At 35.2% G+C, this 72089-nt stretch overlaps 1 protein-coding gene and 1 pseudogene across 1 annotated transcript; one reads left to right on the top strand and one right to left on the bottom strand.

Moving 5' to 3' along the window:
• Positions 1 to 8175: 8175 nt before the first annotated feature.
• Positions 8176 to 13068, bottom strand: LOC149556222 (DNA replication licensing factor MCM4-like; annotated as a pseudogene).
• A 6724-nt stretch (positions 13069 to 19792) lies between these two features.
• LOC149556221 (putative UPF0481 protein At3g02645) lies at positions 19793 to 68411 on the top strand. The gene is made up of 2 exons (XM_089785819.1): positions 19793 to 20715; positions 67553 to 68411. Exons 1-2 carry the CDS (start codon positions 19793 to 19795, stop codon positions 68325 to 68327), a joined length of 1698 nt encoding a protein of 565 aa, XP_089641945.1. The 3' UTR covers positions 68328 to 68411.
• Positions 68412 to 72089: the final 3678 nt, after the last annotated feature.

Below are 72089 nucleotides of genomic sequence, written 5' to 3'. Positions count from 1 at the left end.
TAGTCAACTGAAAGCAATGTAGAAAACATTCACATAGTTGATATCTAACAAAAGAAGACAAGATGCATATACTATTTAGGATGGAAATCCTTGTAGGTGAATTGTGTTTGTATGTACACACACACACACACACACACACACACACACACACACACACACACACACACACACACACACACACACACACACACACACACACACACACACACACACATATGTATGTATGTATATAACTTCAAACAAATTTGTAGGCTGAATTAACAAGAGACACCAACCTCAAATCATGCAATGCAGAAGGAACTGACCTTTGAAATGAAAAGTGTTTATAATGTAGGTAGATTTGCCTTAGATCTCCTTCAAGGTCTTCAAAAAATCTGCCTTGTACTTATGAATAATCCACTAAGATTTGAAATAGTGTTTTTCAATAAATTCTCTAAACTTGTAATATACCTTCATAAAAATTATGCCTTAGATCTACTCGTCATATTCAAAATAAGCCTTCACATGTCTATTCACTTAGGTCTGATTTAGGTCTTCCACAAATTTGGCTTATAATTATGCTCTTGAATCTCTTAAAATCTTCTTTTTATTCAAATGATATTTAATGAATTGATTGATACAAATTTCCTCATACTTGAATCCAAATATCATTATCATTGTCGACATAACACAGACATAAAATCATTTTGTTTATTCGCTTGTTATACAAGTTAGTCTTATCTTTTTGGTTTTCACAAGTCATGCACTTATGCATCTTTGGGATATCCACAAGCTATTAGAGATGTTTGGATGGTTCATGTCCTTTTTTTTTTTGTGTTGTTTGTAGGGTTTTTGCCATGAAGTCTAATGACAGACATGTTGGATGTTTGTGATAGACATGTCCATCTATAAGAAAAGTATCAAATGTAGGAAAAATGCAAAGAAAAAGAAATGTTCATGACTACCACTACACATATCTTGACCCTTAATACCCATATGCTTAGATGGATTAGCTAACATTCCTAGTCTTTTTTATGTTTATAACTCCATCTCAGAAGCTCCAAAATTATATGGGCTTTGTTCAATCCTCTAATAATTTAGAGATATAAATGCTTCTTTTTCTATTTTTAAGTCCAATCCCTCTTAATACAATCTTTTTTGTTAATCCCTCTCTATACAATGTCTGTTAAACCCTCACAGGTAGCTTCAGGACCTCCTTATTACTGTCTTTAAAAACTGTTATTATGTGCAGGACATAATTAATGGGAAACATGGAATTAGTGCACAATTATGTATTATATTAAATCCTCTTTTCGCAAACAACATCCAAATATACAAGTAATTAAATAGTTATGGTCCATATAAATTTTGATACATGATATAATATTCATATGTGGAAACTCAGAAATGAAGTGGATTCAGTAGTTTTGTGCTTTTTGGAAAATTACATGCAGCAATCCAGTAGCTCTCTTTGCACTGTCCTATTTGCCCTTATGGGTAAGTATTATATGGTGAAGTATTGCAGGCATTATTACATCATCAATTGGAAAAATGTGTAGAAACACATGGTGATATTCGTGAAATATTATCTTTGTCCAGAGTCTTCTTACAATGTCATGTTCATTGGCAGTAGGTAAGAAGATATCACCCACAAAGAGTTATCAGTTAAGAAGAGGAGTTGTTTTATCTGAAGCCTTTGAAGTTAACATCACCATTCAAAAGAGCTACACCAGATCTCGGGTATGTTCTCTTCTTCTTTCTCTATAAACACTTTTTTATTAGGGAAGCACTAGTTTTTGTCTCTTTTTCTTTCTCATTATGCATGATAATGAATTTGTCACCTCTTTCAGCTTCTTGAAGACCTTTTGGGAAATGTCACTCCCATGAGAATTTTCACTTTGTAATCATATTAGTTATGGGAGTTTTTGGTTGAGAGTAAAATCCTAACAAACCTCCTACATTAACTATAAAGACGAAAGCATCCCCTTAACCATGTCAATTCAATTAGTAAGAGGCCAATCCAAAATGGTTTGGATTTTTTATTGATCCACCTAAAAACTTTGAGCACTAATAACAAGGCACAAGTAGAGAAAATTTATAACCCCAACCTAGCACTAGCCCACTTCTTTAAAAATATCCTATTGCTCTACTATTCCAAGAGCTATATTTAAATGCTTTAGATGGTATTGCTATGTTATGTGTAAATCAATATATCATAAAAAAAAATCTTACTTGATTATTGATTGGCAATGGGTACATGACAAGAAAGTTGTTAGAGCATTTATCAGTCATAAGCCAGTCACCAAAACTCATAGTACCCAAAATAGAATCTGAATTTTGTCTTGTGCACATCCTCATTGCACACATGGATTTAACAATATCCTAACTTGTGATCAATCTTTAAAAAATAGATTGCTCCATGCAACTCATTGATAATTGCTCCATGCAACTCATTGGTAGGGTAAGACACTTTCCCAAGTGGAGGAGCTTATACTGGAAAGGTACTATTTTATTCTTGGCTGGAGCACTTTATGTGATGTTGGATTTGAGGCAGTCAGTGTTCTACCTTGGAAAGCTGAACCTGAGGGCAAGTTGTTGGGAACTGAATGCTTCATACGTTTTAGCAAAATTTTGCACAATAACATTAATTTGGCACATTGTGGAGAGCTATCGTAGCTAAAAAGTTTCCTTTTGGAAGTACTTTCTACTTAGCAAATGGTGCATAAATAGGGCAATTTGAATGAGAAGGGTTGGGTTTTTTTGAGGCATGGAGCATGGCTATCTCTAGTCATATCATTACTTGAAGCAGGCTTGTGGAAAGTGTCCCTAGGGAGGCGGGATGTTTCAACAGATGATACGCGTTGGATAGAACAGACATATAAGGATATTGCATTTCTCACACTATACAAGCAGTTTATTTCTCATATACTGGAGGAAGGAAAAACAAGTTTGGTGCTGAACATTTTAACATCCATTTTAAGAATGTATGTTGAGGCAGTACAAGATGCTGCACTTATTGTTCTTGATGGTAAATAGTGTAAAAATGATACATGATTTTCTATAAATTTACTCCTTAAATTAGGATTGAATAAGTCAAAGGAGGAAGCACTCATGGAGAAGCTTGGATCTAGGTTTGAAATGATTAAATCTATCTATGTAATAGTGTCAAGTTTGGCAAGACTTGTGAATCAAGAAAATATAGGGAATTTCAATAAATTTTTCCTGAGATCTTTATTGCATGGTTTCCCATGACACGGTCACCCGGGGAGTGTGGTATTAGTATTAGCTATCCTTTCAGTGGAAGGTATTTTGGATACAATCGAAGAATTTATCAGGACAAGGGATGCATTAGGTAATGCTAGCATGGAGTCAGAAGTTTTAAATGCTTTGATTAATGTTACAATGATAATGAAGTTTGACAGACGGTTTGAGAGTATACACGATAAATTTGAGGCATTCCTAAATTATTTGATTCCCAAAAATGAAGAGAGGCACATCTATGCTGATCTACTTGTAATCAAGCATATGGAAGGTTTGGTAAGTGAAATGAACTCGAAGGATATATACTTAGCTGTACAAGAGAATGTATGATACAGTGGAATGTCTTAGGGTGGATCCAAATAAGCTTGATGTGCTTAAATATTATTTGGGTCATGCTGGGGAATCAAATATGTTGAATGAGTTGAAGTTAAGAATTTTTTTGGGAGAACATGGAAACTTTTTAGCTCTTGTTGATTCTTTGGATGGATGCCATAGTGAATCAGTAAATGTAAAGGTGTTGCAACTTTTCATCAACTTTTTGACTGATGATCCTAGTTATTTCAACATAGAGCAGGATTTGCAACGAAATTTTTTATTGATGGATTTTCCTACTTTGGCTGGATGGTTGGAGAAAAGGTTGTTAGGATATACCATTATATCATCATCAGGTATTGCATCAACACATGGAATTGCCAATTCAGTAAGGGACTCAGCAATTGTTTTCATAAATGCTCTTTTGTTACCATCATCTCATTTAAAATCTAGAGAGCTTCTTGATCATTTTCTAGATGCAATGCTTATCAGTCTAGAGAAAGAATTTGTGTCATTTGATATTTTGAGTGCGAAAGCCTACTTCAATTTCTTAGTTCAGCTGGCAAATGGTGAGCCTATCATAAAGCATGTTGTCAAGGGTGCAATTAATATAATGGTCAAGCTATCTACTTGCAAAATTCAACTTGAAGGATTGAAGTTTATTTTTGGCTTCCTGATATCTGTGTTGGTTGCATGTGGTGCTAACAAAAATGTTTTGGAAAATTCTACTGAAAAACCATGGTCAAATACTAGTTGTAGCAGTGGATCTGCTATCTGTAAGTTGAAGTCAAATGTTACTAAAAAGAACACAGATGCACTAGTTAACCCAATTAATCAGGGAGCTCAATCTGCTACAATGGAGTGTGATGCCACATCAGCAGATGAAGATGAAGATGATGGTACGTTAGATGGTGAACTAGCTAGTATGGACAAAGAAGATGATGATGATAGTAATAGTGAACGCTCACATGCTCTACTATTGCACCTGCTATTGCATTACTAAAAAGGCTTCTATTTGCTCCTTATGAGGCAGTTCAGACATCCTGCAGGTTTTTGCTTTGATATTCAAATATGCTTAGTTTGTATTTTCTTTAGGGAAAACTGACTCTTTTGGGATAATTGCATTTGCAAATGCCTAAAATTCTTTATTTTTTGTTCTTTTCCAGCTTGGCCACATCTTCCAGGTTGCTTCAGGTTCCCTTCCCAAAGCAGACAATGTTGGCAATAGATGATGTGACAAAGAATAACAGATCTTTGCCAGTTCCTTCGGACACAAGTGTTGTCACTGGAGGTAGTGGCCAGAGGATTATTGAAGAAGATACCAATACTTCATTTGTTAAGTATTTTTGTGATGGTTTCTCAACTACTCCCATTCTTAGGTAGCATTGACATTGTAATGTTTGCCTAGATTTTGATCTATGTGAAGCCTGCTATGAGGTGATGGATTCAGACAGGCTTCCACAACCTCACTCGAGAGATCATCCAATGTCATCTATTCCAATTGAAGTTGATTTAGTTGCAGCAGATGGGAGTGAGATCCAGTTTTCCATGGATGAAATGAGTGAGGAAAATTTATTGCAAGTGGCAACTGAAATCAGTTTACACAATTCACCTCCATTGGATCCCCCAATGGAAACAAATGAAAGTAGAAATTTTCTTGTTACTGCAAATGATAAAAAAGTAGTTCACAAGGCTTGAAATGTGGCAAAACTAAAGCTTCAAATGTCTACTTATTCATGCATCATAGTGAAAACTTAAGTAGGTAATCTACCAAAAATGAACAACAATAAGTAAATACAGTAGAGATTTTTAGAAGTAAAAATTATCATTTTGAATTGCTAAAGACTCTTTATAATTCTATACTTAAGATTATTTGAATAATTTGAATAGCTAAACTCCGAACTATAAATTTTAAAAATATAATTAAAATAGTTGCTCAAAAATGTTGTCAAAGAAGTTGAATGAAATTAGTACTATCAAGTTGTCAAAATTGGAGATTTCCCACATGCTAGCTTCTATGCACAGTTCTAAAAACTCAAGTTTATTAATGACCAAACACACTCCAAATTTTCCTTGTATTATCATTAGATGGGTTTATCATAACCACAATCCTATCTTTACCTTACTGTCAAATCTGGACAACAACTCTATGCATAAATCTTTGTTGCAGAACTTTACTTTGCACATTTTGATATATTAAAATTCAATAGAAACTTTATAAACTTACCTTGGAGACTCCTATACTTCTTCAATTTCATTCCCTATTAATTCTTGGAGGACCTTAACAACAACTTCTATATTGAGGAGAAACTTAACATGTAGAAAATTTAAGGCAATTAAAAATAACTCATTCCTCTTGTACTTTGGCAAATAGTTTGTCACCGAGCTCCTGCATCCCATTCAAAGATACATCAATCTACATGCTCAGAAACAAATCTTTTTCATCAAACCCTCAAACAATGTCTTTCAGTTCCATGTAGAAAAATCTAACCATTATCCATTTGGTCAATCTGCACAAACTCGACACTAATGATATCTAGCCCCAAAACTTGGATTATCTTTTCCACTATGGAAATCTAAGGCAATTAGTTATCTTGACCCTTGATTGAACTTTGGAGTACAATCTCCTTCAACATGCATTTTTGTTTGTAATGACACCATGATTCAACTGCATTTAACTATGTGTTTTTTGATCTTGAAATGAGATGAACATGATTGTGTAGATGACTTGATTATTTATAAATTTGCTAGATTTGATACACACTCTTTGTTGGATTGTAGGAGGAGGCAAAATAGTTTTGAGCAATCTGAGATTGGTCCAATGGAAAGTCAATTGAAGGAAGAAAAATAAACTAGAATTCCTTGTGCCGTGGTGGGATCTACAGCTCAGACTCTCAGTTAATCAGTTTTTATTGATTTTCCTGTCAAAAAATTCAGATTTCAGGTAGAGAATCTGTAATCTCAAACATAAATTTGAGTGTTATAAAAAATAGTTGTACTATGTACTATGATAATTATATTTTCTTATCAACAATGTATTCATGACACTCAATTGCTTCAACTCGGTGGGGCTACCTGTCTACTAGTTGAAACATTTAGTTGTACTGCATATAAATTTTAGTTTGTAAATTTAAAATTGGAGATATATATATATTTGAATAAATTAAATTTGCATTAGTACTGTAGAAGGAATTTTCATCAGTACTACATACGAGTAATTTCAAACAATCCCTATTCTTTCCTGAATTCTCTGGCTTGAAACTGACTGTGGGTAGCATTTATTAGAGATTATCCTTGTGATGTATCATGGTCATGATTGGTAGACTCTTATAAAGCTTTTGAATTCACCTCTATAATATCTTGTACATTGCAATTTCCTTTGATTCACAAATTTTGAATAATGACTTCCCAATTTGATAATGATTCTTCGCCATCTTTATTTTTCAGTCCCTTTTCCTTATAAGTGCTTCAAGTTTATAATAACAATGTTCTACATCTTGAAAACTTCTTATGATCATATCTAGAGAAATTGCTAATAGCTATGTGTTTGTACATCTTGTAGTTTCTTCATAGTAGAGCATATGATGCATTGTGCCAAGTAAATTCATTTGCATTATGCACTTTTGTTGTTTCTCCCTTGTAGCTATTCATCACAAACCAGGTCTTCATGACACCATGATTGACATCATTGGTGTGTATGGAAGACAAGCTGTTGATGATATTCAACATTCTCAATTGTTGAAGTCACCACCATAGAATCATCACTACATCAAGATTAGATTCTAATTTTTCCTCTTTATATTTAATTTAAAATATAGATTAAAATAAATTTCTCTTTTTATATTTAATTTTCTTTGTATTTAGGTAACCGCGTGAAACTAGAGGGAGAGGACAAACGCCATTTTGAACATTAAAATGAACTTTTTCCATTACGTTGGTTGAAAAAAAATACCTTTATAATTGCAATTACTTTTTCCTCACTCCAAAACTTGATAGAACAAAACACCAATGATTCTCATAATTTATAATTATCATCCTCTTATCTGAGCAAGAATTATAAGATATCCATCATTACCTCGGTGGTTGTCTTTGTCATAGATAGTACACCCATGCTTTGGATTCCTTCAATTTTTTGGATTTTTTTACAAGAGAAAGTACCCATTGATGTACTACAGAGCATGAAGCTTAGGGCATATTAAAATAGTTTGCCACAACACACTGACCGTAGTCTTATTAGATACTTCATTACTAATTATTATAGGGGCCATATCATCCTCAAAACTCATTAAGGTCCTCTTCACATTGTCCCCACGAATTGTAACAAACCCCTCACTCACAAGGTTTCCAATTGCATTACGAATCTGAAATTGAACAACATAACTCATAATGTATTCATTTCCCCCAAGAAAATGAAGCTGGAAATAGCTTGAAATTTACCCAAAACAAAGAATTACTTACATGATTCAGGCTGACTTCCTTGGATCCCTATTTGTGCATTTCCTCCATCAACTGTGATTGCATTCATTCATATTTTGTTAGGTGCCATACCAAAAATTTTCTCAACACTATTTAGGGTAGTATAAAGAATGTTACCTCAGTAATATGGGTTGATGGTCCCCCTGCCTACATCCTTTCCATGATAAGAATCCTTAGTGATGAAATAAGATTGGCTCGTCTCATTCTTTCACTAGCTGAGACTCCCATGTTTATGAGATCCATGTCAATGGTCCTTGTAACCATGAAACTCAAATGCATTCAATGGCTTCCAATTAACATAGTTCTTTCAGAGCTGAATAATTTTGTGATGATAATGCATTCAATATACAACTAAATGAACTGACAATCCTCATTGCCAAAGATGCACAATGGTTACCAGTTGAATGATCAGTGGCAAATTGTTGAAGTGCAACTTCAAGAAGCCAGAATGATTCTACCACATCACACCTTTCAACCTGCAGAATTGGAATGTAAGATATCCTTTTATTGCCTCAATCTGGCTTTAAAAAATTCAGGAATATAACCCACTTTTGTCTACATAGGATTTTCTTACCCACTCAGAGAATTTGATGCGGGTGAGGGCTTCGCTTATTCTTATTAAGGTTTCAATTTGGAATGGAGTCATTGTGATAACCTATACAATTCATTCAGGAGAACAAGTTAACATAACATGAGAATTGTCCTGCATCTAGATGCATTCTTCAGTAGAAGTATGAGATATACTGTTACTTTTCACGTGTGTAACTTGTAAGCATACTATACAGAAATTGAATTTGAGAATATATTGAGCTAACTTTCTTGCTACTGCCAGGGAAGTTTCCCTTCCTACGCATTTCAACATAACCACAAATCAGATCTTCTGCTGCCTCATCAGATATCTTAGGATGTATATGTTGTCTTGCATAAGTGATATACGAAGTGAGAGTTAGGAGGTCGAATGCATCCAGCGTTTGGTCCTAGAATCATAATGTAGTTCACATCAAAAATATCAGGTCATTGGACCCCCCATTAATTACGACATAGTATTGACCAAATCAGAACTTACCTCCAGCTCGTCATAATGTAATGCAACAAGATGCCTTACAAGGAGCTTGCCCATTTGTTCATCAGCTTTATCAAGCACTAGGTAGATCAAATCAAACCTGGAGGCATTTTTTGTGATTCTTTCATACTTCAGTGACAACAAATAAATTCTCTAGCTTGAATTCTAAAACCAAACATACTCCACCTAGAAAGCAATGTTGGAGGAAGTTGCATATTGTCAATCACTGACGATCTTAGGGTTGTAGCGTGAACCACTAGGATTGGCACAAGCTAAAATAGATGTTGTTGCATTCATAGATGCTATGATCCTAGCCTTTGCAATTAACATTATTTGTTGTTCCATAACCTACTTCAAAGGAATGACCAAACATTGATATACAAGTCAACCAACAGCATAGATTACAAAGTCAAGAAACCAGTAAAAGCACATAATTTGAAGAGCTCAGAGAAAAACACACCACATGTAACATGCTATAGGCATTGTCTTACATCTTGTCAAACTCATCTATGCATCAAACACCCCTATCACTCATTACCAATGCTCCACTTTCTAGAACCCATTGAGTTCAAAGAAATAAGCAGTTTATATAGAATAAAGTGGTGGGTAGCAATGGGGGAGTAGGCAGCCCAAAGAGCTCAATGATCAACAAATTTAGTTAATAACTTACTATTTCACTAGTTTCGAGATCCTTTGATACATAAGCAGTCAAACCAACTGCAGAGCTCCCACAACCACTTGTATAAATGCCTTGAGGAGCCAACTTATGCACATACTAAAGTAGTTGAGACTTGTACCTAGATCCCCAACAAGAAAGATGTTGATATCACCATGAAAAGTAGTGCCTGAAGCTAGCTTTACTGCAGTTCCCCCGAAAAGTTGTTTAAGAAGCATAATGGTTAACATATGGTTCAAAGAACATGCAAAAAATTACCAGTTAATCAAACATGAATGCAAAGAAAGATACATGCCACAAGAGCCCTTTCTTTACATCTTCTAGCTCCCAAATACTTGGAGCTAAGGACCTAGTGAGCCTCTCATAGATATCGAACATGCGAGATAGTTCTTTCAACTTCTCAATTTGGAAATTGGCAGTCAAAATTTGATTTCAGAGCTTGCAAAATTCATGTTATATACAAAAGGTAAAAAGTATGAGTTTATACCTTAGCTTCATAATCAGCTGGTGACATATCACCCTCTTGAAACGAGGCAAAACTATCACTATTGGTATCACGTTCCATTGGAACTTCGGCTTGCAATCTTGTCTTGTCTGCCTTTTTTAGATGAAGACAATCGATGTAGGTTTGCACCAACAAATGATTTACAAATTAGAATTAGAAATCATAGAATATAGCATTAAGGTCCTCATTTCCAACTTAAATGGACTAAGATAGGCTTGAGAGCTTTGCTTTAAATACAGATTTCACAATCCTTTGGTTTGGTCCCACTCTAACTATCATAGCTCTGAAAATCCTAGTAACCTACAAAAAAAAACCAATGTCAACCTCCAAATGCTAACACTTGGCAAGAAAAATGAGTGTAGAATTGTTATATCATGTAATGTCAGACACACCTCGATTTGATCACCAGGTTTGGCCGCATCAACAAGTTTGTCGTGCATCAGCAAGCTAAAAGTGTGTAGGATTTCTCCCTTTGGAATGGCATCAGGCATTTCTTGTAACCTTACAATCTGCTTATCAGCAAACCTAACCACAAAGTAAAAGGATATAGTTATCTTCAGAGTCTTGAAAATGCAGCTTCAAATCATGCATAAACTAAAATCAACAAGTTCCTACCTGCATCTGTTATGCATCAATGTCAAAGAATTCATAGTAGCACATTCTGGCCTTGCACAATGTGTAGGTTCATCAATCTAACCTAAGCATTTGAAGCATAAAATAGGATGTGAATACAAATCCAACAAAAACACTTTTAGACAGCAAGTACCATTGTACGTAGTGAAGAAAAGATATGAGATTTTTTTTTCAAAACATGAAATATGTTTGACAAAATTTGGTAGAAGATTCTCATGGAATATGAGAATAAAATTTTCTGTGAAAGTTCTCATACAGGAATTTTTTCACACTAAAAAATTGTGCTCTCTCATATATAGCTTTCATCAAGAAAACATCTCAATGTGAGAAGAACCTCATGTACGGTGTCCTATTAGTTCCAATTAAGGTTACAGAGAGCAGATCAATAGTGGTCCTGCCACAATAAGGAGTAAGATCTTATTTGCAAAATCTTGGAATCTAAAAGCTTCTGAGATCACTTTCATAAGAATGAATCTATTTAAAGCCATAGATTCTCTGCCACAGTTTATGCAAAATAGAATTGAGAAACAAACATAACATACAATGAAGACACAATTAACTATTATATTAAGAGTTCAATTGCAATCCAACGAATTACCACTATCAACAAGTACTAGTGCTAGAGCATATCCACAAACAAGGCACCTAAAGAATGCTTCTTTGATTTCTGGTATAATTGAGCTGCACCGAATTATCATTCCTTTGACTAAAACCATCTTCTCAATATCTAGATTTCAAAGACAACAAAACCCCCTTATTGGATTTTTCAAATAGCATTGAACAATGAAGACGTAACTTTGAAAAGCATTGCCTACCTGATGGATTCAGATCTTGCATGTTAACTGTATCTCTAAGATTGAATATTCTTGCCTGAATGCAATGGTAGTTATATGTAATTCTAATGCATATTTATGTGCATAAATAAACAAAATTTGAAACAACAAAGTCATTAAATGAAAACATACTAACTGACAAAACATATTTTTCCAAAAATACAATTCAGTCACCTGTATGTGCTTCTCCCATAAAGGCTTGAGGTGAATAGCTGTAAGGAAACTCAGGTGCGAAAACAACTTCCTACACTAATCTCATAAGGAAAGTATGATGCAAATCCTATTAAAATCTTCTACACTTACAGATTCAATATCATGTAAACAACAATATTGTAGCCAACCATGCATACAAAAAATAGACAGAGAAAGGAACACATAACACAAGAATTTTTCGATGGGGAAAAACCTTTCAGTAAAACAAACCCACCCCTTTAGAACCTACACAATGTATTATCTTCAACATGAGGTTACAATACACTTGCAATGCAAGTTCAACATCAACAACAGAACACTCCAGTAGCTACTCGCAGTACCAACAATACACCTTTTTCGCATCGCATCTCTTTGTAACCCTAAAAATGCTTATAACATGTGATTCACTTTAGGGCTACTCCCAAAAGGTAAACCGTATTAGGGTTTTATGATTCTTTGAGAAAATAGGAACCCCAAAAAAAATTTCGAGGTCATGCCCCGAACCCCACTATTGGGGTAGAGTGTATAGTACTCAAATATCTTAGTTGCCACATGTCTTCACCTATCATTGAATCTTCCTAACATAGCTCTTACATGTCATAGGAATCCATCATAACCGTTTTAGTCATGATCTCCTTACACACAATTAACGATGTCGACACATCAACATTATTTGCAAGAAATACATTTTACAAAACAAATAATAAGAACAAAAATTATACAAGGTTGAGACACCTTATTCCTAACAATAGCTACATCCATAAATACAATGGAAAAAATGGCAAGAACTTCAAGAGGATATCTGACCATCTTTCCATAAACTTCTTGATCATATTCAAAGATGTTCATTGCATCAATATTCAGCGAATCACCTTCGACTTCCATTGTCTAAATGAGAAATCAACTAAATTAAGTGAATAAAAAAGAAAATGTGCTCAACCAATAATTTGAAATGAGACTAGATGGTAACCATAAGAAGCCAGCAGGGACAAATTTGAACCTGTTCCAAGAGCTTCATGTATTTCCCCTCAAGGTCTGAAGGATCATTCCTAGAATTCCTCAGAAAGCACTGAACTACTTGATTGACATCGTGAACACTTATGTTTTTTCCCCAAACAAGCATAGTGGGGATTGCCATCAAGGTCACCCTCAAAAGACTAGAGCATCTAATTATAACAGCCAAAAGAGGTAATTAATGTGTATTTCAACAGAACATATTATACAAATTGAAAAGAAACGATTGACTCAATTGATAGGCAGTTCTCTGTCCAAAAGGTTTCTTGGTACAAGGCAATATCTTCAAAATAGGTTTCTTTAATGTAGAAGGCACCAAAAATTGGTACATAGGCATTTGCTATGCCGATTCCCTGAGGAGGCAGTTGCTTAGACAGTTAATGTGGACCACCCATTGAGGTTTGTAGAATAGAAGGGTTGTATGGTATGACCCATTTGATAGGACCTTGAGAATCTCCATGGTTGAACTGAACCAGAATCTGGGTGTGCAGGCTAACATACCATTAATATAGTTTTTAATGCTTCTCACTAGCAATAAAGCATGTTTTATTAGCCCATTATTTAGTTGGTTCACCTTTATTACTTCAAACAATCTAATTCAATGTTTATAACAGTAGAGTTTTGATTATTAGAATATGATACATTTTCTATTTTGGTATGTCCAGGTTACATACTCCATATTTTTAATATATGGTTCAATTTCTTTTTGTACTAATCTAGTTTTAATTGCTTTAAAAAATTTTAAATCACTATTTTTTGGAATTATCAAGTATAGATTAACCCAGACTTTGCTAAAGGCCATAAAGCATGAGGAATGGCAACTTTACACATCTGGAATTCATGACGTGAATGACAACTTTACACATCTGGAATTCATGATGTGAATGAAAATCTTCATCCATATAATGTTGTTTTAAAATTTAGGACTTTGTCTTGTTATGTGTTGTGATATATAATTAATATTTGTCGAAATTGCAAGAAGAAGCTTGCATAGAGACTTTTGTTTGATAAAAGTGAAAATGATGATCATGAAAGAAGCATATTGACAAAGCTGAAGCAAAAGTGTGGTTGTCAGTTTACTTCTAAAATAGAAGGAATGGTATGCTGCATCATACATAAATAAAAAACTCACTTTGATTCTTATCAATGAAGTTACTCTAATTGTAAATTGTGTAAAAATATGTGTGCTTGTATGTAGGTCACAGATTTAACATTAGCAAAGAAGAACCAAGGGCATTTTGACAATTATCTTAATGAAAATTCTCAAGCACATCCTAGCATAGACTTGATTGTGATAGTTTTGACAACTGGGTTTTGGCCGAGTTACAAACCATTTGATCTTAACCTGCTAGCCGAAATGGTATGTCCATTTTGTATATAGTATAACTTTTAAATTTGCCAAATTTTGAAGCAGTTTAACATTTTGACCTTTGCTACTTAATGCAAGTAAGATACGTAGAGGTGTTCAAGCAATTCTATTAAACAAAGAAAAAGCATAGAAAGCTTACATGGATATAATCTCTAGGTACTTATAATATTAATGGGAAGTTTTACTGCCTATGGAACTTGTTGTTACTACTTACTAGGTAATTTCCTTTTTGGTTGTTACTACTTACCATATAATTGTCTGGTTGTTGTATCAAGACTGAGGAAATTGTGACGAATTTGGGTTTGGAGCCTCAAGAGGAGGGCATTAATCAAGCTCCTCTGTAGCTCCATCTATAGCAGATGTGGAAACTTGACTAAGTGTCAAAAAACTCAACTTGTTCAGACCTGAAAAATAATTATGTTGGTAAGGAAAGTGAGGACAGTGCCATGAAGCAACAATGGTTATGAAGGTGTGAAAAGGTCACAATGGTACTGAAGCAAAATTTCAATCAAAGAATAAAAAAGTTAAAATTTAGCATCTACTAGATGTGTAATCCAAGGCTTTTATTCTATTTGGGAATGTTGTGTCACTATTCACCCTGTTGCAAGCAGGTGTACATGAGGATAAAATGAAAAGTAAGTTCCACCCTTCAAAAATGATTATGCTGGTAAGGACAGTGAGGATAGCGCCATGGACATTTATATGTAGCCTGAAAATGGTGTTATTGAAGGTTGGTTTTGCAAGCATTTAACTTGAGGAACACAGACAAGGTTTAGAGCTTAATGTGCTTGTTTTATTAGCTCCAATGAAAATGGTTCTAATGATATTTTTGGTATTCATGTTCCCTCTTCATGAGAATGAGCTCACTTTGATGTGTTTTTATGATGACACATTACAAATGATTAAAGGAAATGACTATGCAATGAATCAAAACATGTATGTAGCTAAATAATATGGCAAAATATGAGTTTATTGTTTACTACTAAGACTGAAAAGAGAGATGACAGACCTATTATTAGTCACAAATAAAACTGTAACAATTCAATCCATAGGTTTTAATGCTATATAATCAACATGTATCACATCCAGATGTTAGCTAGCTATTGTAGGCTTCTGTAAACCACTTTGGGACTAGTAAATGACCACTTTCAAGTATGATATGAAGTATGATCTGCAACAGAGAGACTGATATTATCCTACACAGGTTTGATATGAAATTTTCAGCCATCATATTCAGTGCCATGAATCTAATATGCACTTTCAGCCACTATATCCCTTCAGACCTGGTAAGTTTGAATGACACCAAATTTTTCTTTGCTTCAAGTGACTTGGAGGGTGACTTGGTGAGCTGACTCAGTGAGCTGACATGGCGAGCAGACTTGGTGAGCGAACTTATACAGTCAACTTGGTGAGGTGACTTGGTGAGCATACTTGAATAGTTGACTCGATGAGTCAACTTTGGGAATAGACCTAGCAAGCCAACCTTGTCAATAGCCTTAAAGAGGTGACTTGGTGGGGCAGATTGGCAAGCCTATGTAGAGAGCCCCATTTGGTGAGACGAGATGGTGAGTCAACTTGGTGAGACGACTTGGAGAGCTAACTTGGTGAGCAGACTTAAGGAGTAAACTCGTTGAGGTGACTCAGCGAGATGACTTGATGAGCAAACTCAGAGTCAACTTGGCGAGCATATACTTGAACAATTGACTTGTTGACATGACGTGGTTGGGTGACTTGGTAAGCCCACATGGCGAGCGTACTTGAATAGTTGACTTGGTGAGCCAAACAAGTAAGATGACATGGTGAGTGGGCTTAGAGAAGCAACTTAGTGGGGCAACTTGGCAAGCACACATAACGAGCCAACTTGCTGAGGCAAGGTGGTAAAACCACTGGGTGAGCTGACTTAAAGAGTCAACTCATTGAGATGACTGGGTGGGGGTGACTTGGTGAACTGAATTAGGGGGCGGACTTGGTGAGCGAACATAAAGAGTCGACTTGGTGAGCATACTTGAATTGTCGGCTTGGCGAGCTGACTAGGGGAGTCAGCTTGGCGAGCTAACATGGCGAGTCGAGTTAAAGTGGCGAGTTGGTGGGGCAAGTGGGGGTGACTTGGTGAGCTAACCTGGAGAGTTGGCTTAGGGGGCAGACTTGGTGAGCGAACTTAGAGAGTCAACTTGGTGAGTGTACTTCAATTGTCAGCTTGGCGAGCTGACTTGGGGAGCCAGCCTGATGATCTAACATGGTGAGTGGGCTTAAAGTGGCAACTTGGTGGGGCAAGTTGGTGAGCGAGTTGACTTGGTGAGCAAGCTTGATGAGCGGACCTAAAGATTGACCTTGATGAGGCACTTTGGTGGGGTGACTTGATGACCGAACTCAAAGAGTCAACTTGGCAAGCATACTTGAATAGTTGACTTAGTGGGGCAAGTTGGCAAGCCAATTTAGCGAGTCCAATCAATCAAGAGGAAATAGTTGAGAGCTTAGAGTGACACAATTTTTAGATGATCATATGAAATGAAATGGGCATGTGAGTAGAAAGAAACTAGAAAGACATTGTGTACAAATGAAGGCATGAAATGGATGGTTTTGGAGCACTCAGCATAGACACTCAACATTCAGTACATATCATCATTTGAGATCAAATAGGTGTATGGGATTATATGCATATTGAATAATAAAGGAGGGAATTGAACCCTCCCTAAGGCTCATAGTTGTTAAGGTCCACTTCAACAATGGCCCTTCCTGTGAAATTGTCGTCTAAGACCTTTCTAATGAGATAATGTGTTATGAGCTCTTCATCAGTGGGATGGAACATGAATCCAGGAGGCCATTGTGCATCACCCATATGCACAATGGCCTCTTGGATTCACATTCCATCCCACTGATGAAGAGCTCATAACACATTATCTCATTAGAAAGGTCTTAGACGGCAATTTCACAGGAAGGTCCATTGTTGAAGTGGACCTCAATAACTGTGAGCTGCAATTTTTTTTTACTAAACATTGGTCAAAATTTTGACCAATGCCATGTAGTTTTCTACCAAGCATTGGTCAAAATTTTGACCAATGCCCTGCAGTTTACTACCAAGAATTGGTTGAAATTGTTACCAATGAACTGGTGATTTCCACCAAGCATTGGTCGAAAGTTCAACCAATGAATGGCATAAAATGCCCTAACAATCCCAACATTTTTCGACCACCATATTGGTTGAAAATTTGACCAACCTACTGGTTGGTTGAATTTTTGACCAAAAAATTTTTGACCAATACCTTGCACTTTTCCACCAAGAATTGGTCAAAATTTTGACCAATACTCTGTAGATTTCTACCAGGCATTGGTCGAAAGTTTCACCAATGAATGGCAGAAAATGTGGTCACAATTTCAACTTTTTTTGACCAACGTATTGGTCAAAATTTTGACCAACCAGTATGTTGGTCGAATTTTCGACCAAAATTGTTTTGACCAATGTGTTGGTCGAATTTGGTCGAAGTTTGGTCGGAAACTGGGTCAAAATTTCGACCAATAAAGGTCAAAAAATGAGCCCAAATGTACTAGTGAATGCATCTCAAAATTATATCACATTGATGTACACTAGAGCATTTACTCTCACTATGTCTTGTCCTAAATGCTTCCTAAACTCCCAAGTACTGGAGTTTTATGGTAAATTGCCCTAACTCACTTTATTTTATCGTTAAGCTTTGTAACTTGAGATGGGTCAACTAAATACATCCCTTAATACCTTAGCTTCATATTATTTGATTGTCAACATAGTAGCCTCACTAATTAACTCATTTCACTAAACATTCTTGTGATAACTCTACAATGATGTCTAGAAAAGAAAAATATTAAGAGCAATGACAACACATCTCTCAAACATATGAAAGTGAATATTTATCAAATATTAGCATTGACAACAACATATGTTGTGAAAAAACATATCAATGTTAATGATCAAATCAGTGTCAATTGTACTTAACATTTATTTTCACAAAGTTAATTAATTAGCATACATTACTATTTATCACATAGTTAATTAATTATCATATACTATTTTTTATCATATTTTTTATATATAATTTATTTACTTGAATAGTAGTTTATTATTTTATCAAATTGGAGCTACTTCTAATGATATCATCTATTAAATATCATTTACCATGACCTTGATTGGCAAGCCTCGCCAATTGTTCTAAACTAATTGAACCATAGCCCTTTGACAATTACCACTTCTAATAAATACAAGTTTAACTTTCATATCACAACTATATATTCTTCAAATTAACAACTTTAATATGCAATAAATATTAAATAAATTAATAATTATATTTAGAACAATTAACCTTGTACATAAATGAAAACTTCTCCTTACTCAATTTCTCTCAAACACAAATTAATTACTTCAATCCATCATTTTGATATAATAATTCTTGTTGCTTACACATACCATATTTAATTTTGAGATATGCCAATCTCCATCACTTTTTGTTTCTTATTTGAACTTTGTTGCTTACACCAACCATATTTGATTTTAAGACGTGCTAGTCTCCACACACTTGTAAAAGATAGGAAGAAAAACAAATAATCTTTGACATATTATAATTAATGTGAACATAATTTCGCCAATCGCTTTGACTTATATGATTTATATTAATAGTAAATTGTAATATATCTTTTAATCAATACAATAACAATTTAAAAATAATACATAATATTTTTTAAATTAGAAATATTTTTAAAAATTATTAGAAATTCATTACTTTGAAATTAAAAAATAATTATATCAAAAATTTAAATTTTTATATATAAATAAATTGAACGATAGCAAAAAAATAAATAAAAAATAAATACAAATTTAATTATTTATCATAATATTTGAATTTCATTATTTATATTTTTTTTCTATTAGATATAAGAGTTTCAGAACAAAAAGAGCAACCAAAGTACCACCACAAAAATCAACAAGGAGGCCAAGCCTCACTAAGGAAGAACAGATTTAGCTGTACAACATAACAAAAAAAGAGAAAGACTAGCGAACTAAGAACATCATAGTAATTGACCACCCAGGTAGTCCAACCTAAAGGACCCTCCATCCAAACGACGCTTTTACATTCTTGAATCTTTATATTTCATAATAATAATATGCATAATTCAATAGACTAGGAATCCGATTGATTAGCCAGATTCTGTCTGCTTCAAACCAAGCTTCGTACGAGGTATGAAAAGTAGACTTTGGCGCAAAATGTTGTGGAATGCGCCAAAGTAATTAACGAACTTGGCCTGTAGTTAATAATGAGATTTTTTTGTTTGATAACATGCGAGAGGCATGGGAAGAGTCTTCAATGGCAGCCACTCGCCAAATTTGTTTGTGTTCGATCCAGATAAGATTGGTATACCAAATCTCTGTTCCAAAATTTCTTCTATTTATGCATTGCATGTTGCAATTAATTTTAGTATTCTGCGATTCCCTAAGACTAGATTCCGAGAAATGGAATCAACGAATGCAGCACAAGTAAAGATCGATCTTGACGAATGGGTCGATCAAATGAGAGATGGTCTGTGTGGAGAGATCGGAGTTGAAGAAGATGATAGCGAGTTGCGCATATGCGTGTTCAACGTCCCAAAGGAATTGCTGACCGCAAAGGCAGAAGCATACATTCCACAGTCTGTTTCGATCGGACCTTATCACCAATGGAGACCTGAATTGTACGAGATGCAGAGATACAAAGTAGCCGCCGCAAGAAGATACCAGAAAAGGATTCAAGCTCAAACTTTTGTAGAAGTTGTGAAAGAAGTCAGAAAGTACGAGTGGCAAATCCGGAGCTGTTATCACAGATACCTGGAGTTCAGTGAAGAAGCTCTGGCGTGGCTAATGGCTTTGGACGCCGCCTTCGTTCTTGAATGCTTGCAATTTTACGTAAAGCAGGCGGACGAAAGGAACCAGCAAGTTCCGTCGGAGGTGAAGCAGCTGGGAAGAGTTCTCGATCCTTCTGGAAGAAGCGCTGCTCACAATGCTATCATGAGAGATCTGATGATGCTCGAGAATCAGATTCCTCTGTTAGTGATTCGAAAGCTTTTGGAAATGCAGCTGCTTTCGACCGAGGCGGCGGCAGAGGAGAGGCTCTGCCATCTGTTGACAATTGCATGCAAAGAACTGTCGCCTTTTATGTTCAAAATGACTGAGACTTCAAAGCTTGAGATTGGAGAGCGAGGGCACATACTGGAAGTGATGTATTACTTGCTTGTACCCGTCGCTCCCAGAGGTGACTCTTTTCGCGGTAGCGCTAGAACGGAAGAACAGCCGGCGCCTGATATGACTGCTGTCTGGAAAGCGATGAATTTACTTTCGAAGGCGCTCTCTGCAGTCAATGTCCGCCCTGTTCGACGGATATTTCAGGCAAGGAAAGAATTTTTGAGTAGTTATTTTAAACATTTGTATTATCTTTTGAAGGAAAGATTTTATGATATGATATAATTTCTGTATTTGCATTAGAAATATTATATCCTGATTTCTTACCAGAAATTTCATGCATTTAATAGAACTTTTCGAGAATTTTTATACAGAAATTTAGATTCCGATCTCATTCCTTTCTCTGAGAGATTTGTTGGTGATGTAGGCTTCCAGCTGTCCATTTAATCTTCCCTGCCTTTACCTACTCCAACTACTTTATTTATTGTTGTCTTCTCATCAAGAGTTCTAGATCTCTCATTTTAAACTATACTTCTAGATTATTAGGTTTAGGTTTAAAGTTTGTTCCAAAGGTTGAGTCGGCTGTAATATTTTTGCAGAAGTTTGTAGATGTTTTGTCTTCTCGGCTAATAGTAGATTTCTCTATAATATTGTATGCTTTCTTATAAAAGGCAGTATGTACTCATTTGAGATTATGGTGGAATAAAATATAATATAGTGTATTGTGCAGCAACACATCGTATTGTTCTGTGTCTTTGTTATTTTTTGTCCTCTACCCATTCATCATATTGGTATTAGAGTTGTAGAAAATCTGAGCATTATTTTTATAGGTAGATGTCATTGTGGATGAAGGGAAAATGAGAGCAAAAAGATTTAAGGAAGAGATTATAGTTGCTATGTGAGGAAAGAAGAGAAAGGGTTTGTAGTAGTTACAAGTTAGAAAGTTTTACTATTAAATCATGGAAGGAACCAGTGGAAGTATTTCATAGCTACAAATTCCTACTTTTAATGGAAAAAAATTATGATTATTAGAGCATCAAAATGAAAACACTTTTTCGTTCTCAGGATGTTTGGGATTTAGTTGAAAGTGGGTTCCCTAAACTAGTAGACCAGCAGGCATATCTAGCTCTTTCACAAGCTGAAAAAGATTTATTAAAGGAAAATAGGAAAAAGGATGCTAAGGTACTATTCTTTATTCAGCAGGCAGTGGAAGAAGCAATATTTCCAAAGGTAGTTTCTGTCGCAAGCTCAAAAAAAGCATGGGACAACTTGCGATCAACATACCAAGGCACAGGAAAGGTAAAAACTTCAAAGTTACAAAATCTTAGAAGAGATTTTGAAAATTTACAAATGAAAGATTCAGATTCAATAGACTCATTCTTCACTCAAACAATGGGGATAGTAAATCAGATTAGATCATATGGAGAAACCCTTGGGGATCAACAAGTTGTAGAGAAAATACTTAGAAGTCTACCAAATAAGTTTAATTCAAGAGTTGCAGCTATTGAAGAATCTAAGGATCTCTCCTTGCTATCAATAGATGAGTTAATGGGTTCTCTCTTATCACATGAACAAAGGTTGAATCATTCGAGAACTTCATCATTGGAGAATGCTTTCAAGACTCAACTTTCATTTGGAAGAACAAGAGGAAGATCAGATCATAGTAGAGGCAAAGGAAATTTCACACCAAGAGGAGGAAGAGAAAATCCACAGTTTGAGAGTAGAAGGCCAGCATCAAGCTCACAAACCAATTTCACATCAACAAGAGGAAGAGGTAGCAACCATCATCAAGGAGAAAGGTATGAAAAATCTAACATCCAATGTTATTATTGTAATAAATTTGGGCATTTTGCATCTAAGCATAGAAAAAGACAATATGACATGAATAGGCAAAAGTCACATTTTACAAATGAAAGCCAGTCCAACACTAGTGAGCAAAACACCATCTTGATAACATGCAATGTTGCACAAGAGAGTTCTAAAGAAGTATGGTTCTTAGATAGTGGTTGTAGTAACCATATGATTGGGTCTAAAGAGATATTCTCAACAATAGATGAATTAGTAAAATTAGAGGTTAAGTTGGGGAATGATCATCAAATCTCAGTCATGGGAAAGTGGTCAATTAACATAAGAACTAAGAAAGGTGAAGAGAAGGAAATTCCTGATATATATTATGTTTCTGGATTGCAACACAATCTCATAAGCATTGAGCAACTAGTACAAAAGGGATATAGAATACATTTTGAAAATGGTGAATGTGTGATTCTAGATAAAAGACCAAGCAATAGGCTGATTGCAAAAGTTGAAATGACTCAAAATAGAATGTTCTCACTTAAAATCCAAAGTGAATTATTCTTAGAGCCAAATGAATTACAAAAAGTAGTTGAATCTGCATTCAAAGCTTTACACAAAAATGAATCTTGGCTATGACATTTAAGGTTTGGTCATTTAAACTTTAAAGAGTTACAACTCTTATATAAGAAACAAATGGTCTATGGGTTGCCATCAATAGAGCCACTTAAGACAACATGTGAGAGTTGTATTTTGGCAAAGCAACATAGAGAAATTTTTTTAGTTGGAATGCCTTATAGAGAAAAACATCCACTTGAGATAGTCCATTTAGATCTTTGTGGGCCAATGCAAACACCATCCTTAAGCGAAAAACTTTATTTCTTGACATTTATTAATGATTTCAGTAGAAAAGTTTGGGTTCATTTTGTGAAGTATAAATCAGATGTATTTGCTATTTTAAAAGAATTCAAGGCAAAAGTTGAGAAAGAAAGTGGATACTCTATTAAAACATCAAGAACCGATCAAGGTGGAGAATACATATCAAATGATTTTCTGAATTTTTGCAAAGAAAATGGCATATGGAAACAATTTACAGCAAGATACACTCCACAGCAAAATGGAGTAGTAGAAAGAAAAAATAAAACAATTATGGAGATGAATGTTAAAGGAAAAACACTTGCCAAATGAGTATTGGGTTGAAGTAGTTGCATGTTTAGCATACATACTAAATAGATGTCCAATAAAAACAATAATAAATAAAACACTAGAAGAAGCTTAGAGCAAAAGGAAGCACAATATAACACATCGGATAATATTTGGTTGTGTGACATACTCATTGGTACCTCAAGAAGTGAGACAACAATTGGATGATAGAGGAGAGAAGTGCATATTTGTGGGATATAGTGAACAATCTAAGGCATATAGGCTATACAATCCCATCACAAAAAAGTTAATAATAAGTCATGATGTTGAGTTTGTAGAAGAAGAAGCATGAGATGGTAGCTTGGATAAGTCAACTATAATTGCAGCTAGTGTTCCACAAGAAAATGAAGAAAATGAAACTCAAGATGTGCATTCTACAACACAAAAAAATGTTCCTAAAACACCTACAAGGGCACCTACCACTCAAAACACTAGTACTCCAGCAAGCACTAATAGCAGTGAATCATCTAATCCAACACTTACTTCATTAAGATCAAGATTTATAAATACTTTAAAAAAGACATAGAGTCTTAGAGACATATATTATTAATTACAAGAGGCTGAAAATGATGATTTATGCATTAATTTTGCACACTTAGCACATGCTGATCCAATTTATTTTAAAGAAGCTATTAAAGATGACAAATAGATTTCAACCATGGATGAAGAAATTCAGTCAATAGAAAAGAATGATACTTGAGACTTAGTAGATCTTCCTAAAGGCAAGGATGTGATTGGAGTTAAGTGGGTATACAAAAAAATATATAATGCTAATGGAAAAGTAGAGAAACACAAGGCAAGATTAGTAGCCAAAGGCTTCACACAACAACCGGGTATAGACTACAATGAGACATTTGCACCTGTGGCAAGATTAGACACTATTAGAATGATTTTATTCATTGTAGCCCAAAATAATTGGAAGGTTTATCAAATGGACATGAAATCAACATTCTTGAATGGCATTTACAAGAAGAAGTGTATATAAAACAACCACTGGGATATGAAATTTTGGGAGAAGAACATAAGGTATACAAGCTGAAGAAGACACTATATGGCTTGAAGCAAGCTCCTAGAGCTTGGTATAGTAGAATAGACTCTTATTTTGTGAATAATGGTTTTAGTAAGTGTGGCTATGAACCAACTTTGTATGTCAAAGTGAACAATGAAGGAGAAATATTGATAGTTTTCTTATATGTAGATGATTTGATATTCACTAGTAATATGTTAATTAATAATTTCAAGGCAACCATGAAAAATGAATTCAATATGACTGAACTAGGACTTTTGAGGTATTTTCTTGGGATACAAGTAAATCAAAATGATCAAGGCATTTTTATTTATCAAAGTAAGTGTGCTATTGATTTGTTGAAGATATTTAAAATGACAAATGTGAATTCAACCCCTACACCAGTTGCATTGGGTATAAAACTTAGCAAGAATGATGAAAGTCCTAATGTAGACACAACTTTATTGAACAGATTAGTTGGCAACTTTTTATATTTGATAGCTACAAGACCAGATATAATGCATGGAGTTAGTCTCATTTCTAGATTCATGGACAAATCAAAAGAAACTCATTGGAAAGCTGGAAAGAGGATTTTGAGGTATATAGCTGGAACAAAGAACTTTGGGATCTTATATGCACATTTAGATCATTACAAGCTGATTGGCTATACAAATAGTGACTAGGCAAGTAGCTTTGATGATAAAAGAAGCATTTCAGGACATATCTTTCAACTAGGATCAGGAGCTATTTCTTGGGCATCAAAGAAGGAACCAATTGTGACATTATCATCAGTTGAAGTAGAATATGTTGCAGCAACATTAGCAGCCTATCAAGCAATGTGGATGAGCAAAGTACTTTCAGATTTGAAGCATCCATAAGAAGAACCTACAAGATTATATTGTGATAATAATTCTACAATTGCTTTATCAAAAAATTATGTCTTTCATCAACATAGTAAACATATAGATATAAGATATCATTATATTCATGAATTAGTGAACAATGGTGACATATGTCTTAAGTTTTGTAGGTCCAAAGAATAATTGGCAAACATTTTCACAAAGTCTCTTGCAAAAAATGTCTTTGAACATCTTCGAGAAAGTATTGGTATTAAGAACATACATGACAGTGAAGATTAAGGGGGAGTGTTGGTGATATAGGCTTCCAGCTATCTATTTAATCTTCCCTACCCTTACCTATTCCAACTATTTTATTTATTGTTGTCTTCTCATCGAGATTTCTAGATCTCTCATTTTAAACTATACTTCTAGATTATTAGACTTAGGTTTTGTTGTGACCATAACCCTCACATCGCCCATGCCTGGGACCCCCCCATCCCCCCACCCCCCCATATTTTCAAACTTAACCTCACACCATGGATTCCTTGGTTTAGCAGAGCCTAGATCAACTATCCACAGGGAATGGTCGAATCCCTGAATGCATTAAAACTACGCCTTCCACAATCTTAGAGTGAGATTTTGTGTCAATGCGAAATATCTCACAAAGGAAAAAATCCTTCATTCTGAGAAAACGCCACTCTTGCATGCAGAGGTGTAGACTTGGAGTGCATGCAAAAAATTTTATGAAGGACAAAATCCTTCATTTACAAAAAAGCCCGACCCTACAAATTTCGGAGCGCAAATTTGGGATAGCCTTGGAATGTCTCTTGGGATAAAAATCCATGACTATAGTTAAACTACGATGCACAACATTTTTTTAATTTTAAGTGCACTTTTTGGAAGTTTCATAATTGCATATAGGATTGGAAATCCTACTCCCCAAAAATTGTGGAGGAAAATTTTGATTTTCTTTTGGAAATCCTCGACAAACAGGTGAGAAAAGTTTTGGAAGACTTGGAACAATTTGAAAAATCATTAAACAAGGAAAGTGTGAAATCCACGATCACTCAAAATTCCAACCTTGGAGAAAAATGGTTGTTGCAGAATTCTTCCATCATGGACAAAATCCATGATCTCTCAAAAAATCCAACCTTGGAGAAAAATAGTTCTTGTAGAATTCTTTCATCATGAACAAAATCCACGATCACTCAAAAAATCTAGCCTTGGAGAAAAATGGTTGTTGTGAATTTCTTCCATCATGGACAAAATCCATGATCACTCAAAAAATCTAGCCTTGGAGAAAAATGGTTTTTGTGGAATTCTTCCATCATGGACAAAATCGACGATCTCTCAAAAAAATTCAGCTTTGGAGAAAAATGGTTGTTGCAAAATTCTTCCATCATGGACAAAATCCACGATCACTCAAAAATCTAGCCTTGGAGAAAAATGGTTGTTGTGGAATTCTTCCATCATGGACAAAATCCATGATCACTCCAAAAATCTAGCCTTGGAGAAAAATAGTTGTTGCAGAATTCTTCCATCATAGACAAAATCCACGACCTCTCAAAAAGTCCCGACTTGAAAAAAAATGGTTGTTGCGGAATTCTTCCATTATGGACAAAATCTATGACCATTCAAAATTTTCATGAGCAAGAGAATTAGAAATCATGGAAGCAAAAATGGCTAAGTGTTGAAAATTTCTCCTTCATGGAAGTAAAAATGGCTAAGTGTTGGAGATTTGTCCTTCATAGATGCAAAAATGGTGAAGTGTTAGAAATTTCTCCTTCATGGAAGCAAAAATGGCTAAGTGTTGGAGATTTGTCCTTTATAGAAGCAAAAATGGCGAAGTGTTAGAAATTCCTCCTTCATGGAAGAAAAAAAGCTAGTGTTGGAAGTTTCTCCTTGATGGAAGAAAAATTGGCTAACTGTTGGCAATTCCTCCATCATGGAAGAATAAATGGCTAAGTGTTGGAAACTTTCTCCTTTATGGAAAAATGAAAAAGGATGAAGTGCTAGAAATTTCTCCTCCAGATCTTGAATTTCACCCTCTTCAAGTGTGTACCCAAGACTGGAAAAATGATTGATGATGATTAAAAGAGGGGTAATTCTTTAAAATGTAAGAAAAGGCATAACGGTGAATTGAAAGCATTTGAAGAAAAAGGAGGAGAAAGCTCTAGTTCTAGAAATTCAAGAAAGATGCTCAAATCCAAAATTCTAGTACCAAGATCAAAGTACTAAGTGATCCAGTCCCAGACATTCAAGGTTCAAAGATCAAATTTCAAATCCAAAAATCCAAGAACATTGTGAAGGAAGTTCAATATTAAAAAATTCTAGAGTAACATAATCATCAGCAAGGGATTCTGATCCATTTTACAGAGACAAATTTCTAAGCAAGTACATGGAAGACGAGAATGTTTGAAGAGAGATTTTCAGAAAAGTCAGTCAAAGTTGGATCTTAGTTAAAATGATGTAGTTGGAAAAGACTCGAGCTTACATGGCCTCCATCATTATTTCATGGCACCCAATTATCCTTGATGAAGAACTGAGGTCTCCGAGTCAAATTTCTATGCATTCAGAGAATGGAATCAAGAATAATTTATTCAAGGAAAAATGAGCATTTATTAAGTAATGGACATGCATGGTGGATATTTATTGTACCTTACTCCTTCCTAAATGAGCATGCATAGTGGGCATTTATTACCCACTATAGTAGTGGATTCCTTGTTGCATTAATGTATATTCCTTTCTTTTTCCCTAACGCTAATTAGGGCTGATGTGGCACAATCTTGGCCAACAATTATTGTGATCATCTGAGCCACCTATTGTAATCAAGGACCTATATAAAGGCGTCATTTCTCATTTGTAAAGGGAGACTTTTATGAGAATTTTGCTATGAGCTAATGAGATAATAAAGTTTTTATTGGAGCTTGGTGAATACTTGATGTGTGTTAGTGCTTGCTTGTTCTCCTAAATTTTTTCAATTAGATTAAGTTTAGCATAGTCAATGTGTGGTGATTACAATGGAGAATATGATGTTGTATTGATGAATTCCTTAGGTTCATACTTTTGATGTTTTAGTGGTTCTAATTCATTGTGTAAAGTTAGTCTGAAACCCTTTCATGCATATGCTCAACTTCTATCACTTGTATACATTATTCTTTATGATGGTGTATGTGGTGATATGAAAATCTTTGGCATAACCCTTGAAGATTGCACTGGTTCACACTTAGTTGTAGTATAACTTGGCGAAGCTGAATTTGGTAAATTGAGGAATTTGTCCACTATAGTACTATTTGTTGTTATTACTACCCTTAGGGTTAGAATAGAATTCCTAAACCCTATCTTATTGAATTTTTGCATATTCTATGAAAACTTGAAAAAAAGAAATTCATTGTAAAACCTTAAGATAGCTCCCACATCTAGTATGGCTTGAAATGAATCTAAAATAAACACGTAAGGCCCCTTGTAATCATTAGCAAATCACATCAACCATTGATCTTCTCCATAGTCAAGACCTTGCATTAAAGGAACCTTGAAATCATTGTATGATCTTCTAGCAATCTTAGCATACACGAGACTTTATTCAAGAGAGGATAAGATATTTTGGTATTTTTTTCTACTATTTGGTGGGTCATAAAATACACATCAACATAAACTAGTGCTAGAAGGAGGGCCTCGACTAAAAGATTTTATAGCAGTTTCACATATTGGAGAACATTAATTCATCCTCGCCCAAGGTACATCGAAGATCCTTGAGATTCACCCCAAGAGCGCACAAATTACAAGAGTTGAGTTTTGATCCAATGCCTAGGCAAGGAAATAAAGAAGCATCTACAAGCCAGAATTGACCAAGTAGCTGATCTCACAAGGATATTCCTGTAGGTGCACTTTCTGTACACCATTTTAAAAACTTTTAAAGTTTCCACCCATAAAGAATTTCTTAAAATTGTTCTCAGTGTGTTTAACAAAATTTCTATGAAGGATTGAATTATTTCTGAGTCCAGATATGCAAATGTGGAAGCAAATAGAAATCAAAATTCATTTTTCCACCATGGAGAAGCAATTTTCTAATTTTTCGGAATGGAGAAGTCAACTTGGAATTTTCAACCAAAGGAAAAATGAAGTGTAGTGGAAAACTCATTTTCCACTGCGACTTTCGCAGTCATTTTCTAATTTTCTGCAATGGAGAAGTCAAAATTCATTTTTCCACCATGGAGAAGCACTTTTCTAATTTTCCGCAATGGAGAAGTCAACTTGAGATTTTTCACCAAAGGAAAAATGAAGTGTAGTGGAAAACTCATTTTCCACTGCGACTTCCGCAGTCATTTTCAGATTTTCCATTGGAGAAGCAAATGTTTCATTTTCCACCAAAGGAAAAATGTGTAATGGAAAACTCATTTTCTACTTCTCTTTTCATAGTCATTTTTTGATTTTCCATTGGAGAAGCAAATATTTCATTTTTCAGCAAAAAGAAAAATGCATAGCAAAAAATTCATTTTTCACTACGACTTTCGTAGGCAAAGTCCAATTTTCCACATGAGGAGAGAAAAGGCAAATCTCAATCCAAGATGAAGGCATATGGGGTCTAGCATCAAGATTACTCCAGAAAAATAATTTGTGAATCAATCTACATCAAAATTGTGCCCACTACATGGAAATGGAAAATTTATTTTCCACCGCGACTTTCGTAGTCAAAGTTCAATTTTACACCAAGGGAGAAGACAAAAGTCAGATTTCCGCTATAAGAATTCCAAAGAATCTCTCCCAAATTTTAGAAAAGTATTAACATTGTAAGCATTGAAGATAATATTGCTGCAGATTGAAGACATGGATTATAGAGCATTGAAAGAACAATGGCTGGAAATTTTATTTTATTAATTCTGATTTTGTAGCAGTCATAGAGAGAAGAATTCAGAAATTCATATCATTTTACTCATTCATTATTTTTTCGATCGCTCCGATCAAGACGAAGATAACTAAGTTTGGAAGAACATATACAAAAATGAGCTCAATCCAACAGTGGAATAAAAAGATATGCCCCACGAAAAATGGCTTATTTTTACCTGACAGAGCTATTTATTTTGCTGTCCATTCAATGAAGGAAAGATTTTGATGTTGATTTAACATATGTAAATGTCAATTGTTAACATATAATTTAAATATGTTAATATCTATCATTATTAACTTTAAAAGTTAATAAGCTTATCAGTTTTCAAAAGAAAAAATATGAGAAGTCAAAGAGACAAGATCGGTTACAGAACTGAAAAGTCACTGGAAGAAACCAACGGTTGCTCGAGAATGTATTTATTGTAAAACCTTTTCCATTGAAGAGGTTCTTCTTTTCTGCAAGAGACAGAGAGCTGGAGTAGGTGGAAGGAACTTAGTTTAATTTGTTTTGCATTTTCATTATGCATGTTAAGAGTTCGAGTTTTTGTAATAGATTGAGCATAAGTTGTGAGCAAATAAAATCTAAGTATTCTTATTTGTGATGTTCAAAACAACAGGGGTTTTATTCTAAATCAGAGCATTTAGTATTTCTCCTTTGATTATTATCAATCAGAGTATTGTTATTTTCAGTTTTGGGCATCATCTTCCATCTTGTGTTGAATTATGAATAGGTTGTAGATCAGAGTATTTGGAGACGTTCCTATTACAAGAATTGGGATTATTTAACACTCTCTTTCATTTCATTTTCCAATGCATTTGCATACATAGCATTCACATTGCATTACCAATGTCGGGGAGTAATAGGAAATGTGAATTCCTGGGGTTGGATAGGTGTAGAACTGAATTCTCTACCTGAGTTAGTTATGTTTACGGCTGGCTTGGTTTTTCTCTTTCATTCTCGGGTTAACAATGTACCCAATTAGTTAAGGAACAAACAAATTCACTGAATATCATTGATAAGGGAGTTGTACCTTTCAATTCAGAGGAAATCTATCAACCTCATGATAGATTATCCAACTATTGGTATCAAATTGTTTCTCACAGGTTCGGGCATTTAAGAGGTACAATGGAAAGAACAATCTGTTTACCAACAGGTTTTTGGCGACTCTACTAGGGAAGCGGAAAAGAAGATTAGTGCTGAAGTTTTACTTCCTCAATTTATATTATTATCTCTACTTGAGATTGGCGACTCTATTTTGATTCTCATCATTTCTGGTTGAAGAGTCCAGTGCTTTCATTTTCAAAATTATTATTATCTCTACTTGCAGGAGATTGGCGACTCTGTTATTAAAAGACCATGCGCATTAAAGTTGTGAAAGGAAGAAGGCCGGATCCTTCTTTAATTGAACTTCATCAAACTCAAGATCTAGTCTTGCGTGATCTTTTTGATTGTTTTAGAGAAAGCATTACCCATGGAAAAAAAATGAATTTGAGTGTTGAAGAAGATCATGCACCAGTCCTTTTATAGAAAAGTGTTTGTGCCAAGTATCAAAAATTAAAGGAGCTGGAAATAAAATCAAAGTTATCACAGCATTGTAGAGAAAGGGTGTTGCAACTAAGAAAAGAATTTAAGGTAGATAATGATGAGATTGCGGAAGTTCCACACCATCACATCTCCTATAATTTTTCGGTCCTGAGCGAACAAGAGGTTCAACCAAGAAATAAAACTAGAAGAAAACTCACATTCAAAGAGATAGAAGTTGAAAGTGATTTCATTTACAATTTCTTTGGACTGCGCTTAAACAAAGCATTGTTGAAGCTGAAAAGAACAGATTAAGTCTCTCTGAAGATCATCAATCCACTCTATTGTTAAGGTGTGTATTCCAGCAGTACTTTAATGTCCAAGACCAAAGAAAGGGGAGTTATGTTTCAGGAAAAGTGGTTGAAGAAAAATCAGTATATCAAGAACCAATGTTAGTTAATTGTTCAATTCTTGGTGAACAAGAAATACCCCAACTTCCAAAGGTACAAATTTCATTGGGCAAAGACACTCTTGATAGCGGCTGGGAAATGGTAAGTGAAATAGAAAATGAGGATTTTTCTATGGTTTGTTTTGTTCTTGAGGTTACAAGTTTCAGATTTGATAAAAATGATGATCATCTTTTACATAAAGTTTCTTTTGAAAATCATCCTTTGGTTTGTAAGCAAGTGGAATATGAAACTTTTAAGTTTGAAGAAGATATTTATAAAAGTGACTTTATACCTACACAAGTTGATGATGATTCTATGTTGGAATCATTTTATTTCAAAGATAATACAACTCTGAGTTTTCTTGAAGACATCCGTGTTGACAAAAAGGCTGGAGCATGTGTTGATAATCATTTTACCAAATCTGAAAATATGATTGAAGAAACGGTTGCAAGAATAAAGTTTGAGTAGAGATTCTCTTTGACTGACAAAGTGTTGCAACATCATGGGGAGGACAAAGAACCAGCTTATATTTTTATTTTCCATGAAATAGAAGCTAATCGAGTCTTGGTGCCTGCCAAATGTAAGTCTTCTTCTACAATCGATTCAAGTATTGAAGTTTTGAATTTGGATAGGGAGGTTTCAGACTTGATAGCTACTAGAAAGGATGAAGTTACTTCAATCCAGATTGATCCTATACATCATAAAGAATCATTTTATTTCAGCCTGGATTTGAAATCTAAAAGTTCTATTCAAATCGACTGTGATAAATGTGCATATGACGGAACATCATTTTTAGAACCATTTGAGTATCCTAAATTTTTCAATATTGTTTTGGATGTTGGAATCTCTATTAAAAATGATGTTGTAGAAAGAGATGAAGGTGAGTGTGTTCCCATACCAAATTCAGAATCTTTATACCTTTCTTCCCCACAAAAAAAGATTAATGGTGCAAGAAGTAATGTGCAGGAAGGCATAGATGAATCAGAAATATATGATGAAGGATGGTTGTTTTGAAGGGATTTATGGGCCACATATTTTCAGCGTACCTCTAGATTCAGTTTTGATTATGATGAAGTTTCCAAGGGGAAATTTTTTTGGTTTAACTTGCTAGAGCATAATTTTCTTTTCCGAAAAGGTTCATACTTCTCCCTTTCAGTTAATGACCATGTGTGAGTTTCTTCTTGCTTGCTCTTCTTTTGGTGAGGTCTCCTCACCTGTATTTGTAAATAAGATTTTGTTTCTGTAATTTTGGTGTGCGTATCTTAATGTTCCCTGCATTCTCAGTTTTGGTTTTTCCTTACTCCCCTCTGCCCTCCCGACAAGCAATCCTTTGATGGTCTTCTTTGTGCTTAGACTTTGTAACCCAATGGATAGGCACTTGTCTTTTGCTGTAGATTCTGGATTCTTTATGCACTTTGCAGCACATAATCCCCATTCTGAGCCAGCTTTAGGTGCACTTTCAGTACACCATTTTAAAAACTTTTAAAGTTGCGACCCATAAAGAATTTCTTAAAATTGTTCTCAGTGTGTTCAAAAATATTTCTATGAAGGATTGAATTATTTCTGAGTCCAGATATGAAAATGAGGAAGCAAATAGAAGTCAAAATTCATTTTTCCACCATGGAGAAGCACTTTTCTAATTTTCCGCAATGGAGAAGTCAACTTGGGATTTTCCACCAAAGGAAAAATGAAGTGTATTGGAAAACTCATTTTCCACTGTGACTTTTGCAGTCATTTTTTAATTTTATGCAATGGAGAAGTCAAAATTCATTTTTCCACCATGGAGAAGCACTTTTCTAATTTTTCGCAATGGAGAAGTCAACTTGGGATTTTCCACCAAAGGAAAAATGAAGTGTAGTGGAAAACTCATTTTCCACTGCGACTTCCATAGTCATTTTCAGATTTTCCATTGGAGAAGCAAATGTTTCATTTTCCACCAAAGGAAAAATGTGCAATGGAAAACTTATTTTCTACTTCGCTTTTTTTTAGTCATTTTCTAATTTTCCATTGGAGAAGCAAATATTTCATTTTCCAACAAACAGAAAAATGCATAGCGAAAAATTCATTTTCCACTACGACTTTTGCACGCAAAGTCCAATTTTTCACATCAGGAGAGAAAAGGAAAATCTCAATCCAAGATGAAGGTATATCGGGTCTAGCATCAAGATTACTCCAAAAAAATAATTTGTGAATCAATCTACATCAAAATTGTGCCCACTACATAGAAATGGAAAATTCATTTTCCACTGCGACTTTCACAGTCAAAGTTCAATTTTCCACCAAGGGAGAAGACAAAAGTCAAATTTTCGCTATAAGAATTCTAGAGAATCTGTCGCAAATTTTAGCAAAAAATTAACATTGTAAGCATTGAAGATAACATTGTTGCAGATTGAAGACATGGATTATAGAGCATTGAAAGAACAATGGCTAGAAATTTTATTTTATTAATTCTGATTTTGTAGTAGTCATATAGAGCAAAATTCAGAAATTCATATTTTTTTACTCATTGATTATTTTTCCGATCTCTTTGGTCAGGATAAAGATAACTAAGTTTGGAAGAACATATCCAAAAATGAGCCCAATCCAACAATGGAATAAAAAGATATGCCCCACAAAAAATATCTTTTTTTTACCTGGCAGAGCTATTTATGTTGCTATCCACTCAATGAAGGAAAGATTTTGATATTGATTTAACATATTTAAATGTCATTTGTTAACATATAATTTAAATATGTTAATATCTATCATTATTAACTTTAAAAGTTAATAAGCTTATCAGTTTTCAAAAGGAAAAATATGAGAAGTCAAAGAGACAAGATCGGTTATAGAACTGAAAAGTCACTGGAAGAAACCAATGGTTGCTGGAGAATGTATTTATTGTAAAACCTATTCCACTGAAGAGGTTCTTCTTTTCTGCAAGAGACAGAGAGCTGGAGTAGGGGGAAGGAACTTAGTTTAATTTGTTTTGCATTTTCATTATGCATGTTAAGAGTTCGAGTTTTTGTAATAGATTGAGCATAAGTTGTGAGCAAATAAATTATGAGTATTCTTATTTGTGATGTTCAAAACAACAGGGGTTTTATCCTAAATCAGAGCATTTAGTATTTCTCCTTTGATTATTATCAATCAGAGTATTGTTATTTTCAGTTTTGGGCATCATCTTCCATCTTGTGTTGAATTATGAATGGGTTGTAGATCAGAGTATTTGAAGACATTCCTATTACAAGAATTGGAATTATTTAACACTCTCTTTCATTTCATTTTCCAATGCATTTGCATACATAGCATTCACATTGCATTACCACTGTTGGGGAGTCATAGGAAATGTGAATTTCTGGAGTTGGCTAGGTGTAGAACTAAATTCTCTGCCTGAGTTAATTCTGTCTAGGGCTGGCTTGGTTTTTCGCTTTCATTCTCGGGTTAAGAACGTACCCAATTAGTTTAGGAACAAACAAATTCACTGAATATCATTGATAAAGGAGCTGTACCTTTCAATTCAGAGGAAATCTATCAACCTCATGATAGATTATCCAACTCTTGGTATCAAATTGTTTCTCACAAGTTCGGGCATTTAAGAGTTACATTGGAAAGAACAATCTGTTTACCAACAGATTTTTGGCGACTCTACTAGGGAAGCAGAAAAGAATATTAGTGCTGAAGTTTTACTTCCTCAATTTATATTATTATCTCTACTTGAGATTGGCGACTTTGTTTTGATTCTCATCATTTCTAGTTGAAGAGTCCAGTACTTTCATTTTCAGAATTATTATTATCTCTACTTGTAGGAGATTGTCGACTCTGTTATTAAAAGACCATGCCCATTAAAGTTGTGAAAGGAAGAAGGTCGGATCCTTCTTTGATTGAACTTCATCAAACTCAAGATCTAGACTTCCGTGATATTTTTGATGCTTTTAGAGAAAGCATTACCCATGGAAGAAAAATGAATTTGAGTGTTGAAGAAGATCATGCACCAGTCCTTTTATGGAAAAGTGTTTGTGCTAGGTATCACAAATTAAAGGAGCTGGAAATAAAATCAAAGTTATTGCAGCATTGTAGAGAAAGGGTGTTGCAGCTAAGAAAAGAATTGAAGGTAGATAATGATGAGATTGCAAAATTTCCGCACCATCACATCTTCTATAATTTTTTGGTCCTGAGCGAACAAGAGGTTCAACCAAGAAAGAAAACTAGAAGAAAACCCACATTTAAAGAGATAGAAGCTGAAAGTGATTTCAATTTACAATTTCTTTGGACTGCGTTTAAACAAAGCATTGTTGAAGCTAAAAAGAAGAGATTAAGTCTCTCTGAATATCATCAATCCACTCTATTGTTAATTGGTGTATACCAGTAGTACTTTAATGTCCAAGACCAAAGAAAGGGGAGTTATGTTTCAGCAAAAGCGCTTGAAGAAAAACCAATAAATCAAGAACCAATGTCAGTTAATTGTTCAGTTCTTGGAGAACAAGAAATACCCCAACTTCCAAAGGTACAAATTTCAATGGGCAAAGACACTCTTGATAGTGGCTGGGAAATGGTAAGTGAAATAGAAAATGAGGATTTTTCTATGGTTTCTTTTATTCCTGAGGTTACAAGTTTCAGATTTGATGAAAATGATGATCATCTTTTACATAAAGTTTCTTTTGAAAATCATCCTTTGGTTTGTAAGCAAGTGGAATATGAAACTTTTAATTTTGAAGAAGATATTTGTAAAAGTGATTTTAAACCTACACAAGTTGATGATGATTCTATGTTGGAATCATTTTATTTCAAAGATAATACAACTCTGAGTTTTCTTGAAGAAATTTGTGTTGACCAAAAGGCTAGAGCATGTGTTGATAATCATTTTACCAAATCTGAAAATATGATTGAAGAAACTGTTGCAAGAATAAAGTTTGAGCAGAGATTCTCTTTGACTGACAAAGAGTTGAAACATCATGGGGAGGACAAAGAACCAGATTATATTTTTATTTGCCATGAAATAGAAGCTGATCGAGTCTGGGTGTCTGCCAAATGTAAGTCTTCTTCTATAACCGATTCAAGTATTGAAGTTTTGAATTTGGATAGGGAGTTTTTAGACTTGATAGCTACTAGAAAGGATGAAGTTACTTCAATCCAGATTGATCCTATGTGTGATGACGAATCATTTTATTTCAGACTGGATTTGAAATGTAAAAGTTCTATTCAAATTGACATTGATAAATGTGCATATGATGGAACATCATTTTCAGAATCGTTTGAGTATCTTGAATTTTTCAATATAGTTTCAGATGTTGGAATCTCTATTAAAAATGATATTATAGAAAGAGATGAAGGTGAGTGTGTTCGCGTACCAGATTCAGAATCTTTATACCTTTCTTCCTCACAAAAAATGATTAATGGTGCAAGAAGTAACGTGCAGGTAGGCACAGATGAATCATAAATATATGATGAAGGATGTTGTTTGGAAGGGATTTTCGGGCCACATATTTTCAACGTACCTCTGGGTTCAGTTTTGATTATGATGAAGTTGCCAAGGGGGAATGTTTTTGATTTAACTTGCTGGAGCATAATTTTCTTTTTCGGAAAGGTTTATACTTCTCCCTTCGAGTTAATGGCCATGTGTGAGTTTCTTCTCGCTTGCTCTTCTTTTGGTGATGTCTCCTCACCTGTATTTGTAAATAAGCTTTTGTTTCCGTAATTTTGGTGTGCGTAGATTAATGTTCCCTGCATTCTCAGTTTTGGTTTTTCCTTACTCCCCTCCGCCCTTCTGGCAAGCAATCCTTTGATGGTCTTCTTTGTGCTTAGACTCTGTAACCCAATGGATAGACACTTGTCTTTTGCTAGAGATTCTGGATTCTTTATGCACTTTGCAGCACATAATCTCCATTCAGAGCCAGCTGTAGTTGCACTTTTAGTACACCATTTTAAAAACTTTTAAAGTTGCCACCCATAAAGAATTTCTTAAAATTGTTCTCAGTGTGTTTAACAAAATTTCTATGAAGGATTGAATTATTTCTGAGTCTAGATATGCAAATGTGGAAGCAAATAGAAGTCAAATTTCATTTTTCCACCATGAAGAAGCACTTTTCTAATTTTCTGCAATGGAGAAGTCAACTTGGAATTTTCCACCAAAGGAAAAATGAAGTGTAGTGGAAAACTCATTTTCCACTGCGACTTTCGCAGTCATTTTCTAATTTTTCGCAATGGAGAAGTCAAAATTCATTTTTCCACTATGGAGAAGCACTTTTCTAATTTTCCGCAATGGAGAAGTCAACTTGGGATTTTCCACCCAAGGAAAATTGAAGTGTAGTGGAAAAATCATTTTCCACTGCGACTTCCGCAGTCATTTTCAGATTTTCCATTGGAGAAGTAAATGTTTCATTTTCCACCAAAGGAAAAATGTGTAATGAAAAACTCATTTTCTACTTCATTTTTCGTAGTGATTTTCTAATTTTCCATTGGAGAAGCAAATATTTCATTTTTCAGCAAAAAGAAAAATGCATAGCGGAAAATTCATTTTCCACTACGACCTTCGCAGGCAAAGTCCAATTTTCCACATGAGGAGAGAAAAGTCAAATCTCAATCCAAGATGAAGGTATATGGGGTCTAGCATCAATATTACTCTAGAAAAATAATTTGTGAATCAATCTACATCAAAATTGTGCCCACTACATGGAAATGGAAAATTCATTTTCCATTGCGACTTTCGTAGTCAAAGTTCAATTTTCCACCAAGGTAGAAGACAAAAGTCAGATTTTCGCTATAAGAATTCCAGAGTATCTCTCCCAAATTTTAGGAGAGAATTAACATTGTAAGCATTGAAGATAACATTGTTGCAGATTAAATACATGGATTATAGAGCATTGAAAGAACAATGGCTGGAAATTTTATTTTATTAATTCTGATTTTTTAGCAGTCATATAGAGGAGAATTTAGAAATTCATATATTTTTACTCATTGATAATTTTTCTAATCGCTCCGGTCAAGATGAAAATAACTAAGTTTGGAAGAACATATCCAAAAATGAGCTCAATCCAACGGTGGAATAAAAAGATACGCCCCACGAAAAATGGCTTATTTTTACCTGGCAGAGCTATTTATTTTGCTGTCCACTCAATAAAAGAAAGATTTTGATATTGATTTAACATATTTAAATGTCAATTGTTAACATATAATTTAAATATGTTAATATCTATTATTATTAACTTTAAAATTTAATAAGCTTATCAGTTTTCAAAAGGAAAAATATGAGTAGTCAAAGAGACAAGATTGGTTACAGAACTGAAAAGTAATTGGAAGAAACCAATGGTTTCTAGAGAATGTATTTATTGTAAAACCTTTTCCATTGAAGAGGTTCTTCTTTTCTGCAAGAGACAAAGAGCTTGAGTAGGGGGAAGGAACTTAGTTTAATTTGTTTTCCATTTTCATTATGCATGTTAAGAGTTTGAGTTGTTGTAATAGATTGAGCATAAGTTGTGAGCAAATAAAATATGAGTATTCTTATTTGTGATGTTCAAAACAACAGGGGTTTTATTCTAAATTAGAGCATTTAGTATTTCTCCTTTGATTATTATCAATCAGAGTATTGTTATTTTCAGTTTTGGGCATCATCTTCCATCTTGTGTTGAATTATGAATGGGTTGTAGATCAGAGTATTTGCAGACGTTCCTATTACAAGAATTGGAATTATTTAACACTCTCTTTCATTTCATTTTCCAATGCATTTGCATACATATCATTCACATTGCATTACCAATGTTGGGGAGTCATAGGAAATGTGAATTCCTAGGGTTGGCTAGGTGTAGAACTGAATTCTCTGCCTGAGTCAGTTTTGTCGAGGGCTGGCTTGGTTTTCCTCTTTCGTTCTCGGGTTAAGAATGTACCCAATTAGGTTAGGAACAAACAAATTCATTGAATATCATTGATAAGGGAGTTGTACCTTTCAATTCAGAGCAAATCTATCAACCTCATGATAGATTATCCAACTCTTGGTATCAAATTGTTTCTTACAAGTTCGGGCATTTAAGAGTTACATTGGAAAGAACAATTTGTTTACCAACAATTCCAAACTCCACCATCTCAACATCATGCACAAGGATCAATCCAAGGAGGAGTTCCACCAGGAGCTACACAAATTCAATAGTTATTTATGCAAATACCTATACAAGTTGTTTCACTTGTAATTGTCCAACAACAAGTTCCACCAATGGTCCAGAAATGACATCCACAAAATGCATCACCCCTTGCAACGTTTGCCGCATAGAAAAATATGCCAAATAATCCTGAACACTTTGGTTCTTAATTCTTTGTGAATGATGTGAACCACACTGCAAATGAACACATTAAAATTTTTGAGGATGTCCTCTAGAATAGAAACGTGTAAGATGAGGATTTTTCATGTAGACTATTCCCTTATTCATTGGGTGAGGAAGCATTTTACTGGTATATCAACCTACCTTCAAATTCAATATAGACTTGGCAACAATTGAAGGATGCATTCGGCAGGAAGTTCAGATTGCCTATCACCGCTGTAGAATTGTATAGGCAATTTATCGAGAAAAGGAGACAAGAACGTGAATCAATTGGTGCTTTCAATAATCGATTCAAAGGGCTTATTCAAGATTGTGTGATCCATTTCGCATAGGAGATGATGCAACACAACCTATCTACTATGCAGCCCTAGACTATTTCACATCTATGTTTGTTCAAAAAACTCATCCGGCTCCTACAAGTTTGATCCAAGCATATGCTAAGGCAGAGAAAGTTAGTTTACAATCACTTGCAACTACAAATGGAGCACCCAACGATTTTATAAATGCAAATACATTAAATCAAGGAGCTTTGAATTATGCTCCAACTATCAATCTAGTTCCTACCCCTCTGAACCAGTTAGTGTTTCATCCTGGAGCACCTATGTCATAGCCGATTTATCTCCAGAACGCGACAAATTCTACAAGGACCCAAGAGGAAAAATATGAGATGAGAGATTTGATTGAACAAGTGAAAAAGTTGTCCACTGAGGTCACTTACCTTAGAAATCAAAATAATCAGTTACAAAATGCACAGAGGAATTATCAGTCATATCAAGGTAGCAACCGAGGTTATCAAGGGAATTCCCCTCCATATCATGATAGTAATCAAGGACACAATCAAGGATTCAATGAAGGTAATCAAGGATATTGTAATAATAACCAAGGTCATCAAAGAAGATCATGAAACACTAATCCAAATAATAGGGGCGTACCGTCACCATTGGACAAACCTCCATCTGAGAATCGCCCAGCTGACAAAGTCTTCTTAGCAGAAGCTACACTATTTGGATGGTGTAGATTACATGAGACTAGTCAACATTCTGAATTACAGTGTCACAAATTTCCAAGAGCAGCAAATATTTTCAAGGGAGAAGTGAAGAACATTACCACATTTGAGAATTCTCCTCCTACGGGATATGAGATGGTACCAACACCAAGATATGACCAAGCATTGGTTTTTGATGATTTTAAGTTTCCTCCTCCTAATTCTCAAGACTACATGTCCATACAAGCTAATCAAAAATTCCCACTAGCTTTAGCAAATGGTCCTGTAGAGATCCACGTTATCAAGTTCCACCAGAAAATCAACCTCCACCAGTATCCCTGAATGAATCACTAAATAAGGATGGATTTTTATTCCCTCATCTATATAATAGTGTGTTGGTGGAAGGGACAAGTGAAGTGCAAGCCTTTCAACAAACATCTGGTAATACTCCAATTAAGACATATGAAGGGAATTATAGGAATCATGAGCCATTAACATCATCAGTTCCTCTAAATAACTTTTCAACTCCTCCGTATCCCAATGCGAACAATAATCCCAAGCCTCTCAAAGACTCCCCTGAATATCGACAAATGATGAGCTCTCAAGGAGAAAAGAGGCAATGTGAAAATCTAGGACAAAAATAGAAAGGAAGTCCTCCTAGAGAGGAATTGAAAAGATTTAGTTCTTATGTATTAGAGGAATTCAGGAAAATTAAAGTGAGTCTTCCATTATATGAATTGATGAAAATTTCAGAAATTAGAGATACATTATTGGAAAGCTTCAATGACACCCCTATGAAGATTGTTTCTCAAAATATATCAAATCCTCCAAGGGGGGTATCCAATGTCCAACAATACAATTTTTCACAAAACACCAATGTTGTAGATGATGTACCACCATATGCATCTAAGCTTGCTCAAAATCCTTCATGTTTCATTGGAATGGTGCAAAACTCTCAGGATGATCAGAAGGTTACATCAAATGGAGTAACATCCCCAAAAAATCCACCATCGAAACTGATGAGAGATAATTCTCCTATAGTGGAAAGTTCTATGACAACACAAAATGGAAGAAATTTTGTACATAACGGTGAGGAATTTGATTTGAAAGGGCAGAAGCCAGTTTTTTTTATCAAGGGAAGGAGGAACCTGCACCTTTCCTAGTATCTATTAGAATTTTTGGGAAAATGTTACATAATTGTTTAATTGTCTTTGGCACATCAAGTAATGTAATGTCATTGGACATATGTAGAAAGCTAGGATTGATTCCACTTCAGACTGATAAAAAGATTACACAATTAGATAAAATTGAAGTCCCAGTCGTGGGAGAGTTGAATAATATTCACATGCAATTAGCCTCTAATCCACGCGTTCAATTTTGTATTGACATATTTGTTGTGGATATTTCTGAAGGGTATGACATGCTTCTTAGTAGAGATTGGGCAAGGAAATTGAATGGTTATATTGCAACAAACTTTTCACACATGTGGCTCCCATGGAAGGGGATTCCCAATTAGATAAGGATAGAGAGCAATCTGAGGCTCTGATTGTTGATAACTGAGTATGGTGAACATAATGAGATCTTATTTATAGAAACCACTTTGGGATCATATATTCCCAAAAATGGAGAGGTTTTAATGTTGCAAGGTTACAATCAAGGGGGCTGTCCTGATGTGACTCCAACTTTCACTAAGGTACCTATTATAGATGATTTAGAACCATCACTAAATGAAGGAATATTTGAGAATTTTAGGAATTTTGTGCTAAAAAGCATTAAGAAGGAAGTTGAATTAGGAAAGATGCATCCATTCAAAATTTGTTGTTACCCAATTGGTGTAGAATACATAATGCATTCTGAGATATCATGCACCATGTGCAAAGAAGAAATTGCACAAGTTTCAAAAATAGTTCCACAAGCATGGATAGTAGAAAATGTGGTCAAAGTGAACTCATCCTGTATGAAAATTTTAGACCCACAATAGGAAAGAATTCGAGAAGGTGAAATAGGACAAGAAGAACATAAAAAAGAATCCAAGGATTCAAAGGTAAAATCACCCATGGAATATGAAAATGATCAAGTGTGGACCCTATCCTTTGATGGATCCAAATCAAAGAAAGGTAGTGGAACTGGTGTTGAACTCATTAGCCCAACTGGAGAAACATATTTGGCAGCACATAGGTTGCAATTCCCTTGTACTAATAATGTGGTTGAGTATGAATCATTGGTCATTGGATTGCTCCTTGCTATCCAAAAGGGTGCCAAAATTCTACATGTATGTAGACATTGAAACATAGTCATTGGATAGGTACGCAAGAAATATACATGCCATGATAAAAGATTGGGTCATTATTGCAATAGAGTTTGGGACCTAATTGAAAGCTTTGATGCTTTCAATATTAAAAGGATAAGTCGAAAAAGCAATCTAGTAGCGAACTCTTTGGCCCAATCTGCAAGTTCACTGGAACCATTAGCCATGGATTGTGTAAAGAAATTCACGGTTGAGATGACTTCAGTACCATTAGTTCCTGACAACATCATAAATTTTCAAGTGTTTGAAGATGATAAGCATATTCTTGATTTTCTAACAAGCTTGAGGGTATTTAAAGCACAAGTCATAGATGAACAAGAACAACAACAAGCTCAATTTGAAATTGATGAGATTATTAATTTAAGGAAAAATACCATTCCAAAAGGAAAGATTGAACTAGAGAGAATTTTTGATGCAGACAGACTGAGTTCCCTCAAGTACCAAAGTACTAAAGGAGGGGAATGTGAAAAGGTGAACTTGGGAACGAGAGAAAATGTCAAGAATGTATTTATTGGGAAGGTTTGTACTCCCACAGAAAAGGAAGAAATATTGAAACTTATGAAGGAATTCCCTGATGTGATTGCTTGGGGATATGAAGATCTGAAGACATATGATACGTCTCTCATCACACATACTATTCCATTAAAGCCAAATAGTAAGCCATTTAGACAAAGGCAAAGACCAATAAATCCATTGTTAGAACCACTAATACATCAAGAAGTGAAGAAGTTATTGTCAACAAGAATTATATTGATAAGTAGGAGATGATTTCCATAGCTAGTCAAATTGTGATGTGAATATCAGGATTTAACTATGTGATTTTGAGTCAAACTCCATGACCCATGTTTCATGAGTAGCGATTCAACATGAATCCATCTCTCATGAGAATAAATGGAACACTTAGCACTCATTGGATTTAGGTGATGCTCACAGGGGTGAAGCACCGGGACTTACCGGGAGGTCACCCATCCCAGTACTACTCCAGCCTGAGCGCGCTTAACTACAGAGTTTCCTCCACAGTTAAACCCAAAGCTTGCAAATGGCAACTTTTATGAACAGCTGTGAATGTAAACTGACAAATGATATTTCATTGATTTGCAGTGGAACAATACAAATGTTTACATATACATCACGCGCTGATAGTCTGATTTCTGATTATCTCGAATGAGATAAGAGCATACTCTCTATATCAGAATATGAGCATAAGAAACTTATGGATCTAAGATTTACAGACTACTGAAACTTAGAAAGACTTCAAAGCTTATCTAAAACTTCTAAGACTCCTAGACTGACTCTCTACTTACTCTTCTCCAACTGACTCTGCCTTGAAATGAAGATCGACCTTCCTTATATAGATGGAAGAGATCCGCTTCATTTTACATTTCGTTCACGTCCGACCATAAGAAATGGACACGCGTAAAGGGCATTTGAGACAAGAGGAATCTGCTACAGGGACACCACTAACTAAAGGCGGTGGAACAGGATCACACCAACACCTTTTATTACAACGGCATATTTTTGACGAGAAGGGTAACTCGGCTGACGTCAATTTTACTAAGGCTGACGACCTTGTCTTAGTTTTGCTAACACAGGTTAAGATGCCTGCGTCAAGTGACATCCCCACTTGATGAGTGCTAGTACTGGTGTGAACGCGGTGAACTGACTTCCCAGTTCATTTCTTCGTCGTCTTCGGACATGGGTCTGTGTTCATTATCTAGTTGCATGAGGCGATCTTCCATTGAGTCTTCTTTCCAGAATATCCATTGAGTTACACGAATGAAAGCCATAGAATTTGTAACATCAGGAATGCAGTCTTCAGGTATGGTTTCATATTGCTTGAACAACCACAGAGGCTTTCTCTGATTGACAAAGGAAGAGAGGGTGCGCAATTCAATTGTGTCTTCTTGCACTGGAGACGGACCATAATCTGAAAATACACCAAGTGAGATTGGTGTAGGCATTGCTGAGAGAAACTGTAAGCGAAACAAGTACCCATAGTTAATAGTTAAAGGATTTTGCTGATGACTATGTGGGTATAGGCCAAAGAAGAAATCATCAAGCCGGGAACGGTAGTGATACTGGCTTTGATGTTGGTTTGGTATATGCGTGTTTGTGGAAAATGCAATTGGCCATTTGTAGTAGGATGCGTAGGTAGGAATTGTTCCTAGAGTAGTGGCAATCTCTGGGTCGGCTTCTTGACAAGGATATTTGATAATAAGGGCATCGGTACGAAGTTGTCTGCTAGCTGCGAAATGAAGAGCTCTGAGCTCGTCATATATTTGCTTAGTCAGCTTCCTGGTGTCTGGAATCCACCTTGTATTGCATACCATCGGGTAAGTGGATTTTCTTTCCATAATCATGAGAACATGTCGCTGATTAGCTGTTTGCTGTGCAGGTTCTGGAGGTGGAGCAACAGGAGGAGCTAATGGTATTGCAATGTACCTATCTGGTTGTTGCAGTCGTTGTATAGTCTGATCCCTGTGATCTTCTGCAAGCCTTCCTAGCTCATTCGAACTTGATCATCATATATCTGTTGGTTTGTTAGATCAGGGGCAAAGTATGAGCTATTATGCAGGTTACATACAATATCTGGCAAAGTCTGAGCAATAGGATTTGCTCGAGGGCGGATATACTCCTGGTACTCTTGTTCTTCATTCAAGGCGTTTACATGGTAACCTTCTCTGCTGAGAAAGTCTGCTAAGACATTCTTAACGCCTTCTACATACTCAGTCTCGAAATCAAATGTATCAAGGAATTGTGCCCATCGCAATAAGTGACCACGAGCAACCTTGTGCTTTGATTCCTTTTTGAAGAAACTTGCTAAATGCTTTAAATCACTTCTCAAGACAAATGGCTTATCACCGATAAATAACTGAAACTTAGTGAAAGCATGAATAACAGCAAGTAACTCCTTGTGTGTGCTATGATAGTTGAGTTCTGCACCTTTAAACGAGCCAGATTCATACCTGACTACTTCTTCTCGAACCTTACCTTCATGTGGAACTTCTTCGAGAAGGACAGCTCCCCATGCTTCATTCGAAGCATCTGTCTGTACTATCTTTTTTCCATTTCCTAGAATTCTGAGAGGAGGAAGCTGCTGACATTGACCTTTGATATTCTGGATGATCTGGTCATGTTGTTGAGTCCAAGCTGGTGCATTCTTGCGGAGAAGCTTGTTTAGCTCCTTTCTAGCTTCTGCGATCTTGTGGTAGTATCCAGCTATGTAGTTAACCATTCCAAGAAATCGTTGAAGGGTTTTCTTGTCCTTTACCTCTACCTTGGAGATGGCAGTCAACAGATGGTTTTGTGGATACAATCGACCATTAGGCTCGATCCTTGTCCCAATGAAGATGAGACTCTCGGTACACCACTGAAGCTTGGTTGGATTCAAACATAAACCATTGCTTTGGCATATGCTCAGGAACTGCTTTAGATGAGTCATATGACTCTGGTAATCCTGGCTGAATATCAGAATGTCATCAATATAGGGCTGTATGAATTTAGCATATGGACTGAAGATTATGTCCATGTGGCTCTGGAATATTGATGGTGCTGTTTTGATACCGAATGGTAGCACATTCCATTCGTATAAACCTTGAGGCACGGAAAAGGCTGTTTTGTATCGATCTTCTTCTTTTATCTGGACTTGCCAGAATCCTTTGGTCAGATCGAACTTACTAAAGATATTGCAGCCTTGAAGTCTCTGCCAAATGTAATCCTTGCTGGGAAGTGGATGCTGGTTGTTCTGAAGACATACATTTAGGGGCTTGTAGTTGACAACCAATCTTTTCTCTGGGATTACATTACCATTTTCATCCTGCTTGGATACATACATTACATGGCAGGAGAATGGGCTATTGCTTGGCCTTATGATGGATTTGTCTAAAAGCTCTGTGATATCTTTATCACACAATGCCTGTTCCTCTGGAGATAGGATAAAGTAGTTAGCTTTACTGGTAGGAAGCATTGGCTGATTATTTCCATCCATCTTAAGAGGGAGCGTACAAGTCATGTTGCGCTGATACTTGTTGAGATCTTTGGTAAGGACAGTGGCGCTAAAGTCTGACTGTATGTTGGATAAATCCCCCTGGGCGACAAGAGATTGCTTGGCTAACCAGACATGCGATTGTGGTGGAATGGGTTTCGGCAGAGAAGGAAAGGACAATTTTGGTGAATATGCTCGAAACTCATTTATCTGGGACACACAACCAAACTAAAAGTCAATAAAAGTACCTTGGTGTCCAACAGTATAGGGTGACCATTGTTGTAAAGTGTGACTACCAATAATGCAATCATACTGGTCGACGGGAAACTGTAAAAAGATAACAAGACAAGTTTGCGAAGCAAACTGGATTGGGATATGTGCTTGGAAGCGTATTGGATTGTTCGAGTGGGTGACTGAATCTATACTGGTAGAAGTGGGAACCCAACAATCAAATGGAAAGGCTTCCTTTCGGGCGAGATTGCAGTCTGTGCCTGAATCTAAAAGAGCACATAGCTGGTATGGTTATAACCCAAATAGTTTAATAGTTAACAGAAATGTTGGGAAAGGATTTCTCATACCTTTTTGGTAACCAAACACTTGCTTCGGTTCTTCTTCTGTAGACTGCAGATGAATGCTGGAATCTGCAAGTTCACTTATTGCTTCTTCAGGGACTGGTTCCTGAATGAGTTCACTTTCCAGAAGCAATTTGTCAAAAGCAGTCATGGAACTACTGCTAGCTTCATATTCTTTTAACTCAGTTTGAATCTGATGAATCTCACGGGCGATATCTGCTTTTGCTTGATACAGAAAAGCTAACCTTTGAGACAACCATTCCTTACGCGAAGCTTTGGCAAAAGCTTGTTGTCCTTGTTTATTATGCACATAACCGTGAGGGCTAGATCTGGAACTTTGACCTGGAGCATCTGGATCATATATAGGTAAGATCTCTTCTTTCTCTCGTAATAAGAGTCTGTTCCGTTGTTCTTCCAAGGAGGCTAGTTCTTTCTTGATCTGTTCAAACTGATAAGGAGTCATGAACTCCTCTCTTCTTTTTAGTAACTGGTTACTACGAGCTTGGATCCGATCCAGCTCTTGCTGAGGGGTCAATTTCAACCATTGAGGGTTGATTTGACTGAGTGATCGATGTCGATCTGTGAGACGATCAGAACGATGATACATATTACAGTAGAAAGATACTTCCAACTGATTATCTTCATCTGGTGAGAAGAAATGATCACTCTCTTCTCCTGTGGATTCTGAGGCAATATGCAGATGTCTGACCTGCATAATATCTTCATCACTTTCGGATGAACTTTCTTCGATGCAGAAGTCTTCAGAATCACTGGCATTTGAAATAACTGAGACAGGTTCATTGAATAGATTGGCAGTTTGAAGTGCGCGGACGCGCTTACCTTTCTTGTCACGATCTGGACATTTGTTTGCAAAGTGTTCTCCTTTGCAGATGTAATAGATTGGCTTGAAATATTCTCTTTTTATCTTTCCTTTTCTTCTCAGAAAGACCTTTCTTTTCTTTCTGAATCTAGGCTTATCTTCATAAGACCTATGAGCTTTATATTTCTTGAAAGATTTGGACTTGGATCTATGCTTATCACAGCCATAAGAAGTTGACTAGCAGTGACAGAGTCCAGCTTTGACGTAAGGTAACACTTCTTTCTTCTTTTTTCGATTTTTCTTTTCGCTACAAAGATCGTTGTTGATCTCTTTTATGAATTGACAAAGCTGCGGAAAGGTTACATCATTTATACTCATATCTGGAGTATTCATTATACTATACAAAATCTTTTCCCTATAGAAAGATTGTAACTGAAGAGGAAAACCATTGAGAAACGTATTATACATCCAAACATTATTATTTGTTTGGCCTGATCTGTAGAAGTTAGTGTACTGATCGCTGCAGTACTGATCTAACTTACTCATGTCACAGATTCTATTCTCTGTGAATTTTTTCAATGCTGCACGCTGCTCATTATCATGTTGACCCACGAACATTCTATACAGGGCGCTGCTAACAGTGGTGACACCGGCATTGATGAGATCATCTTTGTAATCCATTGGGAGACTGTCCCAAGCACTTCTTGCTATGCCTGTGAGGGCATTTAGGCCTTATTTGATTGCCTGATCTGGTGTCATGTTGGTGGCGTAGATGGCATTATCCATCCAGGTACGCAGTGCATCCAATGTTGCTTTATTTTTTACAGGGTCATAGCTATCGAGATTGATGTACGGGGGTACATTCTCGTTGAAGGCATATAGCTGATCATAGGGTTCTTGAGAGACCATGTTAACTTGTTTCCAAGTCCCAGTCTTAGGATCAAATTCCTGAGGTTTAGGCTGAGGGACATGGATGACTAGAGCTTTACCGGAGTGTAGGGCTTTCATCCTTTGGTGATCTACCTGAGAGCTAGGAAAGCTACTTGGTGGCTTGGCAGGTGGAGGTTGTGGTAAAACATTTAGTTTATCAGTAACAATATCTTTAACAGACTGTATGCTATTATGGATGCCTTGTGCATCTGCAAGTTGTTGTGAGCATACCTGTGTGGTAGTTTGTTCTATAATTGATAGTTTCTTTGCAATAGTCTGTGTCGTTGTGGTGATGCTTTGTGCTGTCGTGGCTATGTTGTGTGACGTTGCAGATAAAGAAGACAGACGATTTGTGCTATCTGCCCACCACGCTTCGCTGGAGGTGCGAAAACTCTGATAGTTAGACCGGAGACTATTGATGTCAGACTGCATTGTGTCGGAAAACTGTTGAGAAAGGCGCGACTCAAGGGATTGCAAGGAAGCAATTACAATATGAAAGTTAGCATTTGTACTGGCAGTAGCTTGCTGGGCTGCTAGTTCCATTTGAACAAGCTTTTGAAAGGCATTTTTTTGAACGAGCAAAGCTTTCTAAATACACAAATTAGCATAGTTGAGCATTTTAATTTGTGTAGGAGCGTCTAGTTGGCCAGAGGCGATTACATGCTGGGGCCAGCAGGGGATGCTATACTTGTCGTCGGCAGATTGCAGGATGAAGTCATGGAAAGTAGGGACTTCAGGGGATTGCAGTCGAGGCTGGTCGAAGGTAGTGTGTTGACCAGAGAGTATCATTCAGACATAGCGGGGACGGATGAACGAGCAATTGGTACATTGCATCTCTCCATTATCCAACTCCATGAACTGAGGGTGTTCACATGGAGCAGCAAGAGGATTAGATACGGCTGTTGGAGAATGCTTAGGAACTGGTACAGTTGGGTTGACAGGTACTGTAGGTGGTATTCTTATTGGTGGCATAGAAGGCTGTCTGACTATATTGGGTACAGAAGATGAACTCAAAGATGACTGGCTCCTTGACAAAGGTTGTCTGGAAGGGGTAGAGGCCGAAGATGAACTTTGGGTTGAACCAAAGGATATCCGAGCTTGGTTTTAATCTTCTTGTACATTGGTAATTGTAGTCATATTGCTAGGGCCTTCTAGTTGGCGTAAAGCCTTCATATCAATAATCCATTCTTTAGGAACTTGTATGTCTGTCAACTGCAGCATGCGAGGTGTAGTGATCTGCGCACCCTTCGCATCTGTCTGCTAGAGCAAAGAATATCTATTCTAGCTTTTATCTATTCTTGGATCCTTAACTATAGGAACAGTAGTGTTAAACAGACGGCCATAGAGGGCAAACCATAAGGCATGTGTTCGTGAGCCCTTCTTCATATTCAAGTATTGTGTTCCAAACTGGAACATTAGCACTTTGTCTAGGTGGTCATCTAGCAGACTAACTGCAAAGTTAGGGATGACGTCAAATGCGGTGACTCCTGTGGCCATGGGTGCAAAGATGCCTCCCATGAGCATATCGCAATACCTATTGTGTCTTACATCAAGCAAGGTCATCATGACTGTTGCTGGTATCCCTTTGCGATATAAAGGTTCTATATCGGCCACGATACTACCTATGTGCAAATATTTGTATCCATTTTTGGTCTTGGCTTGTTTAACAAGGTTCTGTATATCTTTACTAGATAGAAGATTGATAAAGCTATGCGGCTGATCATTCTTTACTACTACTTGAAGTTCTATCAATTTACAAATAGTCTTAGACTTATAAGCTAATAAACCTAGATCACTATAAATCTCATTCCATTTTTTAACTGGTAACTTAAATCTATCTGTAGGCATAGAGTATGCTTCAGACGTTGATGCTTCTTCATCCACATTGATATCTTGAATAGAATCAAAAACTGAACTTAGACTTACTAGTTCTGTTGTCTGGTTTAGATCTTATTGTTATGTTGTTTGTTATCTGCACTTGTCAATAGAGCTTCTCGTGTTTCTGTATGATTCTCGCGTGATGTAAGACCTCGTGTTGAAGCCATGTGAAGGCGTTAGAGGCAGGGAGAGTAGCGCATTTTGAATCACCTTGATAGAAAAGAGATCGAGATGGCCGATCCATGAACCATTCATTAGAAAGCCCTTTAAGCTCATCAATTGATAAGTAGGAGATGATTTCCACAGCTAGTCAAATTGTGATGTGAATATCAGGATTTAACTATGTGATTTTGAGTCAAACTCAATGACCCATGTTTCATGAGTAGTGATTCAACATGAATCCATCTCTCATGAGAATAAATGGAACACTTAGCACTCATTGGATCTAGTTGATGCTCACAGGGGTGAAGCACCGGGACTTCCCGGGAGGTCACCCATCCCAGTACTACTCCAGCCTGAGCGCGCTTAACTACAGAGTTTCCTCCACAGTTAAACCCAAAGCTTGCAACCCAATTTGCAAAACCTTCACCAAGTGTTGTGCCTTATGAACCATTCATTAGAAAGCCCCTTAAGCAGAAGAATTATATTCCTAGTTCGACACTTAACGTGGGTTGGTGACCTTGTCCCTATTAGAAAGAAGAATGGAGAGATAAGGTTGTGTGTGGATTTCAGAAATCTCAATAGAGCTTTAGAGAAGGATAATTATCCAGTGCCATCATTAGATGAAGTGATAAAAGTTGTTAATGGTTCTCAAATGATGTCATTTTTAGATGGTTATTCTAGGTATAACCAAGTGATGGTAGAAGAAGAAGATAGACTAAAGACCACATTCACAACTAAATGTGGTACATTTTCTTATAGAAGAATGCCTTTTGGTTTGATCAATGCAGGAGCCACCTTTCAAAGGGCCATGGATTATGCTTTCAAGGACTTGGTAAAGAAGTGTATCATCATATACATGGATGATCTCACAGTATTCTCTCGACATAGGGAAGATCACATCAGTAATTTGAGGAGAATCTTCCAAAGATGTAGAAGATATGGGATTTCCTTGAATCCAAAGAAATGCATGTTTGCTGTCACTGAAGGGAAATTGTTAGAACATGTAATATCAGAAAGAGGAATCTCAATTGATCCTGAGTGCATTGGGGCAATATCAAAGATAGGATTGCCAGCTAGTTAGAATGAACTAAAGTCATTCTTTGGTAAAATTAACTTCATAAAGAAGTTCATAACTGGATTTGCAGAGATAGTAAGGCCATTAAATGATATGTTAAAGAAAGGAGCAAGGATAGATTGGACACCTATAGTAAGAAAGGCATTCAAAGAAATCAAGCAAGCAATCGTAGATGCTCCTATTTTGTTGAGTCTAGACTACACCAAGCCTTTTCATATATATTCTTTTACCTCAGAACACACCTGTGCAACTATCCTTACCTAGAAAGAAGATGATTAGGATGAACATCCTATTGAATTCATGAGTTCACCCTTGAAAGATGCAGAATTGAGATATCCAAATGTTGAAAAAAAAGCTTATGCTTTAGTAAAAATAATAAAGAAATTTTGACATTACATCTTAAGAAGCAAGGTTTATGCAATAGTTCCTGATGCACCAGTAAAGATTTTGCTAATGCAGAATGAATTGGGAGAAAGAAGAGGAAAGTGGATGGTAGTTATTGAAGAATACAACATGAAAATACAACCAATGAAGTTGGTACGAGGACAAGCTCTAGCTCAAACCCTATCTACAACTGGTCTCGGGTTAGTACAACAAGTATATGTGTTAGAAGAAGTATCCTCAGATGAATGGTATGATGATATTGTTATTATTTTCTAAACCATAATTCTCCATCACACTTGAATTCTGTTCAAAAGTGTTCATTGAGAATAAAGAGTCAAAATTTTATGCTTCAAGGATCTATGCTATATAGAAAGAATCATGATGAGGTTTATTTAAGATGTGTTGGAAAGGAAGAGGCTGGACACATCATAGAGCATTTTCATAGTAAATATGGAACTAGTCATGGAAGTGGTTTGGCCATGGCTCATCAAATATCAGGAATAGGGTATTATTGGCCAACATTGTTTAAAGACACTTATGAACACATGAAGACATGTCACATATGTCAGATAGCTGCAATACGTGAAAGAAATCCTGCTATGCCACTACAACCTGTTATTAAAGTAAAACCATTCGCAAAATGGGGATTGGATTTCATTGGTCCCATCAATCCACCATCATTAGGACACCACCAGTATATCATGACTAGTACAGACTATTGTACTATATGGATTGAGGCTCAATCGCTAAAAAAATGCACAACAGAGGTTGTTATTAAATTTCTTAAAGAAAATATCATTACCACGTTTGGATGTCCCCATGCATTTTTATGTGATAATGGGCCAGCATTTAGATCCTTGAAGTTCTCAAATTGGGCATTTGACTATGGGATCACACTAAACTTTTCATCAAATTGCTATTTGCAAGGGAATGGATTGGCAGAATCAACAAACAAAAATCTATTGAGTGCAATGAAGAAGTTATTAGACAATAATCCTAGAGATTGGCATACATAGTTAAGATTTACACTTTGGGCAGATAGGATCAGAATAAAGAGTTCTTTGGGAAAATCTCCATATCATTTTCTCTATGGACAAGATCCAATTTTTCCTATCCAATTGAGGATTCCAACACTACAATTCATGCAAGATTTTATGGAAGGAGAAGATAGAGTGAAAACATGTTTGATGTAATTGTTGCACTTGTAAGAAAAGAGAGATGAAGCATTGGAAAAGTTTGCTAAACATCAAGGAGTTATCAAGAGATGGTTTGACAAAATGGAAAAGGTTAAAGAATTTCAAATTTTAGATCTGGTACTTCGCTAGGATAAGGCACATGAAAAGAAAGGTGGACATGACAAGTTTGATAATTTTTGGACAGGTCCTTACCAAATTTCTAAAATTTTGGGAGATAATGCATTCAAGCTTAAGACTCTAACAGGAAAGGAAGTCCAATTGCTCGTCAATGGGCAATTTCTCATGCATTATTTCTTCCCTTAGGTTTTCTTTGTGAAGCCTAAATTGTACATAGTTCGTCTAGGTTTTCCTTTGTGGTTTGTTTTTTTGTTTTTTCTTTTCTTTTAGTTAGGTGGGATTTTTGGTTTGTCTCCCCTCTCCTGGTTAGGATTTTTGGCTTTGCATAGTTTAGGTTTTCTTTCCCTTGTTTGTTGTGTTTTCTTCTTTCCTAAGTTGTCCTTCTCAGGTGGTTTGGTTTTCTTTCTTCTTTTGGTTTTGTCGTAGGTTTTGGCTTTTTCTAGGTGGCTCATAGTTGTAAGAATATCTTTTTGCAAGTGGAGTGGTGTAGTGATTTGGTTACTTCATCTGAAGATTTCACTGAGTTTTGTTTATTTCATTTCTTAGATAATTGTTATGAAGAGCATTAGAATCTTGGCCATCCTTCATATATTTTCAGTGGGTTAGAAAACATACTTGACTTGGAAGGTTAATCATACATTGTGTCTTGACACGTAAACTCTGAGGTTGCGACATATTTCACACTCTTAACTATTGTTCTAAGTCCATCTATGCGTCTTTGGGAAAGGTCATGATTTGTGAAAATTTTAAAATCTTGCTTCAGCACCACTGTAACTCCTAAACCCATGGTAAGATTCATTTCTTACAAGCCAAGAGAAAAGAAATAATTGAAATACCAATTCAAAAGGAATTAAAAAAAAAAGAATGATGAAATAATAAGATTGGCTTTGGGGGTACGTGAAAATATCCATAGGTGTTCTAAAGAATAATTCACCAAAAGTGGAGTAATCTCTGTTGGTTTTATAGCGACAACTCCGTTGGGGCTATGGATGCTTGACTGGTAGCAGGGCAATGTCTAGGATGCTTTTGAAGTCAAGAGGAACCAATAACTTGTCATGAACAATCCTAGGATTTTTGACTGATCTTGTTGAGCTGGAATTAATACATTTGCACACACTTAGGTTGTCGCAGATTAAATGTGTTTTGATCCAATATATGATTATTATCTCCTTTTGAGCTTGTTTTCTCTCTTATTGGTGACATAAGATTGAGAAACCAAAGATTTTGAGTTTGAATTAAGTTTTATCCTTGAAATGTTTGTAACATTTCACCCATGGAGTCACCAGATGTTGTGACAAGAAGCCTCACCCCACCCATGCTTGGGACCCCCCCCCCTCCCCCCCCCATGTTTTCAAACTTAGCCTCGCACCATGGATTCCTTGGTTTACTAGAGCATAGGTCAACTATCCACAGGGAATGGTCAAATCCTTTACTGCATTAAAAATACACCTTCCACAATCTTAGAGTGGGATTTTGCATTGATGTGAAATATCTCACAAAGGACAAAATCCTTCATTCTAAGAAAACCCTGCTCTCGCATGTAGAGGCGTAGACTTGGAGTGGATGTGGAAAATTTTATGTTGGGATAAAAATCCATGATTGCGGTTAAACTGCGATGCACACCATTTTTTTAATTTTATTTTTGGAAGTTTCTTATTTGCATATAAGATTGGAAATCCTGCTCCCCAAAAATTGTGGAGGAAAATTTTGATTTTCTTTGGGAAATCCTCGACAAATAGGTGAGAAAATTTTTGGAAGACTTGGAACAATTTGAAAAATCATTAAACATGGAAAGTGTGAGATCCACGATCACTCAAAAATCCAACCTTGGAGAAAAATGGTTGTTGCGAAATTCTTCCATCATGGACAAAATCCATGATCTCTCAAAAAATCCAACCTTGGAGAAAAATGGTTGTTGCAAAATTCTTCCATCATGGACAAAATCCATGATCACTCAAAAAATTCAGCCTTGGAGAAAAATGGTTATTGTGGAATTCTTCCATCATGGACAAAATCCATGATCACTCAAAAAATCTAGCCTTGGAGAAAAATGGTTGCTGTGGAATTCTTCCATCATGGACAAAATCCACAATCTCTTAAAAAAATTCAGCCTTGGAGAAAATTGGTTGTTGTCAAATTCTTCCATCATGGATAAAATCCACGATCACTCAAAAATTTAGTCTTGGAGAAAAATGGTTGTTGCAGAATTCTTCCATCATGGACAAAATCCATGATCACTCAAAAAATTTAGCCTTGGAAAAAAATGGTTGTTGCAAAATTCTTCCATCATGGACAAAATCCATGATCTCTCAAAAAATCAAGCCTTGGAGAAAAATGGTTCTTGCAAAATTCTTCCATCATGGAAAAAATCGATGATCACTCAAAAAATCCAGCCTTGGAGAAAAATGGTTGTTGCAAAATTCTTCCATCATGGAGAAAATCCACGATCACTCAAAAAATCTAGCCTTGGAGAAAAATGGTTGTTGCAGAATTCTTCCATCATGGACAAAATCCACGATCTCTCAAAAAGTCCTGCCTTGGAGAAAAATGGTTGTTACAGAATTCTTCCATCATGGACAAAATCCATGACCATTCAAAATTTCCATGAGCAAGAGAATTAGAAATCATGGAAGCAAAATTGGCTAAGTGTTGGAAATTTCTCCTTCATGGAAGCAAAAATGGCTAAGTGTTGGAGATTTGCCCTTCATAGAAGCAAAAATGGTGAAGTGTTAGAAATTCCTCCTTCATGGAAGCAAAAATGGCTAAGTGTTGGAGATTTTTCCTTCATAGAAGCAAAAACGGCGAAGTGTTAGAAATTTCTCCTTCATGGAAGAAAAAATGCTAGTGTTGGAAGTTTCTCCTTCATGGAAGAAAAACTGGCTAAGTGTTGGAAATTCCTCCTTCATGGCATAATAAATGGCTAGTGTTGGAAACTTTATCCTTCATGGAAAAATGAAAAAGGATTAACTGCTAGAAATTTCTCCTCCAGATCTCGAATTTCACCCTCTTCAAGTGTGTACCCAAGATTGGAAAAATGATTGATGATGATTAAAAAAGGGGGAATTCTTCAAAATGTAAGAAAAGGCATAATAGTGAATTGAAAGCATTTGAAGAAAAAGGAGGAGAAAGCTTTAGTTCTAGAAATTCAAGAAAGACACTCAAATTCAAAATTCTAGTACCAAGATCAAAGTACTAAGTGATCCAGTCCCAAATATTCAAGGTTCAAAGATCAAAGTTCAAATAAAAAAATCCAAGAACATGGGGAAGGAAGTTCAATATGAAGAAATTCTAGAGTAACATATTCATTAGCAAGGGATTCCAATCCATTTTAGGGAGATAAATTTCTAAGAAAGTACGTGGAAGACGAGAATGTTCGAAGAGAGATTTTCAAAAAAGTCAGTCAAAGTTGGATCTTAGTTAAAATGACGTAGTTGGAAAAGACTCAAGCTTACATGGCCTCCATCATCATTTCATGGCACCCAATTATCTTTGATGAAGAATTGAGGTCTCCAAGTCAAACTTCTATGCATTCAGAGAATGGAATCAAGAATAATTTATTCAATGAAAACTAAGCATTTATTGAGTAATGGACATGCATGGTGGATATTTATTGCACCCCACTCCTTCCTAAATGAATATGCATATTGGGCATTTATTACCCACTACAATAGTGGATTCCTTGTTGCATTAATGTAGATTCCTTTCCTTTGCCCTAACCCTAATTAGGGCTGATGTGGCACAATCTTGGCCATCCGTTATTATGATCATCCGAGCCACCTGTTGTAATTGAGGACCTATATAAAGGCCTCATTTTTCATTTGTAAAGGGAGGCTTTTATGAGATTGTTGCTATGAGCTACTAAGATAATGAAGTTTTCATTGGAGCTTGGTGAATACTTGTTCTGTCTTAGTGCTTGCTTGTTCTCCTAAATTTCTTCAATTAGATTAAGTTTAGTATAGTCAATGTGTGGTGATTAAAATGGAAAATATGATGGTGTATTGATGAATTCCTTAGGTTCATACTTTTGACGTTTTAGTGATTCTAATTTGTTGTGTAAAGTTAGCCTGAACCCCTTTCATGCATATGCTCAACTTTTATCATTCATATACATTGTTCTTTATGATGGTGTATGTGGTGATATGAAAATCTTTGGCATAACCCTTGAAGATTGTATTGGTTCATGCTTAGTTGTAGTATAACTTGGCGAAGCTAAATTCAGTAAATTGAAGAATTTGTCCACTATAGTACTATTTGTTGTTATCGCTACCCTTAGGATTAGAATTTAATTACTAAACCCTATTTTATTGAATTTTTGCATATTCTGTGAAAACTCCAAAAAAAGCACTTCATTGCAAAACCTTAAGATAGCTCCCACATCCAGTATGGCTTGAAATAAATCTAAAATAAACACGTAAAGCCCCTTGTGATCATCAAAAAATCACATCAACCACCAATCTTATCCACAGTCAAGACCTGGCATTGAAGGAACTTTGAAGTCATTGTATGATCTTCTAGCAATCTTAGCATACATGAGACTTTATTCAAGAGAGCATAAGATATTTTGGTATTTTATTCTACTGTTTGGTGGGTCATAAAACACACATCAACAGGTTTAGGGTTTGTTCCAAAGGTTGAGTCAGTTGTAATATTTTTCTAGAAGTTTGTAGATGTTTTGTCTTCTCAGTTAATAGTAGATTTCTTTAGAATATTGTATGCTTTCTTATAAAAGGCAGTATGTACTCATTTGAGATTATGATGGAATAAAATATAATACAATTTATTGTGCGAGAGCACATCGTATTGTTTGATGTCTTTGTTATTTTTTGTCTTCTACCCATCCATCAAGATTTGCTAGAACTTTTGAAGTAATTATTCAATATTTTTTTTATTTTCTTGAACAACCGACCGTGCACTTAACGAAAATGATTTTTCTCATTTAATGTAAAATATTTGCTGCATTTGCATTGATAAAATAGGTTCTTAGTTTCAAAATTTCTTTATCTTGATGAAGGAAAGATTGTTTCTTTATTAGAGATAAACTAGCTTATATATACTTCTATATATATTACGCCAAGAGTAATCATTCTCGAGGTGCCTATTTTCATTTAATCCCAAGGTTATTTTAATTATAGTTGGGATTATGAAAATGAAAATAGGGTTACAAATAAAGTTAGGGTTAGAATTAGGGTTAGGGTTAGGGTTAGATTTAGAAGTAGGATTTGTGCTAGAGTTAGAGTTAGAATTAGAATTAGAAAAAGAGTTGGAGTTAGAGGTAGGGTTAGAATTAGGGCTAGGATTATGATTAGCATAAGGGTTATGGTTACAGTTAGGGTTAGCATTAGGGTGAGGGTTATAATTAGTGTTAGTTTTAGTGTTAGTGTTAGTGTTAGTGTTAGGGTTAGAATTGGGGCTAGAATTGAGGCTAGGGTTAGGGTTAGGGTTAGGGTTAGAATTAGAGTTAGAGTTAGGGATCAAGTTAGAGTTAAAGTTGGAGATAGAGTTGGGGTTAGGGTTAGATTTAAGGTTAGGGCTGGAGTTAGGGTTAGATTTAGGGTTCGATTTAGGTTTAGAGTTAGAGTTAAGGTTAGAATTAGGATTGGGTTTACGATTAGAATTAGGCTTAGGATTAGAGTTAGAGTTACATATAGTGTTAGGGTTAGTATTAGCATTATATATAGTGTTAGGATTAGGATTATGGGTAGGATTAGGGTTAGAGTTAAGGTTAGAGTTAGGGTTAGTGTTATGGTTACAATTAGAATTAGAGTTATAATTGTAGTGAGGGTTAGAGTTAGAGTTAGAGTTAGAGTTAGGGTTAGAATTAGGGGTAGGGGTAGGGTTAGGGTTAGAGATAGAGTTGGAGTTAGAGTTAGGGTTAGAGTTAGAATATGGGTTTAAATTAGGGTTAGATTTAGGGTTAGAATTAGCATTAGAGTTAGAATTAGAGTTAGGATTAGAGTTATAGTAAGGCTTAGGGTTAGGGCTACAATTAGGGTTAGGGTTAGAATTAGCATTAGATTTAGGATTATAAAGGGTTTAGGTTAGGGTTAGGGGGAGAATTAAAGTTAGAGATAAAGTTAGAGTTAGAGTTAGGGTTAGGGTTAGGGTTAGCATTAAAATTAGAATTATCTAGTTAAAGTTAGAGTTAGAGTTAGAATTAGGGTTTGTGTTATTATTGCTGTTAAGATAATTTTTGGGTTACTAATCATATTATAGCTAATGTTAGTGCTATTATTACACTTTACCTTGGTGTTAGGATAACTGACAGGTTAAATTTTAATGTGGGTTAGTTCTATTATAGTGCCCATGATTAGTGCTATTGTGATACAAGTTATTAACCTTTTTAATAATGTAATCCCTCCCCCCTCCCTCTCCCCTCTCTCTCTCTCTCCCTCTCTCTCTCTAACTACAACCATTAATATCTTGCCCCACTATCTAAATATACCCTCTCTTTGTGTAGTCTCTAGTATTGCCCCTCTAATATGTCTCTCTAATCTCTAGATACACCCACTTATCTCTCCCACCCTACTTTCTAGATACTCCTCCTAATCTCTCTCTCCCTTTATGCTCTCTGGATACAACCCTAATCTCTCTCTCTCTCTTCCTGCTCTCTAGATACACCTCATAATATCTTTCTCTCTCTCTCTCCACATAAAACATGCCTCTATAAGAAACATAATATGAGCTCCTTCTTGTCTACAGATATGCTCTCTCTCTCTCTCTCTCTCTCTCTCTCTCTCTCTCTCTCTCTCTCTCTCTCTCACTCACACACACACACACACACATTGCATCATGTTATTTATCTCACTCTTTCTCTGTATCACATCACCTCATGTTAATTCTCTCTCTCTCTCTCTCTCTCTCTCTCACACACACACACACACATCACCTCATGTTATTTGTCTCTCTTTAAATTTGACTTCATTTCTAAAGTTTGTCCCAATTTATAATTTTTGTTTGTATTTCTATAATATAAAATCAAGTACATTTAATAGAAATTAATTATCTTTAATAGTTTTTTATACAATTAATAAATTTAGGTAAAATTTTATAATTTTTATATTTGATTTAAGTAACAATTTTATTATCTTTTCTTTTTTTAATATAAATATTATGTTAAAATTCATTTGTAAAATCTAAAATAATTTCTAAACTTCAATATTTTACAACCCCCAAAATCTTATTATTTTAATAATAAAATAAAATGACATATATAAAAATCTTTATTTTTAAGATTTGAAAAAATAATAAACTTTCATATAAAATGAAAACTGCAAGTGAAATAGTAATCAAAAAAGATTTACAGAAAGTTTTTCCTTTCCACTTTACAATTCATTACCAAATTAATAGAAGATTTTCAAAAGAAAGAGAATATTTGTGAAAATAAAAACTTTCTGCAGTTATCTCAAACTGTTATTACTAAGTTTTCCTAGATTTAGTACTATTCTCTGGATGAACTTAGAGATATTAATAATCAATATTTGTAATAATAAAATTAAAAACAGCATCAAGACTAAAAATAATTATAAAAAAATTAAAAATAGCAACAGCAATAATAATAAGAAAAGAGTAATTTCTTTCAGTGTTTTGTCTCTTCCATGCACCGTTTAATCTAATAGTCATGCACCAATTCACCGAATAAGGAAGAGAATGTAACATGCAGTTTGAACTTTGAGTTTTTAGAATCATGAATTTACGCATGAAATATGGAGAATCAAGCAGTTATAAATTATTAATCACAAGTTCTACAATTGTCTATATTTGTTATAATAGTAGATACATAGGAATCTTGGGCCAGTCTCATTTGATAAAATTAGATTAAGTACAAAGTTAGGCTTGATTGTAGTGTAGTTAAATAAGCATGTGAAAGTCCATATGAGGCATTTCTCAATATAAAATATGGCAATTGTAATCTATTTTAAGTAGACAAATTAATACAAAAAATAAATTTTTTCTCCATTCTCTTTTTGCTATAGCAATTGTGTTTTTGATAAGTGTTGTAACACGTTATATTTAACATTAAATTAATCTTTATTATTATATTTAACAGTAGTTTCAAACATTATTAAAAAGACTCTAAATATAACCAAATCACATAATCTAAGAACTAAAACATAAGTACCCATCACAGGAACAGTTAGAATGCCCAAAATTGTTAAAATAATTGAACCTGCAATTGCCATTACAGAAGCAATTTGTTCCTCCAATCTGTTATCTTTCTTAGAATAAAGGAGCACAAGAAAAAGTGAGATTGATATTATGAGTTATAAAAGAAATTTGAATGTATTTATAAGCATTTCTACTCAAAGATTTCCTATAACATTGTGTTAATACCATATTTCCCTTCTTTTTCAATTGTATTGCTAAGAAAATCACCATGGTTGCACTCTATATCCAGAGCAATTATCACATTGGACAAGTCATTCAGCATTGACATAATTATCCACACCATTTTCGAATGAAGAATCCCATAAAAATGCCACATGCTAGACATCGTGACAAAATTACAAATCGGTGGGAATGAGCTAGAACCTCTCAATTCGTACTTAACCAGATTAAACCACCGAAAGAATAGGTAGCAGGAAAGAACCTATAAATTGGAGCTACAACAAAGCCAATTCCAATTGCATATCCAGATCTAGAGTCATTCGCTTACCTTTAATCCATTCCCATTTAGTCCCAACAATGCGCTAATAGCGTCAGCAAGCTCCATGCATGAATTAGAAGAAAATGGATAGATCTGGCTAGGAAAGTACATATTGGACCAAAATATTTCAGAAATAGAAAAGAAGACACCCCTAAAACACTCCCATCAAGCACCATTAACAATGAAAAGTATTATAAAATATATAAATCTGATGCATGATGCTTCTGATGCAGGAGCATCTTGCAAAACTTTATTATTAAAAAAAAAAAAAAAAAAACAGAGAGAAAAAAAATTGTGGAGGAGAGAGAAAGAGACAAAAATAGAAGGAAAATAATAAAAATGGAAAAATAGGAAAAAAGGAGAAAAGAGGAATTTCTATTTTCAAGGTGCATAGGTGGCGTAAATAGAAAAATAATAAAAATAGTTGTTATTCCATTAATCAAGGTGCGTAGGTGGCATTTTAGAAGTTTGTGAAAAGATCCTTAAATCATGTATTTAATATTTTTTGGGTGCTTAGTTGTATTTGGGTGGGAATTTAATATTTATTTAAAGGTAGTTGTATTTACCTTTTATCCCACATTGGTTGTGTTTTTAATGTCTTGGGCTAGAAGTGCCTATTTAAGCAAGGCTTATTATCATTTGTAATCAAGTTGGAGAAATAGAAGCTCTTCAAGTAGAAGCTCTTTGTATGTAATCTCTTGTAAGGAAGTTCAAGAAATAGAAGTTCTTGCGTTGTAAGCTCTTCAAATGTAATCTCTTCTAATGGATTTCAACTATTAATGGATGCTTTATGAAGCATTTTTGTCATCTCTCTATCTCCATATTGTTGCATTTTTGGTTGTGAGTTGGTACGGGTGGTGTGGCCCTTTATCAGTAGTATCAGAGCGGGAGTTCCTGAGTGTGCGGACAGATCGCTGAACGTGAGGCAGTTTGCACCAGGACCTTGAGTTGGGTGAAGTTTGTGAAGAAGTTCTTGATTGTGTAGACAGAGCGCCGACTGTGAGGTAGTTTGCATGAGGCTCTTGTTTTGGACGAGATTTGTCTTCTGAAGACTTGATTATGGAGAAGAGAAAGAAGAAGATGACTTTTGTGATTGGATGGATTCTAAAGATTCCCCGACTTGAAAAATTTAGAGCAAGAAATCAACAATCATTGCTAGTTGATTTGCAAAAGCAAGTGAATGAATTAGAAGCTGAGTTGTGGAAATGAAGAGCATGTCACCAGAAACAAGATGTTGATAATTATTTGGATGTAGAAAAGAAAGATGATCCAGTGGAAGAGCAAGCGAATGAAGAAGAAATTATTTGTGAACCTAAAGTTGAAGAAAATGAACGAGAAGAGGAAGAGCATGAAGATGACAAGATTTATGAACCTGAAATAGATCAAGATGATTTGAAGATTGTAGGAATGGAGGAAGAGTATAGTGCCTTCGTTGGAGATCAAGCAAGTTGAGTAGTTGCATGCATTGTTGGCAACATGAAAGTGACAAGCAAAGATGACTATGTCAAAGAGGTAAATTTCTATGAATTATATGATGCTGAATTTCAGATGAGTTTGAAAGATATTGATAATGGTTTGCATGAGGATCTTGTTAGTCATGTATGGTATGCAAAGGAAGATTGGTATGGTGTTGCTGAGTTTATTACAGGCGTGATTAATTCAACAAGATTGGATGGGGATGAGAGTTATACTTGGATAGAGTTCATTGCGAAGGAGTATTTTCAGCAGCAAACATTTGTTCTGACTAGGTGTTGGAAAAGAAGAAAGAAGGAAATATATCGGCACCGGATACTTGTTCCAGCTATGTGTTGGAGGAAGAGAAAAAAATGTCAGTAGTGGCTACTTCATTTTGTGAATCCATTTTCACAAAATTTTTCCTACCATGGGAGTTAGATGCAGGAGCATCATGCATCAGCAAAAACAATGTGGAAGATTTGCATGTTGGTTTTCTTGTCCCTATTGAGGTAAAAGCTTGTGGTGAAGATGAAGATAATTGTATATCTTTCTTTTGGCGTCAAAGTGTGGGACACACTTTTCTATCTACCAAGGGAGTCTGATGCAGGAGCATCTTGCAAAACTTTATTATTAAAAAAAAAAAAAAAAAAGAGAGAGGAAAAAAATTGTGGAGGAGAGAGAAAGTGACGAAAATGGAAGGAAAATAATAAAAATGGAAAAATAGGACAAAAGGAAAAAAGAGGAATTTCTATTTTCAAGGTGCATAGGTGGCATAAATAGAAAAATAATAAAAATAGTTGTTATTCCATTAATCAAGGTGCATAGGTGGCATTTTAGAAGTTTGTGGAAAGATCTTTAAATCATGTATTTAATATTTGTTGGGTGCTTAGTTGTATTTGAGTGGGAATTTAATATTTATTTAAAGGTAGTTGTATTTACCTTTTATCCCACATTGGTTGTGTTTGTAATGTCTTGGGTTAGAAGTGCCTATTTAAGCAAGGCTTATTATCATTTGTAATCAAGTTGGAGAAATAGAAGCTCTTCAAGTAGAAGCTCTTTGTATGTAATCTCTTGTAAGGAAGTTCGAGAAATAGAAGTTCTTGCGTTGTAAGCTCTTCAAATGTAATCTCTTCTAATGGATTTCAACTATTAATGGATGCTTTATGAAGCATTTTTGTCATCTCTCTATCTCCATATTGTTGCATTTTTTGTTGTGAGTTGGTACGGGTGGTGTGGCCCTTCATCAAAATCAAATATATTTTGAATACAAATCTAAATCTAAATCAAACATGCAAGACTAAACTATTAAATGCAAGTCTAAATAGTTATGAACAGAATTCTAAATCTAAATGAAATTAACTAAAATTGAAATCTAAATCAAAGTAGAATATTATAACTAATTTTGAATTTCAATTTACATCTACATCTAAATCTAAATGAAAATGTAAATAAAAATAGAAATCTCACCTGCGAAAATGTTACTCCAAAACTTCAATCTACTCCTATTCAAAAACTCCAATCTAATCCTCCAATAACCTCCACCTCTTCCTTCTTGCAAAAACATAAAATGAAAATGAAATGAGGAGCCTTAGTTTTATAAATTCTGAGAGGCTCCTCATATCCCCCAATAGAGCTCTCTTCACATTCCACGAATTTGTTTCAAATTCCCCCACTCCCCACAAAAAATAAGTATGAATGTGCATGCAAAATTATATTTAACCAAAAAAAAAATCATATTGAAATTATTTCACCCCTAACTTTTTGGGCCCTACTTTTTCGGGTCCTATTATTTCGGGCCTATTAGTTTGGCCTTCATTTGGCTTCCTATTATTTCGGCCAGCTATTATTTTGAAAATTCTTTTTTAATATTTAATTTGGATGTTTGTAACCGCTCCCAATTTTTTTTATTGACGGAAAATCTTTTTTAGCATATTCTCATGCTGGATATTGTGATTGTATAGAACGCCTCTCAACGTAACCAGCTATTATTTTGAAAATTCTTTTTTAATATTTAATTTGGAAGTTTGTAACCGCTCCCAATTCTTTTTATTGACAGAAAATCTTTTTGGCATATTCTCGTACATAAATTAAAAGAAAGACTGTTTTTCTTTTTTTGATATAAAATAATTTCTGTATTTGCATAAAAATTTAGATCTTAGTTTCTCCCCTGAAATTTACTGCCTCTAAAAGAAAGATCTACCGAATCTCTACGAGAATTTTCATTAAAAAAATTAGATCCTGGTCTCATCCTTTTCATAAAATATTTACTGAAACTTTCCGAGTGCCTATTTTCAATATTTCTTTAATTTTCATGAAGAACCGAATCCGCGCGCAAAGGAAAGATCTTTCCAAATCCATTATAAAATATTTTCTGCATTTGCATTTAGAAAAGAAATTAGATCCAGCTTTCTCATCTAAAATTTCATGCCTATTCATGAAAGATTTTCTGAAACTTCTCACAAATTCTCATACAAGAATTTAAATCCTGATTTGACGGATTTTGAACAAAGATTTGCTGACGCTTTAGGTAAATTTCAAAAAAAATTAATAAAGTATTTTCTGGTTTCAGGGGAAGGCAATCAAGGTCATAATGAAGCTACCTTTACGCCTTGTTTCCACTCTTGGAGAACTGCCGGTTCTCAAGGTTTTGAAAGGACCGATTCTCGTCATCTTCAAGACCGTGTCCTCCAAGGAAGCTGTCCAGGAAGCCACAGGCGAAGGCCAGTCATCCGTAGAAATTCCTCCCACACGAGACGAGCTAGCAATCGCCTCCATTTCCAGCCTATACTCAGGCGGAGTTAAATTCCTTCCAACGGACGGAGACCTCACCACAATACACTTCGACCAGAAGACAGCCACGCTGTACCTTCCCAAAGTAAAACTAGATGCCAATTCAGAGGTAATTCTGAGAAACTTGGTTGCATTTGAAGCTTCGGCGAACCCCGGGGCTTCCATCTTTACTCGCTACACGGATCTGATGAACGGAATGATCGACAGCGCTGAAGACGTTGCTTTGCTCCGAAGCAGCGGCATCATTTACAATTACTTGGAGAGCGACGCTAGGGCTGCGAGCATGTGGAACGGCATGGGAAAATGCCTGAAATTGACGAAGTGTAAGCAACTGGATCATGTGATCGCTGAGGTTAATAAGTTCCACAGCAGGAGATGGAACGTTGCCGTAGAGAAGTGTATCGGAACTTATGTCTTTGGCTCTTGGAAATTCTTGTCTCTCCTGGCTGCGTTTATTCTTCTCGGTCTCACATGTTTGCAGGCCTTCTGCTCTGTCTATGACTGCAAGAAATGGTTTAACGATGCCGACTTTTTTGAAGAAGGGTAAAAGAACAAACATGTCCCCTTATTTATGTGTTTCAATGGCTACTTTGTGGCTGTACTTTCATACTGGTCCGGTAGCTTATAGGAACAAGTATGTACTTAGCTATGCAGTGTTTCGAGTTCCTGAACTGCAACTTCATAGTTCCTGAACTGCAACTTCATGATAATATTCGTTATAGAGGAGCAGTAGTTGTACTGTTTACTTTTGGAATTATATTATCTCATTTTAGGTATGGTTGTAGTATTATTAGTTCAAGTAGCGAGCGGCTTAAACAACACACACTAATGCTTCATTCCTAGAGTAAAAGTGTTAAATAGTCAAAGTTTGACTTACTTTTCCAAGCTTAATTCTAAAATATTATATATCTTTTCTACTTGTTTTATCATACATTGAATAGTCTATGTTGTGGAATGACTTTTTTTAAAAACAATTGGTGCTCCATTTTGTGGTTGACTCCTTTCAAATCTGTGTGTGATTTTATTGGCTTTAGCGATCGTGATCGATCTATTCACATTTAATGTTGGTTGTTAGAAGTGGTAGAGATTTTGAAGACAACAAAATCTTTTCTTTTTTATAAGTATGTTTTGTCAGTAAGGTGGTTAAGTAGAATTCATTATTTCTCCATAGGCAATAGGTACGATCTCTTTGATATTTCATTTTTTGCTTTTGCAAGTGGCAGATGGTAGGTGGAATTTGTTATTTTTTGTAGAAAGTTACTTCTTGCTTTTCCCATTTTTTGCTATAGCCTGGATTTTATTTAGCAATCTTTGTACACTACAAAATCCCCTATTGAACGTTGAATTGACCTGTACTGATTGCATCAATGTGAATGTCGGTTTCACAAGTTACAAATATAAAATTAACCATGGTGCAGGGTTATCAAATTTTGAGAGAGAAAATTCACGTGTTTTGTTCTTCTCAAGTAAGCATCTTTCGATCTTCTCATCCATTGAATTGTTCGTCTCAAAGTTTTGCTGTGCTTTTGCAAATTTTCTTTATGATCTTTTGAGGATGAGACGTTGTTCATCATTGCATCTTCTATTCTGCTAATTTGTCAAATTAAAATACTTTGTTAAAACTTAGATGGTGTTGTTTATTTCTCCTCTCTGTATATTTTTGTCACACTATGGAGCATTGAGATCAGTAGTTGTTACACTTTTTTTTGGCATTTGTAAATCATGTGCCTCTAATCTCATAAGTTTATCTAGAGATGTTAAATATAGATGTAATGGAAGGTAGGGGAGTCGAACATATAGTTCTTGCAGCTTTTTTGGTGGAAGTGTAGGTTGAAGTAGTTGTCTACCCTAAAATAGAGGTATTTGTCAACAGGAAACATCAAATTTGTTGTATATCGCTTAGGGTTCTCAACAAATCTTTTCCATTGACAACATTTCGTAGCATGTTTTTAAATTAGTATAATTCCCACAGTAAACCTTAAGGCTGAGAGGTTTGAATGGAAGAAATCAAAGCTTTTTTATACTTTTTTTTTACTATGCTTCCTTTTTTGGATATGTTTAAATTGACCATCAAGTATTCGTAGGAGTAGTCCATTCTCCCACTTTAGATAGAGCCATTTTCACTAGTTTAGATGTCTTATTAAAAACAACCTAATGTTTAACTCTTGAAAATAGTAAATGACTTATATCTTGTTTTAACAAAAAATTGAAAAGAGCATATGACTTATATCTTTTTCTAACAATTACAATAGTAAGACATATGTGATGATTTAGTTGTAAATTATTCCATATGGCTATTTTAAAATAGTTACGTATAAGAGATTAACACGGTCTTCTATAGTTTAGTTCAAAACTCCCATTAATTGAAGAATATTTTGTTTATTCCTCAAAGAACCAATAATTAAAAGGCCACAACTATGTGAAGAGCTTACATTAGAAGAATGAATATGCTAGTTTGCAAGTGGCCAATATTGTCAATGATAACACATATCCCTCCTCACAACATCTAATTTGTTTGTACAAGTCAAAAAATCTGTTCCAACTTAATTTGCAGAGTATATATGTATTCCCTTTTATATTTACAACTAAGAGATGTCTCATGTCTTCTTTTCTCATCAACTATAATATCCTTCTTTGTTTTTTTCCTTGTCTCTACTTCAATACTTTTTCCCTTACTGATTCTCCTTTGGTAACTCCTAGTCTAATATAATGTTTCATAAAGTAGAGTTTACTCAAATGTAACATCACAATTTTGTGACTAGAATAAGCACACTTTAGTCTCCCACATGTATTTAACATCATACAATTTTTAATAAATAACTCATGAACTTTGTCAGTGTCTCAACATCTTGTATGTGTCCTTTGCAGTTTATGTGAACACAAAGATTAAGAACTTTATTACAAAATCACTCATCATGCATCATTCGCATATTGCAAGCAATTTCCCTCCAATTTGTTCTGTTGAAGGATTTAGCTAAATAGTTTTGATGTATTTCTCATGACTCCATATTTTGTAGGAAGCAATGCCTAGATCCTGTGTCATGGCTTCTAGCACTATATAGGCACATAGAACTTTGATAGAAATTGGGACATATTTATTCAAGATGATTACACTATTTCAATGTTTCTATAATATTTTCAGTGAATTTATTTTGTGTCATCCTACCTAACTTTATGCTTGTGCATCTGTATTTCCATTTTTTAGACATACCTAACAAAGCATTTTCCACAAAATTATTTTGTGCAACATCTTTAATCATCAGAATCGATATGAGGTGGGAATTTCTTGTGTACTATTATAACCACTCCCTTAATTATATTTGTAAATATTTTTCTTCTCTTTACATTTCTTTGAAATTATGAATTCCTAGATCTCCTTTGACATTGTCTTAGGAAACCATAATATTAATGTACGCTTTTGGAAATTGAACTATCTAGAAGAGAACGTATATTATAATTTACTATCTAATTTTCTAGTAAATTGTGGCATATTTTGAATTTTTTGAGGATGTGTGATCGATTTTATAGTCCAAGTCCAAGTGGTGAACGGGATTGTCCACTCACTAGTCCAATTGAATCATAATATTTGGAAAATGTATTTGTTATAGAATGCCCAAATGATGAAAAACCATGGCACATTGTTCTTGGTTAGGAATTTTTGGAAATTAAATATGGAACAATACATTATTCAAACATTGTTTCAAAATTTCTTATGAATTGCATGGACCTTTTTAAAAATTAGGAAATTGTATATCAACTTGCAAATGGATATGTGAAGAATTACTTCAAGCCTCCTAAAGACTATGATGCATATATTAGTGCATATGTAATAGAGATGAGCAAAGCACTTATAGATGGCTTGTTCTCCCTTGAAACTTTAAGCTCATGTGTTTCTAGGACTTGTGTGTATAATTCCCTTAAAATTGAGATCAAAAGTAATTAGAAACCCATTGTAGATTGTACATTGCATGATCACCATTCCTCATTGTTTTCGGAGAAATATGCATTGAGAATCGCAGATGTTTGTGATGCAATGATATTCCTAGAATTGCATATGTCTTCTCTTGCTATTCAACATTGTGAGGTAGTTCGTAGTATGATGACAATGACATCTACTACATAGGCTTTTAGTATTCTTGCAAGCTTTGGCAAACTTGTTTATCATGCATCAACCCTTGATAAATATATGTTCATTGCCAATAATTCATACAATTTAAAAGTTTTTATAAGCACATGTATGATAATAAAAGAAGGAATTGTCATCTTCTTGTAAGAAGGTAGACATATTAAGTTTTTTTTTTTATACTTC

This window comes from Cupressus sempervirens, chromosome 5 (assembly GCF_028749045.1).
Source record: "Cupressus sempervirens isolate cs-2001-9-10 chromosome 5, ASM2874904v1, whole genome shotgun sequence".
Classification (NCBI taxonomy): Eukaryota; Viridiplantae; Streptophyta; class Pinopsida; order Cupressales; family Cupressaceae; genus Cupressus; species Cupressus sempervirens.
The sequence above is the reverse complement of the archived record's forward strand: the minus strand, read 5'-3'. Positions and strand labels throughout refer to the sequence as shown.

Coding starts and splice junctions, on each gene's coding strand:
- LOC149556221 (XM_089785819.1), top strand. CDS start 19,793: ATGGAATCAACGAATGCAGCACAAGTAAAGATCGATCTTGACGAATGG. Junction 20,716..67,552: donor TTTCAGGCAAGGAAAGAATT/TTTGAGTAGTTA, acceptor AAGTATTTTCTG/GTTTCAGGGGAAGGCAATCA.